Consider the following 72,089-nt stretch of genomic DNA (forward strand, 5'->3'; position numbering starts at 1 on the left):
CATGAACATAATGTTGCCATTTCCTGTTTATCAATTCAAGAGCCATTTGCTGCTGATGTATAACATGATCACACTTTGATAACATCATGTCTGAACTTAACTCCATGGACACTGCTGGCATCTTTTAGTGCCAAAACGGTTGATGAAAAGGTTGTACTTTTTCCATACATTGGGAAAATAATATGTCTTCACTTTTCATGATTCTTTCACCGAAAGGGTTGTGGGGATTTTCACTTTCGTAAAAATCAAATTGCCAGCACATTTTGATATCCTGTATTAAGGGATGGTTTGGAACAGTATCAATGTGCCTACGGAATTGAGCAGTCAACATCTGCCTACGCAGATCTAGTGGTAATTCACCTGATTCTACTTGCAGGGTTGTCAGAGAGGTGCCTATACTGGCTCCTAGACAGATTTTGAGAGCTTGGTATTGTACTGAATTGAGAATGTTTTTTACATACGATGAAGCTGAATCATATGCTTCACAGGCGTAATCTATCGAAGAACGAATTATTGCTCTCACAGACAGTAAATCATTGGAGCCTCTAATCCAATTCACATGAGTTAAACTCTTTAGTATATTGATTTTACGTTTGCATCTGGATGCCACTTCTTGTATATGGGCTCTCCAATTTAACCTCTTATCAAAGATCACTCCTAAATATTTATAATCATCCTTTGTCGTTAAAATTTCTCTCCCTATCTTGAGGGACAAAATAGCCTCATTAGGAGTGTGAGAGAACAGCATAGGTGTGGTTTTTGTGTGAGAGATTTTAGGTCCCCACGATGAAAACCACCCATCCAAGGTGTTCAAATGTTGTTCTAACGCAGTGGTCATTATCCTAATGTCCTTTCCCGACTGCCAGATTACACAATCATCAGCATACAACAAGGTGTGGATGTCGGTCCTGAGCGGAATGTCAGACATCATAACATTGAATAACAATGGGCTCAATGTGCTCCCTTGCGGAAGCCCATTCAGTAGTTTCATTGTTTTGGATAATTCATGCCCAACTCGAACTTGAAAAGTACGTTTCAATAAATATGCTCTTAGAAATAAGTACATATTCCCACATCCGCCCAGTTTCGATAACTTTATGAGAAGAGTTTTATTCAACACAGAATCGAAAGCTTTCTCTAAATCAATAAAAATTGTCAAGGTTTTGGCGTTCACTTTCAGATGTTTCTGAATTTCATTTTCCAAATTAACAATGTTATCCACACATGTTCGATTTTTCCGAAAACCTTGTTGTACTGGGTTCAAGATATTATGTTTTTCTATGTAGGCCTACATACTCAAACGTTCTTTCACCATTCCTTCCATGATTTTCATAAAACATGAGATGAGAGCTATCGGTCGATATGATGTCAGTTTGTCTGACATCTTATTTGGTTTTAAAATGGGTATCAATATGGAATGCAGCAGGGACTCAGGTATGTCCCCTGTTACCCATATCTTGTTATATATTCGTAACAGTACTGATTTTGATGATTCAGGTAAATGCTGATATACTTCGTATCCTACCCTATCTTCTCCTGGGGTAGACATTTTCCTGGATATTAGATACATGTCTAACTCCGTCATATGAAACAATTCATTTAGGACGGACAACATCGATGTATTTTCGGAATATTTCACTTCTTCAAACGCTGTATTTATGTCATCAGATGTTTTTTCCTGTCCACATGATTTATAGTATTCTCCCAAGTAATCTACTTTCTTCCCATCTTCCACAATGGGAAGCCCATTCACTTTTAAAGTTGGGATGGTTGGTATACCGGTGGAAGGGGTTCCATTGAGGGTTTTTACCGTTTTCCAGATTTGAGATACTGACTAGAAACGATTAAGACTGAGTTGAAAAGATAACCAATAATTTCTTTTTGCTTGTCTTATTGTTCTTACCAGGACGTAGTCTGCCTCCCAGACCCTCTGCTTGTAATATTTTGCTATAAAGGATATTGACGCCCTCAACGTCGAAAACTGGAGTAGGTTTCGATGGATTTGTCCTGCAGAGGCCGCCTTTGCCGGACTTAGTCGCCGCGGAGTCCAGTTGGCAAAGGGTCTGGAAACCAGACTAACCAGGACGAGATAAAGAGGGGAGAAAAAGGAGGGAGGGAGAGAGAGAGAGAGAGAGAGAGAGAGAGAGAGGTTTTCAACAATCCCACCAGAGTATGAATGCCCAAATGTTTATATCTGTTGTGTCTACATCTTACACACTGAATAATCAGCTTTTATTCAAGTCGTTGAAGGACAATATTTCAATCAGTTGCAATAAAAACAACAAAGCAATAAGCAAAGTTGAACACAGAAAAACCACAGACTTCATTCGAATTCAGCATCGACATCCACGCATATCGCTCTTAAAAGTTCCACTTCTTCATCACTTTACATTGCTACATACATGTATATTTTATCTATGCATTTATGTAAATGAATAAACATTATAATATATACACGCTCATATTTACTGTTTGTTGATACTGTCTGATTCTGGATTGCTTGTTTTGCTTTATAATGTAAACTCTTGGACCCCGTTTTATCAAGATAAACTTATAATTAATCTTGAATCAATAATAACTCTGATCCATTTAGAATCAGTTATAACTTTCGATTGAGTATAAGTCTCTGTTTTTGTCTCTTATGAAGAGACTTATTATTAATTTTAACTGATAACACAGCGAATTATTATTAACTGTAAAATCGTCGGCCTCATGCCAAAAGGGCCCTAACAGTGTACAAAGTCTATGGTGTTAAGGCCCTTCTGGCATGAGGCCAACGAAATTATGATTGATTTATGAACTTCTGATTGATTAGGGAGAGTTATGATCAATTTCTAGGACTTCTACTCAATCATAACTTTTGATATAATGGACTTCGATGTATTCGTATGTGAACATGACTATATTATGTCTGTGCATATGCATGTTATGTCTGTGTATATCTAAGCTAATGGAGATTTGAATCTCTGTGAACAGATCTCTTGAGAGAGGCCAAACTGCCAAAATCTTATATATAAGATAAGATCCTGTAGTGGTACTATTGTATACGTTCCTGCAGCCTCTATCTATTTTCTATCGGTCCTGCATGATGCTGCCACCTAGGAGACGTAGAGTACATTTTTGTCTTGCAAATTTTTGTCTTGCAAATTTCTTTGTTGCTTTACATTCCATTTGAATGTTTGAATAAACAAAATTAATGTACGAAATATAATACCTCCTGTCAAGGAGCACACTTTAATCATTGTACTTGAATGTTCAGGTAAACACATGTACAGATATTCACATATACCAATATACATTTTATATATATATATATATATGTATATATATATATATACGTACATACATACGCGCAACATAATATCTCTTGTCAAGGAGTACACTTGAATCATTCTATTTGATTATTCAGGTAAAATACAAGTACAGGTATTCACGCATACCAATAAACATTATAATGATAATTATTATACTCTTGACGAAGGAAGATCACGTACGTGGCCAAGCCAACAGATATATATATATATATATATATATATATATATATATATATATATATATATATATATATATACAGACACGCAACATAATACATCCTGTCAAGGAGAACACTTAAATCATTATATTTGAATGTTCAAGTAAACAAGTATACAAAGCATGATATTTCCATGCAATAAGATGGAATTTCTTGTACACACACACACACATATATACACACACACACACACACACACACATACACAAACATATATCATATGCACATGTCAAAAGTTCGATCGCAAAACGTTCCAATTTTAAACGTTTTAAAGTAGGTCCATCATCAGACAGAGCACAATAAAACCTTTCCAGTGACACCTCACCTATTACAACACCATAACAATTTATATTCTATATTCATATCATATTCGTATTGTTGCAGAGCAAGGAATATTCTTGAAGTTATGTTTGATATTACCTTATTGTTTTCTTTGTTCTTTTTGCAGCTTTGATCGCAGACATCTCAAATTAACACGAACGGAGTTAAGTTGTTTTACGATCAAACTCTTCACATGTACTTTACGTGTACATTTTATAACCACTAATAACAAGGAGTATAGTCATTAACATGTAGGTGAGAATCATACTTTCATTCACCCCAGCAGGGAGAACTTCATTGACGACAATTCGGCCAGTTTGGAGTTCCACTTTACGCATGAGCAGAAAAAAAGGGTCATTCGTACAAACACTGGCATGTTGGTTTTTACATTCATTGGGATAAGCATCTGTGCTGTAATGATTATTCATGTAATCCTTAAAAATGCTGCTTGCCAGAACATCCAACTGACAGCACAAGTGGTATTTGACGATATCAATAGAAAGAGATTGTTAAATACAATCAATGTAAAATAATGAAATGGATGCTTTCCCAAATGTTAATTAACGGATCATTCTGGTCATCTGGTCTACGCAAGTTCATTCTTTGTTAAACAGAATTGATGAATCCCATGTATTGTCACGTAAAGCTTTAATGCATTATGTCGTTGTGAAAACGAGTGAGGTGCTCCTAACCCACTGAGAAAAAAAAAAAAGAAAGGTCATTCGTACCAATGTGCCCATGCCCCATAACTAACCCCGGACTGGCTTATAATACCTACACCTCTCAAAACTCAACTGTCCTTTAAGAAACAACAACAACAAACAAACAAAACAAAAACAAACAAACAAACAAACAAACAAAATCATGGCTCAAAGAAAATCGCTTTTGTCAGTTGACCTAAAATTTTAGCTTTACAAATACATATACTGTTGTTGCTACTACCTAGTGAAGTTCATTTTGAAATCTGTGTTCATATGGTATTTTTTTTTTATAGTTTTAGAAACTATCACAAAAGCATTAATACATCGCTTTATTCAGCATTAATTCAATTATTCCTCTCTCTCCTTTCCCCTCCCCCCTCTGTTATTTTCTCTGTTACATGCTACTGAAACGTAAAATGAAATTCCCTTTTACCATGTTTACCAAGGAAGAATATATAGTGTCTTTCTCTCTCCCTCTCCCTCTCTCTCTCTCGCCCTTTCTCCCTCCCTCTCTCTCTGATTTTGATTATAAACTACCATAGACCTCTTCGCTACTGGGTGGCATATCAACCGGCTCAATTGCGTCTAAAGGTGGCGCTGTTCTGTCCTGAGGTTCAGTTGGTTGGAGTTGGCCGTACTCTTCGCCTGAGTGTAAATCTGCCACTCCAGGGAATTTAGCTTGAGAATGATTCAATGTCTCGTAAGATGTGTTTGGGGCAAGATGGCCGTACTGCTCGTCATCCGGTTTGTTAGTATCGCCACCCTTCTCACGCTCCGATCTATTTTGGCTACGATCGAGCTTTCCATACTCGACCTGATCGTCGAGTACGACGTTACCAACTCTTTCCCCTGCTCCCTCGGTATTTGTTTCGATTCCCATGTCGGACACAGCTTCTGGCGTTCTCACTCCCTCCCCCTCGAATTCCAAATATTCAGGTGTCTCTGTGCCCTTAGAGGGTGTAGCGTTCTGCTTCATCGATTCCGATGCCGATGGTTCAAGTTCATAGTACAAGAGGCCGTCTCCGGGATCCACCTTATTCTGCTCAGATTGGTCCTCTTCCAGCGATGGACCCTTTCCCTGGTACCAAAGGTATCCCGAGGTGTCCTCCCGTGCGTTCGTCAGCGGCCCGTCCTCCTCTTGTCGCTTCACGCTGCTGGAGCTGGGAACACCGGCGTACACATGCCGGTCGTTGTCGGAGTCGATTTGGTAGGGATTCTCTGTCTCGGGAGAGCTCGTGCTTCGTTTAATGGGCATGTCTTTCGATGTGCAGACAAGAGAGGGGAAGGAGGAGGGGGGGGGGGGAGGAGAGGGGCAGGGGAGAAGATGAAGAGAGATATAGAGAGCGTTTAACTCATTGCAAGTTTGATATATGGCAAATTTGCACTTGACATTACTTTGACTTCCTGTGCCATTCTCACTACGTCCTATGGTAAAAAAGATATATCGTTATAATGAAACTGAAGATTATTGTTATCAATACCGTTTCTATAGCCAAGCTGCTATCATCCTTAATGTTTCCATCGTTACGCTTTGTCCACTGGATTCTGAAACCATTGTATCGTAATTTGTAGGGGCTAGAAGCTTCGAAGCCAAATATCAGGTTGATGAGTCTTGTTCTGTATTACGTAACTAATTGCGAAAATATTTACACATACTACTAGTAACTGATTAAAGGTCCTGCGAAACTCAAACATTGTGGAAACTAAAGAGAAAAGATAGACATATAGTTAAGTACGACAAGAGGAACTACATTCTGTTAACGAAACAGGTCAATTAAGATTTTTCTCCCGACAAAATTCCGTGTGTTGACTCTTTCTCTTGCCTTGAATCACTAGAGGTTTCCTTTTATTCAATAGTGGAGGGAATATAAAGCCTCAAAGTTCTGCTCACACCCCCCCCCCCCCAAAAAAAATGCATTCTTGAATACTTTAGCAAGGTATGACTTGCCATCCAGGAGTGGTTCGGCAATCGTCTCACCTAAAATACACGTTTCAGGGGCGGATCCAGGAATTCTGTAAAGGGGAGGCGCCATTTCAAAATTAAAGGGGGGGGGGTAGGGCGCACTCCCCCATTTCTTTTTATTTCTTTTGCTTTAACAAACAAACAAAAAAAGATAAGGGGAGAATGCCCGGTGCGCCCCCCCCCCCGATCCACCACTGCTTTTAATTGTTTTTGTTAGCAAATGTTAAAGGAAAGACAATGAGGATGTGTTTTGCCATTTTGTTAACCCACATGCCTTTGCGTTTTTTGTTGAAACGGTAAAATCTAAATTTGGCTAAGTGTAAGGACAAAGTTCCATTACCTGACATTGATCTCGATGATTTCAATGGAAGACAGTCCGGTAACCTTTGCATCCTGGGAAACGATAACATGAATTGTGAAGGATTTTGTCTGACAAATGAGTTCTTCAGAGATGCAGTCATGTCGCCATTTGTGATGATTCTCAGTGAAATATTCTACAACGAAAATCTGAAAATAGTGAAGGAATGATGTTTTTGTTTTGTTTGTTTTTTATTGTTCCATATTCCACATTTCAAGAAATACATAAAACATAAACATCACAATACAAAAGCCTGGATGAATTGTCAAGTACAGCTTATAAGACAATAAAACATGTGAAATATGAGGAATCTACATAGAAGCATTGCTTGTAGGGTGTAGATTCCCAGATGCGGATGTGAGATTATTTCTTACTTGGTATATGTAATTAAAGGAATGACAATTTGTGAATTGGAGAAATATAATCGCCAAAAAGTAAAAAGAAAAAGAAAAAAACAAAGAAAACAATGTCCGCGGCACAAGACTTCTTGAGAGTTGCGTGATCACCCGAGCGAGGTACAAGTTAGATGCAGTGTACAATAGCAGAGATACCAAATGTGTACAAAGGAAGTTCAAGAGATAATACAGAAATCACGAGCGAGGCACATGTTACATAATCGATAATGTCAGTAATGTGAAGCATGATCAGAGAATGTCGAGGAGGATGGAAGAATAGCTATAGATATGAATTCAGAAAAACTAGTTTAAGTTTATGCTTAAATGAATAGAGAGACTGGGATTGGATTATTTCTCTATCCAACTCATTCCAAAATTTAGGTCCTGTAGTGGTTATTGTTTTTAAAGCAGATACGGTCCGTACAGGAGAAAGATGAAAAGAATCTTTTTGTCTAGTAGGGTAAGAATGAACTTCAGTATTTTTGACGAACATCGAAGAAAACACATCAGGGAGACCACCTGAGTTTAACTGATACATAAATGACCCGATATTGAAATGATATAAATCCTGGATTTTAAGTGTTCTACTGGAAAAGAATAAGACATTAGTGTGTTCCAAAAATGTGGCGAAGTTAATTATCCGTATAGCTCTTTTCTGTATCAGTAATAAAGAATTGAGTCTAGTTGTACAGCAGTTTCCCCATGCCAGGATTCCATAACCTATATAAGGCAAAAATAGAGTAGAATACAATGAATGGAGAACATGTTTAGGAAAATACTGTTTTAACTTATACATAACACCTACATTTTTGGATAGTAATTTACGCAATGAATCAACATGAACTCTCCATGTCAACTTACAATCAATATAAAGACCAAGGAATTTTATATATTCCACCTGGTTCAATTCCACGTCGTTAACAACCAACTTACCCGGTAAAATATTGATTATATTGCTAAAAACCATAAATTTTGTCTTGGTCAAATTCAATGACAATTTATTAGCCTTAATCCACTTAGATACTGATTTTAATTCAGTATTAATGGTATTCAGTAAAACATGAGGGTTTCGATTTGAATAAAAAATGCTGGTGTCATCGGCAAAAAGTAGAAAATAGAGCAGAGAGGACGAACTGCGAAAGTCATTCATATAAAGAATAAACAATAAAGGACCTAAAAGGGATCCTTGCGGTATCCCACAAGTTATAGGCTGTGAGCTGGACACATGGCCATTCAAACTAACAAATTGAGTTCTTCCAGTAAGGTAACTTCTAAACCACTCCAAGGCCCTTCCACGAATCCCATAGTGATGTAATTTGTACAATAATATTTCATGGTTGATTGTGTCAAAGGCCTTGGAGTAGTCAAGAAAGATACCTACTGTGTGACACTTGGCATCGATCGCTTTGATAATTTTCTCTAGCATGAGTAAAATAGCATGAATTGTGGAATGCTTTTTACGAAATCCAAATTGATTATCATCTATTACATTACAGTCGTTTAAGAATCGGAATACACGTGTGTACACAATCTTTTCAAGTAATTTAGAAAAAGAAGTTAATAACGATATTGGTCGATAATTTCCCAGTTCGTCCTCTCGGCCCTTTTTATATATCGGGATAACTTTAGTGATTTTCATCCTAGTAGGCACTACACCGTTCAGTAATGACAAATTAAATATATGGGCGAGGGGTACAACAATCTCATGTACAACATATTTCAGGAGATAATTAGAAATTCCATCATAACCAGTACTTTTTTTGGCTTTAAGATTATTTACAATGTCAACAATTTCGGATTCTAATACAGGCATAAAAAACAAAGATTGATTATTGCGATGACTTAAATACGTAGAAAACGGTATGTCCGTTTCCGGAATAACATCAGCTAAATTAGATCCAACCTTCACAAAATATGAGTTAAACGCTTCAGAGATTTCATTATCATCTCTTAACTCGATGTCATTTAAACAAATCTTATGGATATCCGATTTATTTCGTTTCTTTTGAAGAACATCATTAATGACTTTCCACGTGGATTTAATGTCCTTCTCATGGAGAAGAAACAGTGAAGAAAAATATTTCTTTTTTGCCTCACGCAACACAGAAGTAAGAACATTACGATAACTAGTATATTTGCTTTTAGCAGCATCAGTTTTGTGAGACTTGAATATATAAAAAAGCTTATTTTTCCTATTGATAGACCTCAACAAAGATTTCGATATCCAGGGGGATCGTGGTATCTTTTTATAATTTGATCTAGATTGTGATCTTATTGGAAAATAAAAATAGAAAAGAGGAGCGATCAGATCAACAAACTTATCATATGCATCATTAGGCTCATTCGCATTGAGAACCACTGACCAATCAATATTTAACAGGCTTTCCTTAAATCTTATAATATTTTGTTCAGACATAACACGATCTGTAGAATTCATTTCCCAAGTTGCAGGTTTAAAACGATTTAGTATAAATGGACTGGAAGCAAACACTGGGAAATGATCAGACATATCCGAAACTATTATACCTTGATCAGTTGGATAATGAATATTAGTGAATATATTATCAATAATTGTATACGCTGAATCAAATATTCTTGTAGGTTTAGTTATACACGGCGTAAAAGCATATGAAAACATAGTGTCCACAAAATCCTGGCAGCAGGGCTTTTCGTGATACTGCAGTAAATCAAGATTGAAATCCCCCATTAAAAAACAATGTTTATTATGCAAAGACTCAGAATTCAATACGGAATTCAGTACATCAAAAAAAGCAGTATGATTACAGTTTGGTGGTCTATAAATCTCACCAATCAAAATATTCTTTCCAGCTGGTATGTCGATTTCAATAAAAATGCTTTCAAAATCTTCAGTCATATGACATAAATTCTGAATCAAATCAAAATTGAATCCTTTCTGAACATAAAGAGCCACACCCCCTCCATGTTTATTTACTCTATTATTAAACACAAGAGAATATCCATTCAAATGAACTAGGGGAAATGACACGTCAGACAGCCACGTTTCGCACAAACCTATAACAGAAAAATCCACATTGTGTGAATTCAAAAATGTCTTCAGTTGGTCAAGTTTCTTATACAAACTTCGTATATTGAAATGAAGAATAGAAAAGTTGTTCTCCATCTTGAAAAAATCACGTGTACATATGTCCTGAGGGGAAATATAGTCGGAACCTCTACCTCGCAGTAATGTATCATTCTCATCATAAGACAAGTCAAATTCTGGAGTTTGTTTGTTTAACCTTTTTATAACATGTGAATCAGAGATCTCATTATCATCACCATAATAATGCATATCCATACGACTGGTCATTAAGTCACTGCTCTCTCCATTAGTTACCATAATGGAGGAGTAAACCTTCGGATTTGAAAGACATTCAAGATAGGTGAATCAGGGAAACAGAGCTGAATAAAGTACCTCGTCAGATGAAAGAAAAACGTGTGTGTGTAATTACATAACAAATGGCGTATATGGAATAACTCGCTCGGGTGACTCACGCATACCGCTAGGGATGATTGACCTTGTATATGCACAGCACTATATGCATTACAAACTGTGTGAAAAGGGTAAATGACATAGCTGAATTCACGGACATGTTTTGACAGAAACTGAGACATTGATAGGAATGTGAACTTGAACATCGTTTCAAAAACGGCTACGAAACACAACAGTAAGTGCATACATACGTATGCATTGTACATTGAAAAAAATCTATTCCACGACATTACTGATGTACACTTGAATATAAATGTTAAGGAATATTTCTAAAACTTGTTAATAATCCAACATGATTATTGCTTATAGATTTTGATTTCTTAATGTTACCACCTGAATCTACTAACGCCTAAAGTATCTTCAGTTTTGGAGCAAAGACATAGGTGAAATCTCAAAATGACGTCAAAATTGTTACTGAACATCTTTTTCGTTTCGTTGAGGCTCTGACAAGGTTGATGACGTCATTAAAACTTTACTATTTTCTAATCATACTTCATGTAAAATTGAAACATTATAAACCTGTTTGTAAAAGTGAAAACTGTGTGAAAGCTATGCCATAGGAAACATCATAAAAGATTTCGACTGATGATTTTTTTTTTTTCGATTGAGGTGGAAATCCTCACCAATCAGGCAGCTTCCGTTTCTTTGCCATGTAGACGATGCCGACAACGATTGCGATGATGATGATAACGACGATGGGCACCACGATCCCTGCGACCTTCGCGGAATTTTTAGTTGATGTGTCAGAGACGCCAGTATCATCTTCTTCCCCCAGTCAAAGGAAAAATAGAACAATATGTCATCCACTAACATTTTTTTTTTCACAGCTTGTTTTTCCGTTAAAAAAAAAATATTGTTCTTCGTCAGTAATTTGGCAATTACAATCCATTTTTCAGTAAAGTTATGTGGGAGCGTAATGGCATAGTGGATAGGACTCCCGACTCCTGATCGGAGGACCCGAGTTCGGATCCCGCCCAGCGCTTACGTTCTTGGACAAGATGTTTTTACCCACTATGTCCCTCTCGACCCGGGTGTACTATGGGTACCTGGCAACGCTAGGGTAATAATAATAGCAGGGCCCCCTGGTACAGCAGTGGCAACACTGAAGAAGCTACCCTGGATAAATAAGACCTTTATTGTTATTATCAAAGAGTCGTCGTTACTAGGCTTTAAGAAGACTGCAATTCAGTCAGTCCGCAGCACCCGATAATTCGCTCGTATTTATTCAACTCGTATGCAAGCCCGCTCTAGGCTTGCATACGTAATGAGCTGCGTAAGGGGATTTTGTCCTTGGGCTTTCGGCAACAAAAATACACCTTATGTTCACAAATGTGGCATCAAATTCAAGGAAAATATGTTAACTATCGCCACATGTTACTCAAATTATTGTAAATGAAAAATATCATAGCGTAATTTGAGCTTGAAAAATGATGAAAAAAGTAATTCGTGCAGTACACGTTCAAGACGTTCAAAAAATACCAAATTCACCTTGCGTCTCAATGAAATGCTTTATTTGGTAGTCCATCTCCGAATCTTTGTATCCATGTAAATATCTTGACAATTTGTTGCTTAATCCGGTCAGGAACCAGTAAAATATACATCGATGTCAGTGCTGATCAGCTTGAAACCGTGCAATCTCAAGAGTAAGCTCTCTCATTGGACAGCGCTTGCATTCAGCGCTTGCATTACGTTATTACGCTGCTACATAACGGTTTCATGCCACTTGGCACGGGTGTAGTTCAAGCCAAGTTCAAGTGCTGGATGCAAGCACTGTCCAATGAGAGAGCTCTCTCGCGCCACTGTACACTTTGTGTGGAGCATACTTCCGGCTTAGGAGTGAATTTTACAGACATTTCAAAACGGAAAAACTAGTATAAATCATGCTTGCGTCTCCTTGACTCCAATATATGATGAGCATCTAAGTTTCCTCTCTACGAAAAAGCCAAAATCAGAAACAACAGTTTCTTAATCCGGTCAGGAACCAAAAAAGAACTTTACACGACAAAATCTCCCGTGAAAAGCAGGTAAAATTTACGCAAATTCAACTGATTATATAGTCATGATAAGATCCGATGTTATACGCAAATTTAGTATCAAAATAAAGATCAAAGTCTGGAGAACAATTTACCGTGACTTGTAGCCATGATGAATGTATGTACAAGTCGCTACACTGTGAAAACCATAGCCCTATCAAAGTCTCGCAAAATCTCACACGACGAGACACCTTTCGAACGCAAAGATCGTCAACGAGAGTGCTGAATAAATCTTGCCGGATCGGCTCATTAGCATACGTGCTGCGGATTGACTGAATTATTTGACACGAAGGAGACAACTTTATCAGTTTATCGTATCAATTTCATGTAAATAAAAAACATTTTGGTAAAGATTTGCACATTAATGTAAGACTCGTGAGGCAATAATAAAAAATGAACTATTTCTTTTTGTTCACGCTGTTAACCCGCTCCATACTGAATTCTGAAATCCCAATAGGGTTAATACATAGATCACCGTGTTCCTGTATGAAACGGGTGAACACTAAGTGTGCACAGGGTGTAAAACTAAGATTACAATAGCCACAAGATACTCTCTTCGATAGAGCTCTGCGATCATGAAAAAAAAAAAGAATAGTATATGAATTGCACAAAAGTTACCGTGTCCGTCATAGTCCGAGTACGAATCACCGCTTCCTTGTGCCCTGAATATCAAGACAGAAATTATAATGATAGTTACATTTACATCGTTGTAGGAACCAATCGTCGATTATCGCAAATGACAGTTCATAGAAAGACTCTGTGGACAATAGATGCACACAGACTTGAATGGTCTTTTTTTAGGGTTGCTAAAACGCCAGGCATCACAGAGCAATCGGTTAAAGCAGATACTTATCATTAATACAAATCCGTAAGAGAAATATGATTTCGGGATTATAGGAAAAGTTTCGCGCATGGTATCATCTACATTTATGTCCACTGAAAAGACACAGGTGGGATGCACATGATTATGTTGGTTGTTCCACAAATTAAGAATATATATTGAAAATTTTCGATTGTTGTTTTAGATAATAACTCGGTATAACAGCAACAATCACTTTTCCAGTTAAAGACGCAGTTTGCAATGACCAGTAGTACTCTCTCATAAGAAAAGACCAACATTATGGGGCAATATGTTAAAAGAACGATCATAATGCCGTCTTGGTGGATAATATGTGAGGCTTATGAGTATTGTGGTGGAAGATAAGCAAGTTCTCATTTCTCACCCGTTGAGGGGGCATTCCCCGCACTCTCCGCAAACTGGCATCTGAGTTCCACTTGTGACGTCACATCCACAAGTCCCCCAGGGGTCACTGGTGGAAGAACGTTGCAGACACATCTTAGAGTTTGGGGTGCCGATGTCTGGCAGACACTCGCAACGATCTGCACTCTCGCAGAACACGCGGGAATCGTCCGAGCCTGAACTCGCTATCGGGTAGCAGCCATCTTCGATGGGTTCTTCGGAAAGATTTGGACAGAGAGCAAGCCATACAGTTTTCTTATGTCGTTACTATAGCACTCAATAAAGTGCTCGGTATATCTGATATTTGAGTTAAATTGATGGTTGAAATGGTTGGCTAGATACCTACCAAATTGATATCTTTCATAATACTTTGTGGATTTATATAGATAAATAGATGAATAGACAAATAGATAGATAGATAGATCGGTAGATAGATAGACGTGTGTGTGTGTGTGTGTGTTTGTGTGCATACGTGAATATACACTATGATAAACACAATTTGTATGCACACATGCGCTGTTGCTATTATGTACTATAGTATCGAAAGGATCATTGACTCCGGCTCCCTTTCTGCCAAACACAAATGACCAAACTCCCATTTTTAAGGACCACCTTCATGAAATTTTCGAATTCTTTGTTGATTAGATGGTAGCACTTAATTCCTTAAAAAATTGTGATATTTAGCACGATAAATGCCAAGGGTCTAGGGCAATTATCCCCTGGGCAATTGCCCCAGACCCTTCCCCTGATTCTCACCCTAATCCTGAATCTAATCCCAATCCCAACCCAGGCTCTAACCCTAAACCTAACCCTAATCTTTACTCTAACCTTATCGCTAACCAGAAGGCCTATTTAGCCGGGGGTAGTTGTCCTTGGGGGTAATTGCCCTGATACGAAATCAGAGAGGTAACTTTCCCTGGACTTGGTCCTTACGTGAGGGCGCTCTGAAGAGGCACATCGACTCCTCGTCTCCACGATCGTATTGACAATTTATGTGTAGCGCCCCCCTGCAATGCAGAGGAGTAAGAACATGACATTAAACGAGTTACAGTTCGTTATAAATTCCAAAGGTTCGTTAATGCTCCTGGAAAAAAAAGTTATTCGGATTAACGAACCTTGGGAATAATGAACATTGGACATGTTCGGATTAACAAACCTTATTTTATTTTCCATGTTCGATGATCATCGAACGTCTACGTATACGGTATTTGTGTGTTGTAGAATAACGAACTGTAACGAATCTTATTCAATTTTCGGATTTACTAATCTTTGGAATAACGAATATTACCCATGATATGATCTTTGTGTTTGTGTATAAGCACCATGAACTGACCTGAATGATCCTCTTGAACTCCTCCTCCACACAAGTGTACGGAGAAAATAGTATTTGTTTCCCATGTCCTTTTGAGCAAACACCACCGTTCTTTCTAAACATTTTGCATCATGTCTGTCACCAGTCACCTTCTTCAAAAGTTTTAAATGACTTGAATGCGCCATTTAAAAAAGACGGAAATGTGCAAAGAAGAGCGAATTAATGAAGTACTCGACGGAAACTCAATAAAAAACTTTAGAATGATCTAATGAGAAGTTATATGTTTCTCATTAAATTGTCTTGTAGCATTCAATAACGATAATGTGAGAATATTTGCACTGCATAAGGACAAACTGACTGTTTCTCTGCAAGTGCTAAGATCTTCATTGGTTGGCTTTTTTCTGTGATGGACCCTACTTTTAAAGATGTAAATGTACCGATTTCTTCCAAGGGACTATTCAAATCAGTTAATCCAGGTACCACAATATATCCAGCAATCACGTGGCAAGCTTCCTAGCCACCAGGAACCACCTTTGTTATGAATAATCATTCTTTAACAATGATCTCTTGACACGTTTGTAACTTGGGCTGATGTGTCAAGCTTTATGAATTTGCATTGAGTGCAATAAAGTTGAATGAAGTCGAATGTGCCGTCTGCCACTCACAGTGCTTGGCAGCTGAAGTACGGGACCATCACGTTGAAGAGACACGTGGCACTGCCTTGGTCCTGGTCGGTGATACACACATACATTCCGAAGTCCTTGTTGCCATCGTTGTCGCTGAACACGGCCACGCACACGTCGTAAAGGGTCGGAGCGCAGCTGATGCAGTCAACCGAATCGCAGGGAAAGAATCCTGAAAAAGATGGGAGGAAAAAACCGCTCCACGTTCATCGCAAGCACTGCTTTTCATATTCGCATATAAATTTAAAGCTCAATGTCCAAAGAAAGAATTAGAGGATCGATGCAACTAACAGTACAAACTCACTTCCAACACATTTTAAAAAGTTTTAGATTTGTAGACGTTTGTGTTTGTCACAAACGGTTTCCATTTAATGTGTGATATCACAGGAGTATATAAGGCGTGAAGACAATTCAATTCAAATCAATTAATTTCTATCTTTCTTCCTTAGAATATATTATAAGAAAATTACACACCATCTTAATTACATATTGATTGACTGTAAGATGTAAATTTAGGGTAAATAACGAATTGATAGTACATGCACATAGTTTTAAACCAAAGTTGTTACATTCATGTTCTGAAAAAGGACAATGGGGTTCACTAAAAAGCAGTACTAGCAACTCATGCAATAGACCCAAAACACTTAGACATTCTTAATATAATAATGTGTAGTAATTCAAACCAGGACAGTCAGGACAGAAAAAACAAGCACACACACACACACACACACACACAAATCACACACACTAAAGTACAGAAACATGGCATGACTGTAAATGTAAATGTAAATGTAAATGTAAATGTAAACGTAAATGTAAATGCCTGCAAGCAAGCTGCCTGTAAATCGACATTGTTACTTTGTAATAATTTCATCTTTTTCGGATATGGAAAATAAATGAAATCAAATGAAATTAAATCGCCACCGATTGAAGCTCTTGCAGATTTCCTTTTTATGACGCATATCATTAATTGAGATGATAACAAGGTTATTAGGTTGTGTAACTTTCACCATCCACTCACCTATACTGACCATGTTGCGATCATCGTTAGAAGTACAGTTACAGTGGCATCCTTCGAGTTGAGCGTCAGACCTAACGACGGAACCAGGAAGCGTGTACATACTTCTGAAGCAAAAAGCAAACAAGAAAAAAATGTAAATAAAAGTAAGAGATTATATTAAGCAGAGGGGTAAAGATATGAGGTCTGAGTTTTTCTTCAATTCGTTTCCCCCCTGTAAAAAGGCAGATAAAAAGCTCATACCTCATGTATTCACCCCTCATTTCAAAGTTCATCGTGTCACTGCCGGCAACCAGGGATAGCCTGGTGGTAGTTTCTCTGCCGGGAAAGCAGTAGATGACAGATTCTATTCCTGTTGGTTCCTTCTTTTTCCGACATGTTTGTTCAAATGTAGATCAGCAGTTGCGACTTACGAATGCCATTTGTGAAGGGGACAGATGAATAAAGCTCATTCCTCAAGAAAAGTTTTTTTTTTTTAATGTTTGTTTCTTTTGTGTTTGCGATGTGTGTGATAGTGTGTCTATGTGTGTAATGGGGTGGGAATATACGTAAGACTCATTTCGGGATTAGGCCACTCCAGGTTCTTGTCAAGTAGCCTGCATACTTAGTAGCAAGAGAACAATGTGTCATGATAGATTTGACACAACACGAAGGTTGTAAATATTTGAGCACCTTTAATGCATCTCGTATAAGCGTCAAAATCAAATTACAGATATTTAGAAGGGTTGATATTGTCCATCCATAATATTTATTGCCATTACATAGGAAAACCAAAATATAAGGTTTATTGTGATTTCAAATTGTATAAATCATGAAAATCGTCTGTGTGAAATAGTGACGTAGCAACCAAGGAGTCAGACCGCAAACGACCATATTCCAAGTGTATAGATTGAGGACCTGCGAATTAAAAGCTGTTACCTTTCCTCAGAAGGAAGTAACAAACAAGAGACAGAGAGATTCTTCTATTCCAAATCTGGCGGCAACGAAAACACTTTTGGTAATACATACTTTTTCACACTCTTTGTCGTCATCAGTGGAAGAAGTCATCGCAAAATAAAGCTAATCAAACTCGGGGTTGGAAGAGATTAATTTTTTAAGTGTGAGAAATCTTATGAGAAATAGATTTATTCTTCAGATTATACTCACGCGATTGTATCTGCTTCGCTCGAATCCGCGACGCAGGGATGAGGGGACATCAGCAGAACATTGAGTAGGAACAGTTTATTCCACAGACTTTTGGTAAGAGCCGTCTCCTTCATTTCTGTCGGATTTCTGTCAGCTCGCAGTCCCCGCGAAAACGGGATCAATGACGGTTTCTCGACAAGCTAGTCTCTAGACTCCGACGACGGATCAATGCCGCATTTCCACTTCTTCTCGCATTTCGTGTCTGTCGACGGTCGACGTCTGATCACGGCTTCATGAATGCTTGCGCGAATCCTGTCTGCTTATCCTGTATCTCACTGATCTTTTCTCATCCTGTTTCGATCAACAAATATTTGTTGGTTTCCGTCGCCTTGAATAAAACGTTTAAGTAATTATCACATAAATCCAATTTATGGTAGTTTGGGTGTTGCTCTCTGCTTAGTCAAAACTATTGTGTCGCGATATATTTTCGTCTTCAGTTACTGATCGCCATAGCCATTCATCGCTCCTTTGCTAGCTTTGTATTTCCTTGTCGAGTGGTTTTGATTGGTCCGTCACATTCTGTGTGACTCTTAGAAAATCTTTCCGTCGGAGCGACAGCAGCACCGACCTAGCGGACTGCCTCATGAGGAAATCATTCCACTTGTCCTTCACAATATCTCTTCGTGTTTGATGACGACGTAACAGGTTTTATTGTTCTGTGATGCTGTGAGCATCACCGCGTTTCGTAGTTTTGCGTTTCCGCATTCCAGCACCATGTAAATTCGAGACTTGATATCCTTGTTCTGCATGGTGGTATCGAACAGCGGGGAACTGCATTATCGTTAATGTTTTATTGTCGTTAATCTCTTTTCTAATTCAAACAACACTTCTTGACTTTATCTCTGAGAATCTCTTGCCAAGGGTGTGTGACGTTGACTCGATAGTCACAGGATTAAGCCACAAAGCGATGAGCATAGATAGTGGTAATCCGTTGGTGTCTTCCTTTCTGTATCATTTAACCTTTTTTTCAGAATATCTGTGAAGATTTTCTTTTTTTTTTTCGGCTGATTTAAGTTATTAATCTTGTTGTTTTACTAAATACAAGTTAGTTCCATAAGTGAAACTAAGTGTTATCAGTTTCTGGCTAATGTCAGTCAAGTAATCAATCCTGAATAAATGATGCTCGATTCTTGCAGTACTATAATCTCTAAGCGCTGAGAAAGCATAAAGTGATAGAAAGATATCAATGGAAGCTTGGAGTGCAGAAACAGCATATTAGTACAAAACAATGACAAATATCCGTGTTAGATATACGGTTGACATAGACATTGCTTTCGTTGGTAAACGATCCCACTTCACTTAACAGAAAATAGTATTGCATTATACAAACCTGGTGAAGTGGTCCGCTACCGCATGACAGTGACATGAAAGCAATGGATAGACGAAAATTTGAGGGAACTCAACGAATAATCGTCATATCCTGAATATCAGTGAACCAGCTCATAATAATTTGACGGACAACTCAAAATAGGTTGTTTCGTTTGTATGATGGGACAGTGCGTCATATTTACCCTTCGCCTTTTTGTGTTTAGAGAAAAAGAGACAAGAAAAAAACTGACATCTCTGAGTTCATTTTTTTTTCTCCCTCAGTATGATGATACAGACTGCTCTGCTTGCTTTACGTTCACGCAGGTATACTGATGATACGTACATACATGCATAAAATATAGATTACTTTCATTACTTGCATGTCTAGAATGAAATTGATTTTCTTTATAAGTAAAAATGAATGAGCAGTTGATTCTTCCATCATTCATCATATCCAGTTGTCGCTTCTTAAAAAGCTCATAATGCAACAGTGCGCTGATGGGGGAACTTTCCCAGAAGTAATCGCTCTGCATGCATGGTTTATGCAGGGAGGTGAGACTCTCACCTCCCTGGTTTATGGTCGCGCATGTAATAATGATGTGCGCGTGTGGGCGCTTTCATTATTCAAACGATTCTCTAAATCAGTCATTTGAATTAATAAAAATAGATGAGTAATTGACACTTCATCATCTACAGAAGTTTCTATCGTGACATCCCTTTGACATAATGTAAGTTTCCATAAATGATCTGTCAATATAAAGCGCATTTGACTTTTGACAACTCACAACTCTCATACGCACGTCTAAAAAGATCCCGCTTCATTCGGTCATCGCAAACAGCAGGGTAATGTTTTACCCAGTGAAGTAGTCCGCCCAAAGTTTATACAACTGGACCCCATGGTAGACCAGCAGCACTATGATATTGCAGCTGAGTATGGGCAATCCAGCCATCTTGTCTTACAAATGGGAAATGAAAAAAAAAATTGTTATTTGGCTTCTTCTTTTTTTTACAACAACTTTTTTACAGCCTTTGATATTTTGGCTCAATGAAAATACATCGTCTGTATAACAGCTGATCGATTACTGCTTAATGACTTTCAAGAGAATGAGACCTTCAAGCTATATTCATACGAATATCTTCAAGAATTAGGCTGCCACTGTATCAAGCTACATTTGCGACAAATAATGTTATCGACAAGCTGATACAACGAACCTGCATGATTTACAAACACTACTACTACTAACACTATACTCTCGATGAGAAACTAATGTTGCGAAATCTGGGTATAGACCTCACTCACATGTTTTTTCTCACTTCGTTTAAGCAATGATAATAGCGCTCATATCGAGCTGAAACTTTACTTTTATTTCTCTTTCTTTCCTTCTTTTTTCATATTTATAGTATCGTAGAGTATGGTATTGTCAGAGATTTTATTTTTTTTGGGGGGTATTTTTTTAAAACCATGAACATTGCTATATAAAATATTATATAAAGTTAGGTTCCAGAATTTGAGTGTGTGCTTACAAAGACAGTGAACAATGGACATGAATACCACCTTTTTAGAGCTTTGCTGACTAGGCTTCTGGTCTCTTGCTCCAAGGCACATTAAATGCTTTTATGTCTGAATTCGTGGTAAAAGGTAAACTGGATGCACATGAAAAAAAAAAAAGTAAGCACATGCTTCCATGTACTTGCATGCACTACATTTCAGGATGAATAAAGACTAAATTCCTCATGAATAAATTTAATGATAAAGCATTCAAACCTCGGCCATTGTCTGCGTTTTCACCACACACTCCCATACACACCAATTGACCCTGTGCAAAGTTAAAATAAATTTGTACAGTGGGTTGTAAATAGAGCAAACTCTGAACCCTAACTTAAAAATCAATATTGAATTTAATGAAATTAATTTATACTTTTATTTTTAATTACCTCCAACAAAATTGCACTCTATTCAGCTATTACTCACATCAACGTCCGTGTTATCTGATACACACAGGTTTTGAACTATAAGGATACAAAATGGAGAATGTTTCTTTTTTTTTTTGTAACACCAAGTATGTACTTACAAACATGCGTCGAAAGGCATTTCCTGGTGGAAGTGCAATAGGTCCTACTAAAACCAAACCAAAACAGAAACTCATAGATTTTTTTTTTCCAGTTTTCACACTTTTCCATATGTATTGGAAACGTACTGCGTGTGATTGTGAACTTTTTTTTTTCTTATGACTTATTCTGTTCTCAAAAACTTTTAATCAAATACTCCGTTGGCGGTGTGTTATTTTTTTTTTTACACACACACACACACAAAACCCAAAACACCAAACAAACAACCCAGTAATTTCTTCACCAAAATTATAACGTGATTAACTAGTTTGGCTTTTCCTTTGTCTGGCAAATCAATACCAAAAAGAATGCCTTCCCTACTCAACTGTTGCAAATTAACATAATCCAAAATAGCACTGCGCTTTTCCTAAGCCTTCCTGGAAAATTCACATGTATGAAATAACTACCGATAAATACCGATAAACGCTGATAAATACCGATAAACACCGATCACAATCATCAATCGTCAGCTGCTAGTTGTTGCAACCACAGCACCGCGAAGTCCATGGGAATAGCGCGACGAAAAAATGATTTCGCGTCATTTACAGTTAAATATTAACAGATGTAGCCACAACTGCTTAGTTTTATAGACTCATAATGGGGAAGACAAATTGAAATGACACAAATTTCATTCCTTTTTTTTTTGAAAAACAACGATCTTAAATTTGCTCCCAGGCTCAGATAAAGCAGCCATGTCTGGAGTGTTCGTGTACGTTACGTGGGAGACCATTACCATTGACTTTGCACGTAAAACGTGCATCTATTACGGAAGTGAATGCGGGCCTCGCACGGCAACGCTAACATCAGCACCGAACTAGAAATAAAAAAAGATGATAATCCCTAGGGGCTAGTGTCAGTCAATGGGGAAAAAGCACCTAAAGTGCTAACACAAACGGCGGAGCTCGGTTCAGCTAACTACATGCTAACACCGAGCCCAACACCAGCAACCAGAAATACGTCATGATTTTGAGGTCAACCTCCCTACACCGACTGACTTCAAGTTCGGTTTTATCGCCGGTGCTAAGCTAGCACCAAACTTGAAATCACCCTCTGTAGTAACGTTGTACGTGTAGTATTTAACGAGTGTTTACTGCGTAAAAAATGTTCGAAATACTATATGAATGGAGCCGCATCACACGCACGCAAACTGCATACGGATTGACACGCATGTAGTATGAGCTGTGCGGCCACGTGTGCTCGTCGAGCCGTACAAAGGCTATTATTGTATCCGCATTTCTCATTTGCATATGAAATAATGAACGTCCTCTCTCTCTCTCTCTCTCTCTGTATGTGTAGACCTATGTGTAAAGTGCACAGTGCATTGGCTCATTGCGTGCATGCAGCAAGGCTGCACACACAAGTTGGGCATATGTACCGGCGCGTTTCAGCGATTTTGACATGATTTTTACTCAAAATATTGAAAACCTTTCGATGAATGCGAATATAGAGTAATGCAAATGACTCTTCGTATGATTTCGGTTACGGGTTATGGTGTTTATTTACTGATGTTTTCTCGAGATTTAATGATATTCGACTGAGAAACTGGTAATACCACAAGTTTGTAATTGTGTCTTGAATGTTTGGCATTCTGTATCTATATAAATCATAATCACAAATCGTTATCGCTTCTCGGCCTTTTGGCTAAGATCATGTGTAGTATCTGTTCTTTTCAGCTTAATATCTGAAACGCGACTCACCGAGTCGCTTGTATATTAAACTGATTTTTGAACCTAGGCCATGGAATAGGGGCTTGCTCCATCCTGGCCACGGGTTGGCCCGGTATTGCAGTACCTCCGGGATCGGCCCACCCCTAAGGGGGTAAAATTACAATAAAGAAAGAATCTCCGTCCTCATCCTCCTAACTTTGTTATAGCTCATTCCTCTTTTCCTTTCCATCCCCGGCCTCTCCATGCCTCTTTATTAATCATTGTATTCGATTTCTTTTCTTCCACCTTTTGTGTTATTCCTCATTTTCTATAGAATTTCGCAAATTTCTGCATCTGTTCTTCAAGTTCGTCATCATAATAATGTTCTTACTTCTTCATAGTTGAGGTTAATTTCATACAAGAAGAATAATGAATCATTAACAGCACAAGAGATGAAATTATCATGTTTACAATGTGAAAATACATAAAAACAATATCATTGTTAAATAATCTGTAAAAGTTACAGTGATGATGTATACACTCAGCAAAAAAAAAAAAAAGAAGAAGAAAGTAAACACTTTTTAAAAGCTCATATTTCTCATAGAATATTAAGCTAAACATTAATGTTTTATATACCACGTTAAAGGCAGTTCAATTGGCTATCAACCTGGTACGTGTGAAAAGGGAAACTTTACGCATGAGTGAACGTATGTTTTTCTCTTCAAAGGCACAAAAGAAAAATTGCAAAAATTGAAAATGTCTCATTCATGCGTATCTGCCCTTCCATATAACGATGAGAACAAAAGACAAATCTAACATAATAGTAAACACAAATTAATACGGAAATTTACCCATTGACTTGTATAATGTCTTTGTAGCCTTCAAAGATAAAGAAAGGCAAAAAATGTTGGAGAAAATGAAAAATAATCTGTCAAATCCAAATTCAAATGACATTGGAAAAAAGCAATATTAACAAAAATGGTAGAAATTTCAAATGATGTTTCTAATTAAGGACATTGAAAGTTATAACTAGTTCTTGAATTTGTCTCATGAATTCTTAATTCCCTAATCCAAAAGAATGAAATAAAAAAAACTGTCCATTTTACCACCTTTGCATTTTACTCTGTATGATATTTGAATTTTAGTTGACAGAAAATTCTTATTTCCTTTTTTAATTTCCCACTGTGTTTTTCTTTGAGGTATTAAAAGGATACAAGGGAACGAAAACTTTTGCTATATATTAAGTCATGTCTCTCATTGCATTAAAATTGTTTTTTTGTTTGTTATCATTGCTATCTTGAAGGGTATTTGCAAATGAATCACTACATGTGAAATTATGCAATTTTTACTTCTGTGCCTTGGAAGGCATAAACGAATGTGTTCACTCATGCATAAAAAAGCTCGGTTCAGCTTACGACATTCAACACCGAGCCCACCACCAGCAACCGGAAATACGTCATAATTTTGAGGTCAACCTCCCTACACATACTGACTTCAAGTTCGGTTTCATCGCCGGTGCTATGGTGCTGAGCTAGCACCAAACTTGAAATCACTCTCTGTAGTACGTGTAGTATTTAACTAGTGTTTACTGCGTAAAAAAAAAAAAAAAAAAAAAAAATGTTCGAAATACTATATGAATTGAGCCGGATCGCACGCACACAAGCTACATACGGATTGACACGCATGTATAAGTGAGAGCTGTGCGGCCACGTGTGCGTCATGCATGCGGCTGCTTGTCGAGCAGTACAAAGGGTAATAATATATCCGCATTTCTCATTTGCATATGAAATAATGTGTGTGTGTGTGTGTGTAGATCTACGTGTGAAGTGTAGACCTACAGTGCTTTGGCTCGTTGCGTGCAGCAAGGCTGCACACACAAGTTGGGCATTTGTACCGGCGCGTTTCAGCGATTTTGACATGATATTTACTCAAAATATTGAAAACCTTTCGATGAATGCGAATATAGAGCAATGCAAATGACTCTTCGTATGATTTCGGTTGCGGGTTATGGTGTTTATTTACTGATATTTTCTTGAGATTTAATGATATTTGACTGAGAAACTGGTAATACCACAAGTTTCTAATTGTGTCTTGAATGTTTGGCATTCTGTATCTATATAAATCATGATCATAAATCGTTATCGCTTCTCGGCCTTTTGGCTAAGATCATGTGTAGTATCTGTTCTTTTCAGCTTAATATCTGAAACGCGACTCACCGAGTCGCTTGTATATTAAACTGATTTTTGAACCTAGGCCATGGAATAGGGGCTTGCTCCATCCTGGCCACGGGTTGGCCCGGTATTGCAGTACCTCCGGGATCGGCCCACCCCTAAGGGGGTAAAATTACAATAAAGAAAGAATCTCCGTCCTCATCCTCCTAACTTTGTTATAGCTCATTCCTCTTTTCCTTTCCATCCCCGGCCTCTCTATGCCTCTTTTCTTATTCATTGTATTCGATTTCTTTTCTTCTACCTTTTGTGTTACACCTCATTCTTTATAGAATTTCGCAAATTTCAACATCTGTTCTTCAAGTTCGTCATCATTATAATGTTCCTACTTCTTCATAGTTGGGGTTAATTTCCTATAAGAGGAACAACGAATCATTAACAGCACAAGCGATGAAATTATCATGTTACAATGTGAAAATACATAAAAACAAGATCATTGTTAAATCTGTAAAATTACAGTGATGATGTATACACTCAGCAAAAAAAAAAAAAAAAAAAAAGAAGAAGAAGAAAGTAAACACTTTTTAAAGCTCATATTTCTCATAGAATATTAAGCTAAACATTTATGTTTTATATACCACGTTAAAGGCAGTTCAATTGGCTATCAACCTGGTACGTGTGAAAAGGGAAACTTTACGCATGAGTGAACGTATGTTTTTCTCTTCAAAGGCACAAAAGAAAAATTGCAAAAATTGAAAATGTCTCATTCATGCGTATCTGCCCTTCCATATAACGATGAGAACAAAAGACAAATCTAACATAATAGTAAACACAAATTAATACCGAAATTTACCCATTGACTTGTATAATGTCTTTGTAGCCTTCAAAGATAAAGAAAGGCAAAAAATGTTGGAGAAAATGAAAAATAATCTGTCAAATCCAAATTCAAATGACATTGGAAAAAAGCAATATTAACAAAAATGGTAGAAATTTCAAATGATGTTTCTAATTAAGGACATTGAAAGTTATAACTAGTTCTTGAATTTGTCTCATGAATTCTTAATTCCCTAATCCAAAAGAATGAAATAAAAAAAAAACTGTCCATTTTACCACCTTTGCATTTTACTCTGTATGATATTTGAATTTTAGTTGACAGAAAATTCTTATTTCCTTTTTTAATTTCCCACTGTGTTTTTCTTTGAGGTATTAAAAGGATACAAGGGAACGAAAACTTTTGCTATATATTAAGTCATGTCTCTCATTGCATTAAAATTGTTTTTTTTTTTTGTTATCATTGCTATCTTGAAGGGTATTTGCAAATGAATCACTACATGTGAAATTATGCAATTTTTACTTCTGTGCCTTGGAAGGCATAAACGAATGTGTTCACTCATGCATAAAAAAGCTTGGTTCAGCTTACGACATTCAACACCGAGCCCACCACCAGCAACCGGAAATACGTCATAATTTTGAGGTCAACCTCCCTACACATACTGACTTCAAGTTCGGTTTCATCGCCGGTGCTATGGTGCTGAGCTAGCACCAAACTTGAAATCACTCTCTGTAGTACGTGTAGTATTTAACTAGTGTTTACTGCGTAAAAAAAAAAAAAAAAAAAAAAAAAAAATGTTCGAAATACTATATGAATTGAGCCGGATCGCACGCACACAAGCTACATACGGATTGACACGCATGTATAAGTAAGAGCTGTGCGGCCACGTGTGCGTCATGCATGCGGCTGCTTGTCGAGCAGTACAAAGGGTAATAATATATCCGCATTTCTCATTTGCATATGAAATAATGTGTGTGTGTGTGTGTGTGTGTGTGTGTGTGTGTGTGTGTGTGTGTAGATCTACGTGTAAAGTGTAGACCTACAGTGCTTTGGCTCGTTGCGTGCAGCAAGGCTGCACACACAAGTTGGGCATTTGTACCGGCGCGTTTCAGCGATTTTGACATGATTTTTACTCAAAATATTGAAAACCTTTCGATGAATGCGAATATAGAGCAATGCAAATGACTCTTCGTATGATTTCGGTTACGGGTTATGGTGTTTATTTACTGATATTTTCTCGAGATTTAATGATATTCGACTGAGAAACTGGTAATACCACAAGTTTGTAATTGTGACTTGAATGTTTGGCATTCTGTATCTATATAAATCATAATCATAACTCGTTATCGCTTCTCGGCCTTTTGGCTAAGATCATGTGTAGTATCTGTTCTTTTCAGCTTAATATCTGAAACGCGACTCACCGAGTCGCTTGTATATTAAACTGATTTTTGAACCTAGGCCATGGAATAGGGGCTTGCTCCATCCTGGCCACGGGTTGGCCCGGTATTGCAGTACCTCCGGGATCGGCCCACCCCCAAGGGGGTAAAATTACAATAAAGAAAGAATCTCCTTCCTCATCCTTCTAACTCTGTTATAGCTCATTCCTCTTCCTCCTTTCCATCCCTGGCCTCTCCATGCCTCTTTATTATTTATTGTATTCGATTTCTTTTCTTCTACCTTTTGTGTTATTCCTAATTTTCTATAGAATTTTCGCAAATTTCTACATCATTCTGTTCTTCAAGTTCGTCATCATTATAATGTTCCTACTTCTTCATAGTTGGGGTTAATTTCATATAAGAAGAACAAAGAATCATTAACAGCACAAGAGATGAAATTATCATGTTACAATGTGAAAATACATAAAAACAAGATCATTGTTAAATAATCTGTAAAATTACAGTGATGATGTATACACTCAGCAAAAAAAAAAGAAGAAGAAAGTAAACACTTTTTTAAAGCTCATATTTCTCATAAAATATTAAGCTAAACATTAATGTTTTATATACCACGTTAAAGGCAGTTCAATTGGCTATCAAATTTCTCATTCATGCGTATCTCTCCTTCCATATAACGATGAGAACAAAAGACAAATCTAACATAATAGTAAACACAAATTAATGCGGAAATTTACCCATTGACCTGTATAATGTCTTTGTAGCCTTCAAAGATAAAGAAAGGCAAAAAATGGAGAAAATGAAGAATAATCTGTCAAATCCAAATTCAAATGACATTGGAAAAAAAGCAATATTAAAAAAAATGGAGGAAATTTCAAATGTTGTTTCTAATTAAGCACATTGAAAATTATAGCTAGTTCTTGAATTTCTCTCATGAATTCCATTTCATGAAGTCCATTTTATCACCTTTGTATTTTACTCTGTATGATATTTGAATATCAGTTGGCAGAAAATTCTTATTTCCTTCTTTAGTTTCCCACTGTGTTTTTGTTGAGGATTAACAAGATACAAAGCAACGAAAACTTTGCGTTAAATTTGTCTTTTGTTATCATTGCTATCTTGAAGGGCATTTGCAAATGAATCACTACATGTGAAATTATGCAATTTTTACTTTTGTGCCTTGGAAGGCAAAAACGAATTTTCCCTTAACAGGGATGTCCATGCTTACCCCACGCGCCATCGTAATGATTTCCATTTGAATAACCCTAAACTCCTATTAGCTCAAAAATCAATTCGGCATAACGGGCCTGATATTTGGAATTCACTCCCTCTCCACATAAAACAGTGCACATCTCTCTATTCCTTTAATGCAAATACAAAGAAATATTTCTTGGCACAATATCATACGGTACAGTAATCATTAAACATGTACCTCTTATACTCAACAACAAGGCAATATTTGGTCCACCCCCTTTTCCTTTTCTTTTACTTTGCTGCTTGACCCTTCGCCCATATTATAACATATCCAATCATTTTCTTAGAAGTGCTGACCATCAACACTTTCGCGCTGCATCACCTGCACACGCACTCACAGGCACCACTCCTGTTTACCAAGTAATTGTATAAAACTGGATTTACACGCACTTTAACATGGCCCATCTGTATTAGTGTTCAAGTACTACAATAAAAAATGGTAATTTAACTCTGGCTGTCCGTCTGTTCAAGCACGGCTTATAACGGCGGCCCTCTGCATCATATGTATATATTATATATTGTACTGTCAATTAAGTCATTATTGGCCATATAAACATTTTGTATGTTATTTAACGTTTCATTTGTCTTTACATACAAAATATGACTTACTATGTAATATGTCAATAATTTTCAGAATTGTATTTGTGTAATTGAACCTGCCTTTGTTATTTTTGTTATTCTGAAAGAAAATATGAAATGCAGAAAATAAAATCTTTTCAAACAAAAAAAAAAACAATTTCTTCACTCATGCATAAAAAAATTCCCTTTGCATTAACCTACCAGGTTGACAGCCAATTAAATAACCTTTAATATGGTATATAACACAAAGAGTTTATGTAAAATATGCACTGCAAAAAGTATTTATTTATTTGGTTTTTTTTTGCTGAGTACATATATGAAATTAGTATATAATATTAGTAGATGAATTAATGTTAAATTAATTATTAATTAATGTCAAAGGGGAAGTCCACCTTCATGTAAATAAGGATTGAGAGAATGCAGCAATATTAGTAGAACACATCAGTGAAAGTTTGAGGAGAATCAGGTAATCAGTTCAAAATTATGAATTTTTAAAGTATCTGCGCAGTCACTGCTGGATGAGAAGACTTCTACAGTGTATGATGTCACATGCGTACAACGATATAAGGAAAATAAAAAGAGAATTTCACAAAACTTTACTTTTTTGATAAAGTGCACATTTCTTCGACTGGTTACTGACATATGTTAAGGGTAATATTATTTCCGTTGCCTTCTGAAAGAGAGAAGTGAAGTGTTCTTTTGTTTTGTTAGAAAAATGGAAATATGTTGAATTTTCTTTATTCTTTCTTTATATCGTTGTACACATGTGACATCACAAGCTATACTAGTCTTTTTATCCAGCCGTGACTGAGCAGAAACTTCAAAAATTCATAACTTTTGAACGGATTGTCCGATTTTCCTCAAACTCTCACTGATGTGTATTAGTAATATTGCTGCATTCACTCAACCCACATGTCTATAAAGGTGAATTTGTCCTTTAAGATTACAGTAAGAATACATAGATATATGTATAAATATATATAAGTAAATAAAATTAGTAAATACAAAAGGAATAGACATTTGGCACATGCCTTAAGGATATAAAATTATTTTTCTTTTTTGGTAATCAAGCTGTATATTGTGAGTGATTTGATTAAGATTTGGCAAACTACATGAAACGGAATACACATACTGCGGATATATAAGTTTTCTAAGTTACGATTTACACTGTATAAGAACATTTTCCTAATCAATGCAATTTCTACCAAGAAATATTTCACACACATTTTCCCCCGTTCCCTCTAAACTTTCTACCTGTATCAAAGTAAGTCCACTATCAAAAACCGGTTCACAATATTAAAAAATTGGGCAAAATATAGCCAATTTGAATTTGTATAAGATCAGGCATTGGAAGATTATACTGTTTCATCATTCTAAACACACACAATTTACAACACAATAAACATATGCAAGTATTTTAACATTTTCAACATATGACAATCATCAAAATAATGCTTCAGCTAAGGGTGAGTTTGAAGCAATTGATTATTATAACGCTAACCACACACTCTTGTGTATTGTTCTTTTTTCGTTACATTTTTTATCTATGATTTGCATCATACATAGTGATTTGTCCTTTCAAATTGTTTGATAGTTGAATAGAAAAAGAAATGAACGAATGAATACAGGAATTGATAAATGTATCACCTTGTAAAATGTATTTCATGTTCAAATTCACAAAATTCTTCCGTCGAGATGGTCTAGTGGAGATGACGCCTGTCTGGTGATCAGGAGGTCGTAGGTTCGAATCCTGCTCGAGTATGTACGCCCATGATTTTTTATCATGGCTACTATATACTAAAACGCTGATCAATTCAGTGCTTATTTACGTCGATGTAGGGCAATTTGTCAATCAGTTGCAATGAAAAACATCTCGACGGAAGAATTTCATGAATTTGAATAATAAAGCAGTACCCGCTGCATGCTATAAGGATTAGAGCCAACACTTGCTGTCGGGTGAAAGCTCGGTGTTAGTGGAGATGACGCCTGTACAAAAGGAAAAATATACATGTAAAACCATGGTTAACTGCAGAAATAAAAAAAAAAATGTGTAAACGAAAATATGTCTTGTTTAGGAAACATTCAAGAAACCCAATTGTAGTTGAAGAAAACTGTATTAACAGAATAGAAATAAAGTAAACAGTATGATTAGACAGCAAAACGAAGCTAATATGATATCAAATTTAAACATGCCTTGCTCTGAATGATGCGAAAACCACTTGGATAGTCATAGATGAAATATTACATAAGAAAAAAAAAAAGAGAAAGTAGCATTAAATGAAACTGAGTTTGAGGGTAAGTTTATCACAGGTAAAAAAAGAAACAAGGAATGTGTTTAATTATTTTTGTTTTTAGTAAAATTGGAAAAGAGATTCACATAATACAAATTTATGCAGATCTGAAAATGATTCCTTTGAAATATATACTTGCGTTGGAAGGTTAGTGATTCGTTGTCTTTTGAGTCCTATAATAATTTCAGATGTTTTAGATGTAGTTCCAAAATTTGATGTAAATAAATCGGCAGGGTATGATGGATTTTACACAAAAGTAGTAATGATTTGTATTGATGTAATTGTGTTCCTCAGTACAATATTTTCAATACTTCTATTGAACAGGGCAGTTTCAAAGTGCATTAAATATCCAAAGTGATACCAGTTTTTAAGAATGGCAATAAAACATCTGTAAATAATCGGAGACCTGTCTCTACTTCATTGATTTCTAGAGAAATATTAGAAAAATAGTATATGAAAGAAAAATAAAAAAAATATTTTGTAGATAAACTTTTGAACATAAATTAATAATAGTTGGATTTTTTTTTTAGTTATCAAAAGCTTTTGATGGCATTGTTCATTTTATTTTACTTGATGACATAGTTTTTATGGTATACTGGGTACAATGATGAAATGGTTTCAGATTTATCTAAGTGATAAAAAGCAATATTTTGTATTGTTTTGTATAGATAATGTTAGTTCACAATTTAGAGATATATCTGTTGGCGTTCAAGTTTCAAGTTTTGGACCACTATTGTTTTTAATGTATATCAATGATTTGTAAGTGATATTCTATCTGTAATTTTATTTGCTGATGTCACCAGCCTGTTTTTACCTGGAAAAATGTTGCAGTGTCTAATCAGCTTGTCAATACTGAAATGGGAAAAGTGCAATCATGTTTTCTAGCTAACAAAGTGCAGATGAATTATGTAAAGACAAATTATGTGATTTTTTTGAAGTCTCGGAATGCGGAATGTAAATATTGATGCAAATTCAATAAATATTATATATTAATGATGCTGAGATTGAAAGATGTATTGGATTTTGGGGTGTTAATATTGATGAATGTTAAAGTTAGAAAGACCATAATTATTGATCATATTTCTTTTAAAATATAAAAGAAATAATTTGATATTGAATAATGTGAAACATTTATTACCATTGAAAATATCAGTAAATATATATATATGATAGTATGATTTCATCTCGTTTATCATATTGTAATATTGTATGGGGTAATTATGCAATATATTTACTGCAGAAACTTTTTAAACTTCACATCATTTCATTTTTTTTTCATTTCATTTCATTTATTTCATTTCCAACAACATTTTCATACACAAAATAACACAACATCAATGCAATGTAGTAACAAAGAAAAATACGTGAAGTTGACAATACTACGCATCACAAAAGCAAAGTAAACAATGAAAATTGAATTGAAACTAAAGTTGCAGGAAATGGAGGAGACATGCTAAAAAGCTAAGCTTGTATTTTGCAGTCTCCTCGTAGACAAAAAGACTAAATAACATCAAAAAGCAATTAGCTAGACATAATATAAAAGGTGTACAACACATACAGACCTATACATATAAACAAACAAACAAACAAACAGACGGACAAACAAACACAAGCAACCTCTCTTGTAGAGAGAAAGATAGAGAGAGAAAAACAAAACACAGTAAAGGAAAAAGAGGAAACGAGGAAATTATTTTGAAAGAAGAAACAGAAAGAGACAAGAGGATAGGGAAAGGCGAGAAAGGAGAAGAGATGAAAGGTCTATACCAGCACACGCGAGGCACATTGCGCGGTGGATCACCGAGGTATATGTACATAATGTAGGAAAGGAATAGATAAAAGAAAAGAATGAGTATAACGAATATAAAAGAGAGCTCAAAATTAAGGCTAATTAAAATATAACTCATTCAACTATATAACAATTTATGAACAACTTCTTCAGTTTAAATGTGAATGTGTTTAAACTTAGGACTTGTTTCATACTAATATCGAGATTGTTCCAAAATTTGGGGCCAGTAAAAGAAAACATAGATTTAGCAAACATAGTCCTAGTTAATGGCAAATGAAATGAATTGGATTGCCGGGTAGGATTAAAATGAACAGATCTATTTTTAGTGAACATGGACTCAAACAAAAATGGGAGAGAATTATTGGTAAGTTTGTACATGAATTGTCCTAGGTGTAAAAAATACAAATCCTTAACTTTTAAGATTTTGTTTTCATGAAATAACACATCAGTATGACTTCCCCACGATTCATTGCAAATAATGCGAAGAGCTTTTTTCTGTAACAAAAGTAGTCTTTCCAAATGAGAAGAATGTGTGTTTCCCCAGGCGAGTATACCATAATTCAAATAAGGTAAAATCAGAGATGAATATAACATTAAAAGAACATTTGTGGGTAAACAAAATTTAACTTTATTTATAACACCTATATTTCTTGAAATAACACGGCTTATGGAATCAATATGTAAATTCCAAGTAAGTTTACGGTCAATAATCAAACCTAAGAATTTGATTGAAGAAACTTCTTCGATAACTGTGTCATTCAGATATACATTCCTAGGTACATTTTCTAAAGAGTTACTGAAAATCATACATTTAGTTTTTTTTTTTAATATTTATGGACAATTTATTTGCTCTTATCCATTGAAGTAATTTATCCAATTCAACATTTAAAACATCAATTAACATATTAGGATCAGAATGTGACAAAAAAAAAACCGTTAGAATCATCAGCAAATAATAGAAAGGAAAGAATACTTGATGAATTCGGCATGTCGTTAATGTAAAGGATAAATAAAAGAGGTCCAAGCAAACTTCCTTGAGGCACTCCACAATTAACATTTTGCATGACAGATGTATGTCCATTAACATAAACAAATGGCTTACGGTTAGAAAGGTAACTCCTGAACCACTCCAAGGCCTTTCCTCGGATACCATAATGTGATAATTTATTTTTTTTAAAAAAGTATATTGTGGTCAATGGTATCAAAGGCCTTGGAGTAGTCCAGGAAAACGCCGATTGTATGATGAAATTGATCAGTAGCTTTTGAAACTTTATCTAAAAAGGTAAGTATTGCGTATCGCGTATTACATCATTTGTTACATACTGAAGAATTGTTTTTAAAGCTGCACTTATTTGATATTCATGTAGTATCAACAAATTTCAGACTGCTTCATTGATGAATTCTCTCACCAAAGAGTTATTACATGATATTTTAACGATTATTTCATATATATAATTCTGATGTATGTATGTAACCAGATATTCTCATAGAATATATACTCCTTTTTATAGATATAATTTTTCGAGAACAGTGATTTCTTATAAAAGGTCCCGTAATTTGGAATAGTATGTTAGATAATGTTTAGACAGTGTTCCATTTTAGATGATTTTAAAAGGAAGTGTATATTTATTATACAGAAAGAGTGATATGCAATATATTGTAAGTTTATATACATATAAGCTTATTGTATGTTGTTCGTACGTGTATTACTTGTTATTGTTGTTGTTGTTGTTGTGACTCTTTAGCTTGCTGTATTTGTTAATGTTTACAGCAGAATGAAACAAAAGCAATAAAAAAGGATTAGCCTTGGTAGGTCAATGGCTTTTGCTAATCCCCCACATCTGCTGCGCTTTGTGTGTGTGCCAGACAATTATGATGTCATCTGACATTATTTCCCTGTATTTTTTTGTGTAGTGCTACTTTGCATTGTGTTTCATTTATGTTTAAGTTTTATGTTTGTTTACGTCAAATACGATATGTGATCCATATGTCGTACCTTTTCTTTTTTTTTTCTTTATGCTGTATTTCTTTTTAAAGATGTGAAATAAACTTGAATTGAATTCAATTAAGGAAAAAAAAAACCACTATACATGACCGCTAATCAATGTTACGGATCAACTAACAACTCCCTTCCCCTACCCCCCCCCCCCCACACACACACACACCACCGCCAAATACAGTCATCATCACTCTCAAGATTCACATGATGATAAAGAGCCAACATGCGTAAACTATAATAACAGGCCAAGCCTTTTAAAGAAAAAAAAAAATCCTTCGGTGTGAGCTGTAAAAACCGAATACGCTAATTTACTACCTAATCCACTTGAGCTAATTTCGGGATTTGTGTAGGTGTACCGCGTAGCAACGCCACATAGCAACAATGGGATGCAAAGATGGGTGATTAAAATGTTGGCCAGCGTTTCTACCGGTGTCAAAATCATGTGAGCTGTGTTCTCACATATCGGTAGGCGAATACTTCCAGTGAATATAGTGTTAGTATACAGGATGCATGCTATTTGTCATTTGAACCAGGGTTCATAATGTGTGTGTGGGGGAGGGGGATATCAAAATCTTTATCCCTCCTTTTACTGGCAGGGAATGGGGAGTTTCAAAGTGCATCATTATAACGATGTCACTTTTTAACCTTCTGTTCACCAATCTTTCTGATGATGACCTCGGTTGAACTTCGCTTCAAGTGACTTTCCATTCTGAAGATAGCGTCTATAAGTTGTTGCTCACATGGAACGCTTTTTCCTTAGTTTTACGTTATAGCAGTGCCTGCTCAACTTGCTATAATACTTTTGTTCGCGTGACAAATTCAGGCGCGACAGTTCCTTATTATGTCCTTAGTGGTTGCAGATGACATGTCAAGTGTCGAATACGAGATCGGCACTAAACGATGAGAGTATTTATTATAGGCCATCGAAATGGTTTTTGATGTACCGTCAATGTGGCAGTATCATACATGCACAGCAGAGAACAACGTTCGATAGTCAATTGAAATGACGTTAAACATGACAAAGCGTGTGCTTGGGGTATAGAGTGTGTAGGGGTGTTAACAGCTGAATTTCAGCTCTTTAAGCGCATAAAAGAGTAGACAAAATAAACGGTTTTGCAGACAACCTTTCCTTCTAATTTTTCAATTTCCTCTTCTTTTCTAACACATTTCCTCCAATCTCGTCTCACCTCCACTCTTCTTGATGAGCAGCTGTTATTCTTCGGTTAATCCCTCGCAAAGTCGCCGTGATTCAGGGACTACTTTTCATACAAAGCGATGTTGGTAATGGGTTAATATGGTTCAAAGGGAGCTGCAGCTAAGCTGGGACTTGGACTTGAAACATGTGACTATGACGAGAAGCCTGCGATGATAACATTGACGTAAATCGCAGCTCTTATGATTACCTTTTTTTTTTTCTTTTTTTGAACGACAAACTTTACAATCTCAAACCGAGGTTGGCGGTCTTTAAATTGCACAGTCATTCCAATTATGAAGGAGCTGTTTCATTCTGATATGCATTATTGAAAAGAAAAAAATCTGGAGTAAATGAGAGCAAAAAAAAAAAAAAAAAAAAAAAAGAAGTTGCGTGGGATTATTCTGTTACGCTTGGCATTGATGGTGAAATAGATACTCATAACTCTCATTAGCGTTGAGAAATTGTTCGGAAAGTGTAGGAAGATGTCAATATTGTGCTGTATGAGGATTCCCAACGCAGCACCGGCTAGCTAGTAGGAGGTGTCCGGTACCATACATGGCTGAAACACCGATGATCATTTGCATTGTCAAGAGAACGGATGTAACATCTTTCCGTTATAATACTGTTACACTTCGCAGTAACTCAGTATATTATACTACCTTACATTTCTTGGAATTCCACGTAGCTGCAATAAAAACAACTTTTTAATGCAATTTCATAAAAGGAATTTGACTTTAAAATGTTTGTGGATATCAGCAGAAGATTTTTGAGTTGGTGGCATCGGTATCTCATGTAATTTCGATATTAAGCAATAAATATGTTTGAAAACATATGACACGTTAAAGGAACTATGCAAAAGCACGTTGACTTCTCTTGATTTGTGATATCCTCAACATCACTTAGGACCAATAATGTGGCCAAAATAATATCTAAATACGTATCAAGTATTTTATGATATTTTTTCTTCTATCAGTCTTCAGATCACTTAGACGCGCCGATAGCCTTTCTTGTCACTCATTCAATTGCTAAGATACTCATTATTGACAATGACATTTCAGGAACACATGCTAGTTATGATCAGTCAAAGGGAAGGTGCATTGTAACGTCTTCTGTTAATTATATCAATACTTAGATAGCCGTTGACAGAAGATGTCACAGGCAGGATCTTGGTTTGGAAGGGTTTTTTCTGTTTTGTTCTTTTGCTCATCCAAGTGATCTGAAGAAAAAAAAAAGTAGAGACATAATTGTAAAATATATGACAAATATTTAGATATTCTTTTGGCCAAATTAGTTATGATCAACGCTTTATGAATGAATAGAAGACAACATGCAGTTGCACTGCATATCGATCCTCTAAAACGCAACTTTTCCCCCCTTTCGATTTTGATTTTTTTTTTCATTTGTTTTTTGCTGGATTATACTGTCGTTGTCAACTTTAAATGGATGGTATAGTATTGGTGGAGATGAGGACTGGGCTTTAAACTCTTTTAACCAGATACCAAGAAACCATTTATGAAATAGTATAGAGCATAACATTCTGAGGAGAATTCAATGTTTATTTGATGAAAATCAGTTTGCATCAGCTGAGACATAAAAAAGTAAAACAGTGCAATCGTAATAAAAGGTGGGTCCCATCTTTCATTAGATATCTCTGTTTTGGATATCTCAGCCATGTCAAAACTAATTTTCATTTGATAAACATTGAAGTCCTTGTGAAATTACATGCTCTTTCATATAAAAGTTTCTCGTTTTCTCACCAAAAAATTGTAAGAAACCTATAGGTCTCAACCAAAATTATACCATCCCTTTAACTTGACTTAGGGATCTTTCCACTTCCATTCAATTCCGACTGCACTGTTCTGTGTGTGTGTGTGTGTGTGTGTGTGTGTGTTTGTGTGTTTGTTCACATGCACCGACCCTAATATCAATAATACTCTGAGTACATTATCTATAATAGGAATTTTTTGACATAGTGACACGTACTTGCTACTATGCTTGCTATTTGTAACTGTCATTGGGTTATTTTGACGTCAAACAACGTTCACTGCCAAAGTTTATGAAATCCAAGTTGTGTCACATTACGCTAACAATAGCTCTGCTGGCACTATCACTCTGTTTTGGCTGATCCAGTAATAGAACGTTGGATGTTTAAAGCTGTTTTTATCATGTCGGCTATGTTTGGAATGCACAATACATTTATCGTGGTGCATGCATATCAAACGCCCAGAAACCGCGAATTTGTGCTTAAATGTGCATGGTTCACACGACTGCTTTGATCTTAAGCTACACTCTTCCCTTGAAGATGATTAATCATAACTGCTAAATGATCCGGAGTTTGAGGATAAAAATGTGTAGATGACATAATTTTTATCATTACTCATCTTTATTCATTGTTTTCAAATCTAGTGATTAAGTGAGACTTCCTTATCTCAATTTACCACTTTATAGGGTGCAAAAAAGTGGCAGTGTCCCAATTCAGATTTTTATTTTTAACAAAAGTTATGGATCGAAAAGTTATGTCTACACGATATTCACCATTGACCTTTTCCAAACGAGGCTATGTTATATTTTCCTCAACCCTCATTTCACTGAATGTGAATATTTGGTACAGAAATGATATTTTACAACTTTTTCTCCTTCTACATAGAACTAATTTATCTACTGTAACATAAGGATTTCAACCATGACCAATGTTAGCCCAGTTTCGAGAACCCTGACAAATATTCGTGATCATTTTTTTTTTTTCGTTTTGTTTCCCTTACCGCGCACTGCAGGTCACAGTGCCTAAATGATGCAATGTGTTTCAACCACAACAGTATTTAGGTACACTTATCACCTTATTCCTCTCATGGTCCTACACCTCAAATGCACATGAAATCATATATGAAGTGTTGTCAATATTGTAAAGGAAGAGCTAATTTCAGCAGTAAGGCCAGTGATTGCGTTTGGTAGAAAAGATGTCCTCTGTAAGTCGTGTCGTAAGTAAACATTAACCTCTTTGAATTCGTTTCATATCTTCAGACAGATAGCTATCAAAAGATCTCTGGTAAAATATAAAACCTCACCGTGTCGGCTTGATGTCCTGGCTAACGAATATACATGTACGTTGGCACTGATGCCCTAGGCTAAAATAAAACTGGTACAGTACTATATCTAAACTTGATGAAATCTGTCAACGAACTCGCCGTATAGTTTTGTGTGTCATGAATAGAGTCAATTGAATTTCAACTTCGAGCGGTTTGTTCAAAACCAAAAGCGCGCACAATGACTTAAATGTCAGATCCGATTAATAGTCCCACATTTTGAGTACCGGAGAGAGGGGAAGTGTAATTTCTGCTATCCGGTAGTTGAACGATGACATGGACTTTTGGCAAATGATCACGAAAAATTGATCTATTTATTGCAACAGTATCAGGGCTTGCCATAACTCATGCCAATTTGAGTGACACGCAATAGGATATCATAAAGGCAATACGGTAAACTTTGTTCAGCGTTATTTTTATCATTCGTCGGGCTTCCCTAGGATCAGTTACAATATACATGCTATAACATACTCTCTACATCACACATACAAATGATTGTTAACTAATATTGCTTGTATTCTAATTGAAATTCAATGAAGGCCCTACTAAAGGTTCAATGTCTAAGAGGACGCAGAGATCTCACGTTCAGTTTTCATGGTTCAACCTCTATCACGTGACGTGTTTCAACAAGCCAGTTCGGAGATAGCTCATGTGCACATGGGTACAAATGACCTTTCATTTTTCTCAGTTGGTTAGGCACTTCACTCAATTCAAAGTGACATAATCCAGCAGCTTGCCCAACATAGCAATTTATGGAACTCGTATTCTAACAAAGAATGAACCTGTGTAGATGAAGTGACCAGAATGGTTCGTCAATCAACACCTTGGAAAACATATATTTCATTGTGCTGTTTTGAATACATTAACAAACTTTTTCTGTTAACATTGCTAAATACCAGGCTTGCTGTCAGGTGGATGTACTGGCAGGCACCATTTATAAGGATCCATGAATAATCATAGCATTACAGATGCTTATCTCAGTGAAATTAAAAACCAACCTGTCTCTCGGTACAAATGACCTTTTTCTGCTCATGCTCAAACTGGGAACCCCGAACTGGCTAATTTCTTCCACGTGATTCTTGAATTGCGTGCACACTGACATTTATTCACTCTGTCCCATTTTTTGATCCAGTTGCAAGCACTAAAGTTTCAGTTGGTGCAGTTTGAACGGTGATCATCAGCCGACCAATCACTCTACCAATTTATTGTTTGTTTGTTAGTTTGTTTGTATATTTGTTTGCTCGTTTTTCTCGGTTGTGGTAAGGTCTTTATAATCAGCACGCTTGAAAAGATCACCTTAAATGCTGATTTCTCTAACTGACATACGTAAAGTTTTGTTTGAACTTTGGGTTTTTTTCTTTGTGCATGGATCAAAATGATGCAGAATTTTATCTGTGGTCCGATCCACTTCTGTATGACTGTGTCAACGTGTTGATTCATCGAGAGCAGACGACGTAAATAGTTCTCATTACGTCAAACGAGAATGCGCGGGTGCAGAACGAACTCTGCGAGCGTCCAAACTGTGCTGGGACTCCTCACAGAATCCTGATGTGCGTGGGTAACTCAGAAAGCGGGTCGGGAGGAACGTGGAATTACGGGCGTACACGTCTGTCTGTCTTTGGCACAATTCCTTGTCCCTTGTCATTCATAGCAGCATAAGCAGAACTTGCTTTTAGCAAAGGGTCAGAAATCCTTGACATGAATCCCCACTTAATAATCTGCATTGACTAGCTTTTCAGTAAAATTTTCATGTACTCCGGAGCAGCGCCCTTCTAGCATCAGTGAGACAAGTCGGAAATTATATCCATGCCCTTTGTCTCTCAGCTCTCTGACCTGTCGCAGTGCTCATCGTTAGTCGGCCAGGACATATACGTTTTGGATATTCCACATGGTGTAGCATCTGCCAACGGAGTTGAAGGTGTAATCCCAGTCTGTACTTACAAGGGAGTGTCATGGATCCCAGATTTCTTGTTGCCTGTTTGACAATTGCAGCGCTCATCGTTTGCACGGAGAGCCGGAATCCAAGATGCCGGTGAGTGTGACAATAATCATCTCAGATTCCTCCGCACTTACTATCAAACTACGTTAAGTTACTTGAGAAGTGTAGAATATGATAATGAATTCTTATTAACCAATCATCAATAAGACAAATGTGCACAAATTCCACACACAAACTCATGGACTGGAAATTAATGCGGCAGAGGGTTAAAGTTCCGCTGTCCAAACTCCATGGCATTTATAGGCTTTCGTCTTTTCCAAAGTTAATTGCTTATTTAACCGCAGTCTTCTGCCTTTCACCCAACAATACATTCTGCCATAATTCAGTCAGATCACGATTTATTTCTTTATTCTCAGTAGCTCTAAGTCAGCATGTTTTTGTTTTGTTTTTTAAATTCCGTTATCAGTCTATTGTACAACTAAATCTTAGTTATATTAGAATGTACTGATAGTAAGTCTGATTGTATGAACACGATAAAAAAGAAACAACAGTATTTCATCTGTGAAATGTTCAACGTAGAACTCTTGGTAAAATTTGAATTTGAATTGTTTTACAACGCAGTTGTGTACTACAGTGACGGCGAAAAAAACAATCAGTTATCTGGAATTCAACTTCAACTTTAATGTACATGCGATTATATGTATATATATATATATATATATATATATATATATATATATATATATTGAAACAAGGAAGGAAAAACTGACCAGAAACAATTGTAATAATAAATAGCGAAATAGCGTTTGGGACGAACACCGATCTAGGGCTTTCAATAGCTCAGTCGGTAGAGCGCCGGTCTAGTAATCCGGAGGTCTCGGGTTCGAATCCCGATGAAAACCCATTATCTTTGCTCAAAGTTTTCGCTATATATATATATATATATATATATATATATATATGTCCCAATGATTTGCTTACTTTTCATTGCAAAATGAGCCATGAATAATGATGAACCATGTGTATATTTTCGAAAGGGATCATAGCTGATTACTTGTAGCATGCAGAAACGATAAAATGAAAAATAAAATGAAAATTAAATATATATTTACCAATGACTTGAAAAATGAAAATGGAAAAAAAAAAGTTATTGCTCATATAAATCAGTGGATCAAATCAGGTTTTCACTTCGACTATATATTATTGTTACAAATACATTGATGAAATGGGTTATGAAAAGGATTTATATGGTAATTTAACGATTACAAACATACGGAAATATAATGATTTTAATCAGATACCAGAATTGAATATCAAAATTATTTGACAAAGGTTATGAAAATAATACATTACCACTCATGTTAAAATCACCACCTAGAGTGCCTTTGTTAAAATCACCGAGAATGTGTATGTGACCGTTGAAAAAAAAAAATTCCATGGTAATTTTAGGAAGTCTTTAAGACGCTTAATTATTTTCGCTGAAACGACGTGTAAAACTGAATGAAACAAAGAAGAGCAATAATGGTCATGATTGTGATGACCATTATCTATTATGCTGCAATGACGCAACCGCAGCACTCATTACGTCTTCAATAATAGCCTCAGAACCTGTTCGTGACTGCCCGTTTCCATTAACATCCCACTCATCCTCACGTTGCCCGAAAGGTATACCTCCCGCTATTCAATCAACGTCATTACTTTTGGTTTTGCGATCTATTTGTGAATAAAGAAAGAGGTGGAAGAAGATAATTTATTTTATGAAAGAGAAAGTGCATCAACGATGGTACAGCCAGGTACAATTGGATGATACAGGACTGACGACTGTCAATAAAATTTTATTTTGGTGCTCATTTATTTGGACATCACGCAACTCTATGAGCAGATGGTTTCAGTGTCAAGAAACGTGTGGGAGATGTCCCATTCAGATGATTTATCTGCATTATATATAAACTATATGTAAATACAGTATACGATCACCGTATTTAAACACTTAGTTCGAGACGTTTGTTTTATTAATTTCCACTGATAAAAAAGCCTAGAATTACGTACCTCTACAAGTATACTTGTTTTTAGGAACTCGCATATTTAGCAATTCAATGAAATTTTCACAATATATGAATATTGATGAGAAGCGTAAACACACACACACACATGACAAAAGCATGTTGATTTTGATAAAGGTGCTAAACATCGAACCTGATGTTGAGAACATGTTATGGAAAATTTCTACAAAATGGATAAAACCTTTAGAATAATCACAACAATATAGCTTTATGTTGAATTTCACTCTGAACTTTTTATTTGATCTGGTGATAACATTCCCTGTCTTTGGGCTGTTTTGTTGTTGTTGTGGTTGTTGAAAAGTCACACACATCACGTACTATCACATTTTCTTGTTCACCTGCATGGAAGAATTTGTAGTTATAATAATCTTTCGAGCATCGTACTATCTTTGTGGTAAAAATATCGTTACTAATGGTGAAGTATGGCGACACTAAAATACTTTTATTTTGGGTTAGAAATTTGTGATCTTTCATTAAACTTTCTCTATAAGTTCCTGACTGACCGTGTGAGATACCGTCCCGAAATATCAGAGGCTTTGTCGTCGTGATCGAATTATATTAAATGTGCTCTCAGCATAAGGTTCTTCCTGTGGCATGATGTCATCCCTATAGTCAGCTCGTGCAGCCATTATTGATGATGTGATTACCATGACAACAATACAACAGCTCTATCTCGTTCAAAAGACGCGAATAGGAAGTGAGTGTCAGTGTGTGTGTGCGTGTGTGTGTGTAATGTGCATGTAAGTAAGTGTGTGTGTGGAGGGGATGTATCCATCTCGAGATATAGCCAGACAGAAATAAATGAAGCTATGACTATCAGACCATTGTTTATCATATGCGATCAAGATAACTTTATCATTATTATTGACTCGTCTTGAGATTTTTCGTCACCGGTAAGCATTTTCACAATCATATATATCTTTCTTCTTCTTCTTCTGGAGGTGGGGGGGGGGGGGCAGGGGTACATCCATGGAGTCTGATACACGCTGCAGTCTTGTTCCTGAATATTTGATTGATATCCGGAAGTCCGAACGTGATCTAATTGAGAAGGCGCGTTAGAGCTCGATATAAAGACTTATCTCGTCTATGCACTATTCACATTGGTTAGTTCTCCGGGTATTTCAACTCTGCACACAAGGCAAACGAAAAATTCCTGTCGTTACGATCAGCAGGTTCTGCTCATTTAAGTAATTTTTGTATTTTTTGTCTGTTTGTTTGTTTTTGTTTTCTGCAGAACGGCAACTGGAATAGATAGACAAGGCATTGGATGCCCACCTCTAGGTATGTTTTTGTGTTGAATTCCTATCACATCTTGCTTTGACAAAGACACAACCACACACACACACAAACACACACAATCAATCAATCTATCTGTCTATTTATCATTTAGGCCTATATGGTATGTCTTTTTAGTATGCGAACATTCCATATTCCCTTCACTGTAGTACTTGTACTTTCTTTTACATAAAAAGGAGCTAGCTGTCAGATCATTTCTATAGATAATATCGGAACACTTGTATGCAATTTCTTATTCATTTCTAAAAAAAAAAAGAAGCATTGCTTCAAATGAATATGATAATGAATTTCATAAGCCCTGCATTGTACAATCATATGTTTGTTTGGTTTTTTTTTAGGATGGTTATAGCATATAAATAGTACCCACTCACACACACACACTTACGGATTTGAATATTAGAATGTGACCAAAAAAAAAAAAAAAAATAAAACTTATCATGCGATATTAAATAAATTTCTCCTTCATATCGGCAGGCCCGCAGTATAATAGAGAGAAACCGGAGAGACCGGAGCGACCGGAGCGACCAGAGAAACCGGAACCGACGGAGAAACCGGAGCGACCTGAGCTGCCCGAATCAGAGATCGAGCACGAAGAACCGGAGATAGAGGACCCAGACTTCCATAATCTCGGCCGCCCAGACGCCAGCCCTTGCCCACCCGGAGACAAGAAATGCAGGGGCGGCAATTCGAACGGTAAGAAGGATCCACGATATAGAATGCAGCATGATCGCAGTCAACCTAAGGTCCTGATCACACAGAATCTGTTAGGGAAGTATTAGACTTTTTTTTTTTCTACAAAAAAAAGACAACAAAATACTCAAATAATCTAATTAATTCTTTACGTCTTCAGACATATTATTTTGATCCGATTTGATTTTGCTTGAATTCCACAACCAGTATGATTATTTATTTAGACACACACAAAAAAAAAATGAAAAAATTATAATATCTAGGCAAACAGGGAGTGAAAGTGTAAGTACGTAAGTGCAAATATGTTTAAGTTACAATCCTCGGCTCAACTGTCATATCCTTTTACGACGCAGGGCTTCGGGGAAAGCCTTTAGCCTTAACTCGTCGCAACTATATCGCATTCTAATACCGTGGAAAGAACGGGAAGTGTCAATTTTCGTCGTTTCCTTTTCACAAAACCAAACATCCGCTTTTCTTTCTGTCTCCAGTCGCTGTTTAGGCAAAATCCTAAACGTTATTTTCTCTTCACCTGATGTCATTTGCATATAATGAAAATCTCCTTTCTTCCTATCGATTCTAAGAAAACTGTGACATCTTTTAAGCATGGACACCTGCGTTGATAGGATGCCTGTAATTAGTTTAAAAAGAGAGGGAATCCATGGAAATGACATATTACCTTCATTGTTAACTTGAAAAAACGACGTTGTCTGGTACTGCGGTTAGGGGACCCTAATTGGTTCCAACATCAAGATTTTTCTCTACAGTAATACTTAATCAGGAGTCGCAAAACTTGCCATGATTTCTATTAAAAGTTTTGCTTTTATGTGAATGAAACAATGCTATAATTTCATATTTTCGTTATTTTATCATGATCGCTGTGATAGAGCATAAACCATTTTAGCAATATCCCGTTTTTGTCTGAAAGTACGTGTTACATTATAAGTGTAACATTGCATCTGATAAATTCTGTAGATGTATTGTCAAGTGTTAATAATTAATGCTTTAGATCTTACATCAATTTTTTAGTAATAACCCCTAACATATATAGCCATTATATTCTCAGGGCTTGTATACGAAGAAAAAAAAATGCTGATATTCCACATTCAATTAATCATGATTATGTTGTTATCTCTTTCTTGTGTTTATCTTTCTTATAACATCTTTGATTGCCACTGGATTGCCATTAGAACAGATCATTATTATGATAATGGATTATGATACGATGTTAGCGTCAGTCATAATAAATGGTAATGATAACGATAATGATGATGATAATGATGATGATGATAATGATAATAGTAATGATAATTTAGATTACAATGAAATTTTTAGTATTAATATTAGTATTACTTATTATTACTGTTCTTATTATCATTGTCATTGTTATTTTTATCATTGTAATTGTGATAATAATAACAATATACATTCATGCGTTACTGCAGCATAAAAAACAGAATCACAAGCTCGTGATCAAATACCCGGTACGAAATTAAACCACTCTTTCGTCATTATTATTCAGTTTCAGTTCTTTCTTTCTTTCTTTTTCAGGGTCAGTAGGAATGCTCGGTGTTTACAAGGCCGCTGCCTTCATTGGCATGGCCATTCTCATCGCGATAACAGTCACGGTCATCAGCCTCGTGATCTACTGCGTGTGGCGGCGGCGTCGAGATCGTGAACGATCACAGCACAGGTGAGGGTGTAAGAGAAATCGTGGAAGTCAACGCGATCACGACAAATATGTTCTCAATGTTGATCCTGAAGGGAATTTGTAAACGTATCTGAATATGAAGTACCGTTATAATCACATGATATAATTATGTATTGCAATTTGAGAATGCAGCTTTGCACTGCAAATTTAACTTCCTATTCTCCGCACCATTGCAGATCGAATTTCGTCAATCATTTGACTGATTTAAGCGAACATTTATTCATAATCTTATCACGACGTTGCGTCGTTTGAATGAGTATGTTTGTTTTTGCTGTGCTTGGTTAATTTCCCCCTTGCTGTTGCTTTGTAACATTACTAGCGCATTTCCTTTTTCTTTGCAACAGTTTCACGCTTCCTCATGCACATAACGGATACGCCACGCCAGGAGAAAAGTGCGCAGCAGGTGGCAACGGTAAGATATGAGGGTTTTATTTCTCTGATCCCTCTCCCCATTTTACGCTGCCAAGCCTTACTCTCCCTGTAATATGCTTTGCTTCCTTTTTGTTTTAAAGCAACAATCTTCTATATAAAGCTACCCTCAGCAAAATAAACCTTTTTAATATCCATAGTGACGAATACATTCATGACATTGGTTTAAAAACAGAGGGACAGAGAGGTATAGGCTTTGATCCATTGTTAACTTTGTGTTCACCAAACAGAAAGTTTGGCATGCCAGCTTCAAGACAACTATACCTTTTGTGTATAAAACTGATGTTGTTTTGCTTGAATTCAACGTGGAATATTTTATTGAGATAGCGTATCCATTATCCTTTTCTTCAAAAGTGTGCACAGTTATTCACCAGTGACAAATTTTCTTAAATTGCGTAGTTTCCTCCAGGTCAAATGCAGTCGGTTTTTTTTTTTTCCATTTTTTGAAAGTCATGTGTGATTAACAAAATGTAAATTAAAACAGTGATTATGAATGATACATTTCTCATGGTAACTCACATATATATATATTAACAATTGTCAATCTTTATATAAAATCTCAAATACGTTGCAAAATATTGAAAAGCACATTCATTCAAACCAAGTCTTGTCGTTTCAAAACCTACATAAGGTATTTTCTGTATTGCTACGCATTCAAAGAAAACAAAGATCTATTTATGAATGAAATAGTTCATAACAGATTTACATCACGGCAACAAATACAGAGAAACACAAGCACTTAACCCGAATTCTCTTCTGCTTATACTTTAAAGGGGGACTGAAGTTTACTGGCAAATATGAAAATAAAGATTATAGAATACTAGAACAAACAAATATAATTATGACCTTTGATTCCATTCCCAGAGGATTTTTAGGAGCTCATTGTGCTGAACAATGCCGAAAATTTACAACATACTTCATTTTGTTGCAATCTGTGGAATATATAAAGGAGTATTCAAAGCATAGAGAGTAATAACATGTTAATAAAATACACGATGGATGTGTTCAAATACGTATGAAATCGTCCATACAACTCTCAGAGAAAAGTAAAGCCAAACGTTGTTTGGAAAAAAAAAAATATCAACGCTCAGCCGTTCAGCGAATACGGAGGTAGGATTATCAGGGGAGATGGTAATGTTGTCATAATGAGAAACAAAATTCTAAATTTAGCCAAGACATCGATACCCATATTATGACAGGGAGTGTTCAATGTACTAATCTCCGATACTCGTTTGATAGCTGCCAAAGTAATACGCCTTTAATCCAACAGAGGTCGACCGTATTACTGTGATTTCCCGGGAACTATCAATTAGACTCGCTGACGTTCGAGGCGATTGAATGATTGAGGGATGGGAAACAGAAAGGAAGAGGAGGGAGAGGACAGACAGAGGAAAGTGACTTGCTCGCATTCAAGTCGAGTCAGTGATTGCGTGATGAAAGAAGAGGAAGGCAGGAAGAGCGAAAGAACGACATACACAGAGAGGGGAGTAGATGAATCGGTTAAATTCCAGTCGATAACGTGATTAAGCAGTAAGAGGGAGACGAAAGAGAGAATACAGCTTAATTACACAGTACGGATTTTCTTTTCTCCTCGTCTGTCCTTTACGTGACAAATCTTGTAAACGGCTGATGCTTTCTCAAAGAGTGGCGGTGTGCAGAAATCTAATTTGTTTAGTTTTGTTGAGTAAATTCAACAGCGAAGTTATTATCGTACAGTGTAAACGTCAAACATGCATGGCGAGTATCCCTTTGCATCCCAGTACCAAATTCAACGAATTTCGTTATTTGAACGTTCATCAAATGGATTCTTATATCACTATGAAGCTTTGCTTCCATACTCTTGAAAAATACATAATCACGAGTTCTTTTTTTAACATTTGTGCACATATGTAAACAATACGAGACCAGGCAAATAGCGTGTTCGTCACACATATTGCAATAAATTGGTAAGATGTTTCGAGTTGTTAACACAAATCAAGCACCAACATACACACGTCTCTCTCTCCCTCTCTCTCTCTCTATATATATATACAATATCAGGTTATGTTCAAATTTTATATTCCTTGTTCATATGTTCATGTCTACTTAATTTAACAATGAGATGAAGAGTAATAATAATGATAGTACCAATGATAGCAATCAAATATGTAACTATTCATTATAAAGAAAAAAACTTACAACAACCGCGCGCTATGTTTCATCTCGCTTATGCTTGTATATCGCCAAAAAATAATGTGATAGAAACAAATCCTTGCGCTGCATTGATATAGTACGCCGGATGAGAATAAAATTCTGTAGAATTTGTTGAAGCAGCCAAAGATAGAGTGCCGGCGTTTGAAAATAGAATGGAAGAGAATAGATCAGCGGCATTATGACATGGGAAGTCGCACCAAGTTTCTGCCTTGCATGATGTTGCCTGTTTACGTCAGTTGACATCCTCGTCTAACACAGAAGTTGAACTCTTGACAAGCGTGACACAATTTGCGTCAGTGATAGATCAGCGAGGGATTTCAGCCTAAATGAGCGCACCACAACGTTCTTCCTGCCCCCTATACATCTCGAATCTATTTATACGCCATTACGTAATCTTCCCTCCCCATGCAAAGTGGAATATTGACTTTGAGTACCCGTTGTCATAAAGTAAGGTCTGACGCAGATGATTATACGAATCCTGCACTCCTTTGTGAACATTTTATACACTCTTAAATCATGAAGCAAAATATCGCCTCTTGGTCATTGCCAAACGGTTAGTTGTACAAAAAGAAACTTTACCTGGTATACCACAAGGAGTTAAGATGGTCTTATTGTTATAAATGTTACCTTTAGAGGATTTACAAATTGAAAGTGCTATATCTATTCTGAACTACGATACAAAGCTCAAAATGTTAGTTTTAAAATAGTCACAGAATATCAGATTGCTATATTTCAAACTGAAGTTTGTTTGTTGTTGTTTTTTTTGGAAAAAAAAAGGTTTGTATGTCAATAAATGTATGATACCTTGCCTGTTCTGCTCACACCCCGACCACGTAGGACAAAAATCATTGACTTAAAAGGGGATGAGCTCAACGAGGGAAACAGTTTAGTATTCAAAACTGAAGTTTTTGGGAAAAAAGAAACAGCCTTGTATGTCAATAAGTTTTATTGATATATTGCCTGTTGTGCTCACACGCTGACCACGTAGAACAAACATAATTGAGTAGGGTTTGAGTAGAACGAGGGAGACACTTTTGTTTCCAAAGTGACTCTTAACTCTGATTGGCAGTTTGCTGAAAAATCGGGAACGCGAGCTAATGAGGCACATCCTGTGGTCAGGTTCGCTCGGTGAATAATTGGAGCCTCCGCGAAACGAACTATGAATAACGCAAGTTTTTAAAGGTGTCACACCCCTCCAGAGAAAAGCAGGACAATGATTTTGACTTTCACTAGTATATACCCCAAGTGGTCAAAACATGTACCACTGCGTACATCATGTCAAGTGAGACCAAAAGTAGAGCTAGATGTTCTGCTATGACATTGATATGAGATTTCATGTGATTGATTTATTGGTTTTTGTTTCATGATACTGCACAACTCAATTTTGATGAGGACACAGACAACGAAGTCACACGCAATGTGAAAACAACGTGTAAGAAACGAATGATAAAGATTTAAAACCGACGACCGAAAGCACAAACAAATACGATTAATTAGAGGTGCGCATTAAGCTTGATATGCATACAGCAGACAATGTTTTCAATAGGGTTGGCGCCAAATGGCCTTTGAAATGATTATGGAAAGCAGAAAAGGTAACATTGATCTTGTTTCAAAATGGTTAACGAGTTCTAAATCAATCGTTTAAAATACTTAAGTGAACTATTTCACAAAATCAAAGACATTGTCTAGTGTCTCTAATTTCTTGTGAAACTTTCATAATATTCATGATTCGCAAGTCATCCTAATCGAATAATTATGTACGAATTAGAACAAGTGTGAGCATTTTAAGACCTTAAAAATCGCGAAACAACCGAGATGCCCTTTCCAGATTTTAAGATTGAATTTGCCTGAATATTCAATTCACGTCATCATCGACGAATATATGCCTTAATCAAGGAACGCGATCGCACTTAAGTAATATGAATCGACGCAAGAACTTATAATTCGAAGTAGTCACTGTAACCATGGTAACGAAAGTGAAAACGTCAAGATGGTGTAAAAAGGTCGCTGACTTTCTCCATGGCACGAGTTTGTGGTGGTAGGCGTAAAAAGATTGGCGTGAGATTAGATAACCTGCTTTGAGAAGGAAAAGCCGATGATACTATACAAATCTTAGTCCTCCCCCACCCTACCCCTGGTCTTTTTATAATGTTGTTTAAGTACGAGTATTTTACTTGATCATAATACAGAAGATATGAGAGATAAAATATAAACTGATTTCCATTCATATGTTTCATATTATGCTCATGGAGAGGGTCAAATATACATTTAAACCTGTGGAAAATCGTGCTGAAGCTTCCAAAGGTTGACAAAGATTTAAATCATCACACGAAAGAAATATGAAGAGCGGTTATCGCGGTTATTATTATTGTTATTATTATCATTATTATTATTATTATTATTATTATTATTATTAGTAGTAGTAGTAGTAGTAGTAGTAGTATCATTATAATATTAATGATAATAATAATAATAATAATAATCATTATTATTATTATTATTATTTTTTTTTTATCTCTTCGTCTTTCAGTCACTAATATCAATATTACATTATTCAAAATCAGAACATAAATTAATTTTTTTCTAAAGAAAATGACTAGGTCATGTGCAGTGTAACAAGGCTCTTAAAATCGTGCCAATTCTGAGCACTTAGTAATGAGTGAGTTTATCTTCATGACAGTCAATGAAAGCCTGAAACACAAATACCAGTTTACTGAACGCTTACAGAACGCTCAGTGACGAATGAGCACAGTCTGGCTTTAGCTAATTCTAAGGCAAATGATGATTTTGTGAAGAGCGTTTTCTAACTAAAAGCGTTTCGTGTTGGCATGAATTCAATGCTGTTGGTTGGCTGGTTGGTTTACTTCCTTATTTCTGGAAGGACTATTTTCTGCATTTTCTGCAAATAATACTTGATCATCTTATATCAAAATATTGACAAAAAATATTAATTGCAGGAAGGGCTAATGTAATGAAGTACAGAATTACAAAAAAAAAAAATAACTCAAAAACTCAAAACAAACATATAGACCTACAGTATGTCCCCCAAAAATACGATCAGATTTTCGCATTGATAACACCCATGATTAAATTGTCTAAATGCTACTTCAGAGTCTTAAAATATAACATCTTAGTGCTATTTTGCAGAAAACCCCATTCAATTTGGTTAAACGGTCACAAAGAAATGGGGATTGTTGTAAAGCATGTCATGAGTCTGATTCTTCCAAGTTTAGCACTTCGATGCTCTTGTGTGTGAATACAATAGACAGAACTTGGAGGGAAGAGACTTCTGACATCCTCTACAAAACTCCTCATTTCTCTTTGACCACTGAAGCAAATCGGATGGGGTTTTCTGTAAAGTGTGGGCAATGAGTTATAGTTTCATACCTTGAATTTGTATTTAGATTGATTCACTATTAGATATCATTGAGGAGGGTCCCGTTGTATACATATATATGAAGAGTTTGTTTGCAAAAACCAATAAGTCCATTTTTGAAGATTTTGAAGTACGATCTCTGTCATAAAGTACAAAATAATACCTTTTAAATGATATATCGGACACTACATATAAAGGTATATTCTTGAAGTTATGGTCAAAAGAAGCAACAATTTTCTTATTATTCTCTTTATTTTTCTTGACCTTTAATCGCAAATATCTCCATTTGGCAAATATGGACTTATCGGTTTTTGCAAACAAACTCTTCATATATTTATTTATTTATTTATTTTATTTTTTTTTTTGGGGGGGGGGGACATGTGGTAAAGATAAATTTCATTTGAGTTTGAGTTTCATTGTGGAAGAACACAATTATCGGTACATTTAGAATGAATATATTCCCACAATACATTTTAAACACCAAGATATTGCAGAATTCATGGTTTAATGTGGATCTTAAAGCTTGTTACTTCAACAGAGGGAAAATTGGTGTAAGCTTTGATTCTGTCATGGCAGTACAAGGTGTTTTGAATCTTGATGACCCAAACTTATGATATTATGCAGTTATATCTGGGGTTAACCTTTGCCAAACTCACATGAATGTTTTCCTCATTTCAGGCGGCCTGCGGGTTATGGCGGGTTTATTAATGCCATTTTTACCTGGCATCGATATCGCTGATATTTCGTCGGCAGATAAATATCAGATGATCACGTGGATCATGATATCAGTGCCAGGATAAGCCACTAGGCCGCCGTACAACCTTATAGAGATGATATCAGATACACGTCATATTAAGGGCATGTTAAGAAGGAAAAGAAGAAGAAAGAGAGATAACACCCCCCCCCCCAAAAAAAGGAAAAAAAAGATAGGGCTGTGGGTAAGGCCTATCATCCTTCACACATCTTTCACATCTGTCGCGTCACGTACCAAGGAACGTTTTTCTATATAAGGAATATGTCGGCCACCGCAGGATAGTGATCCAGTTCGGTGATTGCCAATTGTTATTAAAGTGCGCCCTCGTAGGTTTTTTGAAGACCAGGTCAAGCAAAGAGTTTGCAATGAGAAGGTATCAGTCAGTCCGCAGCACATACGCTAATGAGCCGATCCGGCAAGATTTATTCAGCACTCTCGTTGACGATCTTTGCGTTCGAAAGGTGTCTCGTCGTGCGAGATTTTGCGAGACTTTGATAGGGCTATGTTTTTCACAGTGTAGCGACTTGTACATACATTCGTCATGGCTACAAGTCACGGTAAATTGTTTTCCAGACTTTGATCTTTATTTTGATACTAAATTTGCCTATAACATCAGATCTTATCATGACTATATAATCAGTTGAATTTGCGTAAATTTTACCTGATTTTCACGGAAGATTTTGTCGTCTAAAGTTCTTTTTTGGTTCCTGACCGGATTAAGAAACGGTTGTTTCTGATTTTGGCTTTTTCGTAGAGAGGAAACTTAGATGCTCATCATATATTGGAGTCAAGGAGACGCAAGCATGATTTATACTAGTTTTTGTCTGTAAAATTCACTCCTAAGCCGGAAGTATGCTCCGCACAAAGTGTACAGTGGCGCGAAAGAGCTCTCTCATTGGACAGTGCGTGCGTTCAGCGCTTGAACTACACGCGTGCCAAGAAACCGCAAGTGGCATGAAACCGTTATGTAGCAGCGCAATGACGTAATGCAAGCGCTGAGTGCAGGCGCTGTCCAATGAGAGAGCTTACTCTTGAGATTGCACGGTTTCAAGCTGATCAGCACTGACATCGATGTATATTTTACTGGTTCCTGACCGGATGAAGCAACAAATTGTCAAGATATTTACATGGATACAAAGATTAGGAGATGGACTACCAAATAAAGCATTTTCATTGAGACGCAAGGTGAATTTGGTATTTTTTTGACGTCTTGAAAGTGTACTGCACGAATTACTTTTTTCATCATTTTTCAAGCTCAAATTACGCTATGATATTTTTCATTTACAATAATTTGAGTAACATGTGACGATAGTTTACATATTTTCCTTGAATTTGATACCAAATTTGTGACCATAAGGTGTATTTTTGTTGCCGAAAGCCCAAGGACAAAATCCCCTTACGCAGCTCATTACGTATGCAAGCCTAAAGCGGGCTTGCATACGAGTTGAATAAATACGAGCGAATTATCGGGTGCTGCGGACTGACTGGTATGTAGTGAGAAAAATCTCTTTGAAGCCGAGGGACCAGCCTATAGAGCGCCCTCGTCGTGGGCTTTACGCCAACACCACCACCAACAAAAATCAAACGAACAAATTATGATCTTATAGTATCAGGAGTTTTTCACTTATTCTTATATTTCGCGTTTCAAAGTCCAATCAATATTTTGACTTATTTCAACAAGAAAACAATCCTAACAGACTCCCATGAGACAAGGAAAGCTGATTTAATAAGCAAAGAGTCAAAATATAACAATGTTGAAATACTTGTTCTGTGGACGAGATTAGCTGATTAAGCACATATTCTCTATATCCATGGTAAAACTTACTTTGGCAGAAAATATTCCATTCCGTAATGACGATGCCTTTGTTTACTATATACAATATCAATCTGCGAATCGTGCTGCTGCTATACTGATTTATACAAAAGAAAATGAAACAATGATAAAGGCTGGTAATAAACTAACATCACCATGGCAAGCCACGGTTTCATCTCGGGTTTATAACGACTTCAGTTCTTTATTAGACCATATTTTATGACGTGTTGCTATCTTTGGCATATCAATGTGGTTTGAAATGATAACGATTATCCGATGTTAGGAGTGCAAGTTGAAGGCTACACTTTTTTCTTATACTTTCGTCGCAGTCTTCTTGTTTGACGTTCAGAAAAGCTTCATGACATGCTAAGAGAAACAGCTTGCCTTTCTCGCAATACGCACATGACAGTGCATGGAAGTCACCATACCGAAAATGCAAGCAAATTTCCACATAATGATCAAATTATGAAAACATATACAGTAAAATGGCTCCTCCATCTCGTCACATCGGAAGTTGTTGGATTGTAAGGTTTTGTGATAAATCTACAAACCGTGTTAATGAAAGATATGCCTTTCAAGTAAGCATATTTGGAAATGTAATTGCATTTCCTTTCAACCAACAGTAATGCGCTAATACACCAATGTATGTAGGCATGTGAATAAGGAACAGCAGGGACAACACTTCGAATGACGTTTGAAGAAAAACAGTCAGAGGCAAATTTGACATGGACAGTCTTTCCTGAACAATTACGATGGGAAAGAGTCCAAATTTTTCCCCTCTTCTTCCTTTGTGTCTCTTCCCACCTCCCTGGTGTTCCTTATATCAGTGCTGATCTGAAGGTTGGTCATACAATTCATTGAGCCTCGTAGTTTGTTATTTCTATCTCATGACTGACTAGCAGCAGATTCTTCCCCCTCCCTCCCCCACCTTCCACCCCCCCCCCCCCATGAAGAATTGCCGTAATACTAAATGTAGTGCCTAATTATTGCATAACGGTTTAATCATCGAGCGTTGTTGAGAAATTGTTTTTCTGCTGTGGTTGAAAAGACCCACTACGACCTATAATAAGAAGCAATGTTCTTGCAACTCTTCTTCATCTAATTTTGTAATAAAACTCACAATTTGCACGGAAGTAGACCCTACTTCTTTGCAAGTAGATTATAATCTTTGAGATTTATTCTTGAAATATGTTGGAATGCTTCCCTACAGTCATTGAAGTATCTATAGTGATGCAATAAAAAAAAAAACCCGATTCCTTCATATTAGACAAAAAGAAGACAATAAAGAATAAATTTGTTGGCTATTATTGCAACTGATTGATAAATTGCCTGTCATCGTAGTCTTTCGTTCCTCTTTTTCTTTTTGCATTTTAGGAGCTGTGTGTACATGTGCCAACCCCATACAGCCATGCTGCCAGCCTGCCGAAGGTAAGAAAGGACAACACGGGGACACCAACATCTCGCAACATCACCATTACGCCGGACCAACCCACCACGTACCAGCACAGACCACGCAGACAGGTCGTACACCTCACGCCATACCGTACGCAAAGTCCGAGGCCTTCCCGATCCGCAGCGCAGACAACACTGCAGACAACGGCGCCAGTAGAAGGAACGATGGCGGCAATGTAGGGGGCTACATGGGTTTGATCAAGGGAAGACCTGAAGGGGATGTTCACCATCCCTTCCCGCCGAGCCAACCGCGGCAGGGTTTGACGCAGGCTGTCAACCACGAGTATCACCTGCCGCATCACCATGGCTCTATGGTTGGGACTACTCGTGTGGTGGACACACCACATCAAGTGCAGCGCGCCCCCACCGGCTGTGGCAGCTCCGCCCAGCATCCGCCAGAAGATCCGTACTACTTCAAATTGAACGAGGGCCAGCAGATGGCGCCGCCACAGCCTCGGCCGCTCCAGGATCGCAACATACCCGACGTCATAGCCAACCGACCCGTCATGAACACAGACACAGCGATGACTAATGACGGTCGATACGAACACATCAGCGACCACTCGCTGCAAAAGAACCAAGCTCAAAAGTACGACACCATCTTTGTTCAGGATGGTAAAAATCACAGGTCACGTGTCGGCAGCGTGGACAGAAACCTGGATGGCGATGAGAGCTACGACAAACTGGACCGTTCAAAGCAATTCCACATGCACTTGAGTTAAGGCCCAGACAAACAGGCGTGAATAACATCCTTCCACATTCCACGCGCTGTCATGCTGTGGTTCGAGGCCAGCTTGTAGAAATATTTATATTAGATAAAATATATCAACATGCAAAAAGAAATAATACACGGAGAGATTTAAACAAAAATTGGAGGAGCAAAGAGTTTTGCCAGCTACAAACAAACAATACTATACAGTTCGCCAGCAGAGTTTACTATATAATAATAATATGAGTTAGTCTGAATAAAGGTGAGCTGAAAAGATGATTGCCGTGAAGATTCGACCAAGCAGCCACTCATGTATAGACTGAGGCAACGTGAACTTTGGTCATGCCAATCAAAGACGTGTCAAACGTGTCAACAACTACTACTGTGCAGTTTAGATTTCATCCGACGCCTCGTAAAGTTTTGGGCACTTGGTAAGCTGCCAAATCTAGCACGCTTGGCATAATTTTGTTTAAGAACAAGTCCATAGAATCATGAGCTATTGCTGGTGTTTCTAATCTTTCTATCTACATATGTATATACATATACATATATACATATAGAGAGAAATCATATTGCCGCATATATATATATATATATATATATATATATACATATATATATATATGTAAATATATATATATATATATATATATATATATATATATATATATATATATATATACATATATATATATATATATGTAAAGATTCCTGTCATTGACATTGGTACCCAAACATTTACTTTGCTTGTGTTCAACGATATCATTGGTGTTCTCATTGACAGAGCATGTCTTTATCGCATGCACAGTCACTTAAAACCCATTAGATTTTTGTGCTTTGATGTTGTTTCTATTTTTAGCATAAGTCTTAACTAAATTGATTACTGATCTTTAACTTAACGTTTGAGAAGATCAGAGCTAATGTTTTTATCTGAAATTGGCAAATCCTGGTATCATCATTATATTCTGGGCAAATTCATCAAATTCTTCCGTTTTTTATGAAACTGATTGACAAATTAACTTATTTACGTCGATGTAGGGCAATTTGTCAATCACTTACATATTTTGGGCAGATTTGATAAATGTAACCAGTTCCATCCAATCTTATATCCAGTGTAAAGATAGGTTATAGCTCGTTATTCCGAAGGTTCGTTATTCCGAAGGCTCTTCAGTCCGAAGATTCGTTATTCCGATGGTTCGTTATTCCGAATTTCATTTTCGGATTAACAAATCTTCGGAATAACGAACCTTCGGAATAACGCCACAAATGTTCGGATTAACGAACCCTTTTTCATTTTCGGATTAACGAACCTCTAGGTATAGGGAATTTGTGTGATTCGGATTAACGAACCTTCGGAATAACGAACCTTCGGAATAACGAACCTTCGGAATAGCGAACCTTCGGAATGACGAACAGCACCCGTAAAGATAAGGAATAAAATTCAGAGTTGCCAATTCAATGATGGCGAAACTACGCCAGGACTTGCTGGGTTAATAACAATGGACCAGACTTACAGCATCGATACATGTACTAGGGTGTTTTTTTTTCTCTCTTCTTCCTGGCAAGCGGCCCCAAACTCTCATGGATGCAAATGGACTGTAGACCGAATTGTATGTGATACAAGTTTCGATGCTTTCCTGTATTAAGTGAATTCATGCAATTTGAAAGCACACCGATAGCATTGCTGGCAGGAAGGAGGCAGTTGTGAGCGAAAGAAAATAAGTCTGCCAAATAACCCCATGATTGACGTTACAAGGCATAGAGAAGTGAAAGCAGAGTGTGCTGTCAAAACAAAGTGCTTAACACGAAAGAGAGAATTATATTATCACTCACTGATTAAGAGGAAAAAAAATTACTGTGTATCGTGAAAGATTGCATTATATTTTCTTATCATTTGAGGTGCATTATGGATATTCATATGCAAAGTTAATCGTGTGCATCAAGAAAATCTGCAATTAGCTATTCAACATTCGCTGAAACGATTATGAGCAGGGCATACACCTGAAAGTGCTAACGCGAATATAGATTTATGGGGCTGGCAGTTATGATTTTTTTTTTTCGCGATTACTACAAAATAATACTCATGTTGTCAGAAACGTTGATGGAAGGCTGGCTTCATTGTCGACTTGTCCTAACCTACTCTGTTTTATGATGCGTTCCTTCACGTACTTGGTGAGTGCGAGAGAAGTTGTTAATATTCATCTGCGCAGTACCCCCGGGACAGTACCTGACCGTGTACTCCGCCTTCTTTATAGATGCAGACTTCTGGAAAGTTTGTTACCATGGTTACAGAGTACCTCGAATTGCGGAGTACGAGATATTTTCCCCCTGTTGCAGTTTTGTCATTTTTCATTTAGCACAGGGAAAGAGATGTTCACTTTATACGAAGAGATAACGTACATGCGTGTAATTATTTTCCTGCTCTCCTTGAATCGCCAGATAATTCTCCTTTCCTGAAAATTCTCTTTTTGCCATTGGCAAGTGTAATCTTCTTCGCTTTTCTTTAAAGTTTGTGACTTTTTTGTGAAGCTTGGATACAAGCAATGGTAACGAGAGACTTCGTTTCCAGACACTTCTTGATCACTCGAAAGTCACTCAAACTTTGTTGAATATCCTTTCGTTTACGTGAAAATTATACATTTGGTAAGAAAACTTTATTTGTCCCACGATTGATGAATAATACCTTACACAAAAGTGTTTTTTTTTTTCACAAAATGACATGTTAATCACGAGGTATTTCAACTGAATGGGTTCACGCGAGATCTAATATTGGTTATCTGATTGATTATTTGACTCCACATTTCTCCATTCATAAAGTAAGTTAATCATACTCAAAAAGTATGCGTCAGAGAATGAAGGTATGATTTGGTATGATTTGTCATGCAAAACTGTAAGTTCTTGCAGACCAAGTATTTCAGATGTGTGGATCATTCCATACGTATAAATGCGCTTTTAGACAGCTGTTGTTATATATGTTTTATATTGTGAATGTTTTATTGTAAATACGTGCACATGGTTTGTTGTTTGCATTTTACAGTGCCCATTCGTTCAAACATCTGAGAAAATAAAGGCATATGAAATAAACGCGATTGCAGACGCCTTGAAAGAGCGCATTGTGTCAAGTTATGTTCTCGTTCTCGTGTTCTTAAGGTCTTGCATATTATGTGTCTTAATGTATTATCTTTGATGCCTAATAAATCATGAACATGTCCATCTATTAGGTCTTATAATGGATTGGACTTTAAACCAAATCGCTTGTCGATGAAAACGATGAGAAAACTCACTTTGCAGATGATTAATTATACAAAAGTGCCACGTTCCTTTGAATGACAATTCAATGTCATCTGATGTCATAACATCTTTTTGAAAAGTAAACAAGGTACAAATTTGTACGAGTATTTAGCGCTTCTTAATTTGAATATCTAGTGATGAAAGATAAATGTGTAACTCTTTCATGGAAGGTGGAAAGAGTTTGGAACTTTCCAGAGTTGTCGTCGTTCGCATTCAACATGGCACCACTTCGAGAGGGTCAAGGAAGTATACAGGGACTATAATGATCCCATTTTATTCCGGGCTTTCCACCATTTACAATGTATCACTGAAACCTCAATACATATCTAGTATTGAAGTGACGAATTTCTCCCTTGTTTTAAATGCACCAATGGGGGGGGGGGGGGGCAAACACCTCCGTATAGTTAAAAAAAGATAGTAAAATAGTCGTAATCCACTTTTACAATAGACAATTGTATGTAACACCATTTATTCACATTTGATAAAAAGTATTCAATCACATAGAAAGCAATCTAATACAAATTCGTTTCCATAAAGAGTGTTCAAGGGTTCTGAAAACCCATGTAACAGAGAAAAAACAACACATGATGTACTCTATTGTAATGTACTATTCAGTCATAATTATTTCATCTATTCACATATTTACAAAAGCGTTGTTATTATGTACACTAAGTAAATGCATACAAATATACAATAAGATAAGATTGTAGAATTTTCCTTCATTTCATTCATTTCATTTCATTTCATTTCATTTCATTTCATTTTATTTAATTTCATTTCATTTCATTTCATTTAGATAATCAATATGCAACGAAATAACGTTTCCTCTGTATAGTACCTTTATTCAAAGGCAAAACAGCGTAGGCTAAAGTAGCAGAAATGTCCAAGGTGTGCCTTATCTTACCTCTACTTTAAGCCCATATTTCTCTCTTCCTCTTTTTTTTTTTCTCTTTTTGGACGTATGGCACACAAGGGTATGCCTTTCCTCTCATATATATATATATATATATATATATATATATATATATATAAATCTTCTCTTCTTGGCGAAATACTTAATTATCCGTTGGGATGTCTTTTTTGTTTTTCGTCTACTGGATTACAGAAGTTTAAGGTACATCACGTAACACCCCAAGTTTTCCTGAAATCTCTTAAGTCGGATGTTTCCTTCTGATGTGCACATATAATCTGAGGATGTTTTCTTCCTCCAACATCAGTAAATAAATCATATGCACGATGAAAGGTTTAAGATCGGTGTGGGAGACGTTTCACTTGCCGGAGTACAACGTTGTTCTTGGTGTTGTCTTGATGATTGTGAAATTCCACACAGTTGACTAAGACCAGGGAGATGTCTCACCTCCCTGTTACGACTGTCCGTCTTCGATTAAACATATAGCGAGCTTTAAATCTGCGACGCGAACGTTAAAGGCCACCGCCCACTATACGACTTTGCCACGATTTACTGGTCGTACCACCTTAAGACCGGGAGTGTGACGTCACCAGCTATGTCAGTTTCCTGCGACTGGGTCGCAGAGCCAGTCGACTTTCAGCCAATCACGCTACAGTATAATATGTATTGTAAAATGAGCTTTAGAATCTCTGCAGTCTGATCGGTCAATTATCACGCATTGATTTTTACTGATCCACACTGAGCCATGCGTCCCGTAAAATCCGAACGCATGGCTCAAGCCTTGTATAGTATTGTAGATGTACCGGACGCATGATGGGAAAAAGGTTGAATTTCATGAATTTACGGGCCCATTTTATAGAACGAATGATGGACAGGCCTATTTGTTGGATCAGTGAGAATCGGACGCTCTCGATAAACTTTGGAAACAGTCTTATACCCACTCGCAGCGCTCGTGGGTTTAGACAGTTCCATCTAATTCTCACCGATTTACTCTGTCCTGTGCATTATTTGTATATTGACACCAGTGCAGTCATGAGCCAAACTGTGCAGTCTGATCGCATAGTGAGCGATGTCGACTCGTGCAACTGGTTGTATGACTCGGCTTGACTCCAACGTGTGCAGAAAACCTTTTTAAGCCTAAAAGCGTTGCGTCCTCTTTAGAGTTGGCGTCGCAGATAAAAAGCATGCTGTTATTTTCTTCATAATGTGGAGGTAATGCTAGTGATCTGTGATAGATATAAAGTAGACATAGGGGCCCGTATTCTACTGTAGACCAAGGTTTAAACCCATTTTAGACTCGCCTATGGTTTAGCTAGACCCGAGGTTTAATTTTGTATTCTGCTAGCGAGGTTTAGTTAAACCCAAGACTATTTCGGGTTTAAATTAAACCCGAAATAGTCTTGGGTCAAGCCACCATGGTGCCCTCTGTGGAAGAAGAAACTCTCCCTCTGAGTATTTTTCGCTCCATAAATCCACTTAGATTTATTATTGGAAGTGTATCAGCCACATGAGTGTGACTTTCTTGGATTGTGAATAGTTTTTACGGTATTTATGTCGAATAAGGGCATGCAGTATTTTTGCTTGCGACGACTCGTAAAGCACTGTCATTAGTATACTGTACCTCCTTGTTTGTGTACGTGTGCGGCGCACATCACAGGATACATGGTAAGCGTTAGCGCTGTTATTCCTGGCTAGCTAGCTTTGCTCAGTTTTGATACCAGCAGAGCCATCGCGCCGCGCCGGCCGGCGGCACGGTTGCTGTGTGCGCTGGATGGGACATGGCTGTTTATGTCGATCGAATCGTGAATTCGGAATGGATTGGCGATTGATCAAACCAGGACTTTGAGGTAGGAAATTGAATAAAAGCTTTTCTCTTAAGGCGTGCACTTAAGCATCCGAAAGATTGTCAGTTAATAAAAATGGAAACCATTCTAAAATTTAGAAATAGGCCTATATCAACCCTGTCTTGATATTAGAAGTAGATTTTACCTACCACACTAACCTAACTTAGATCTAACGTTAGTCCTAAAGGACCTAACGTTACAATTGTAGTCCAGCTATTCGAATAGGTCCTACGATCTAACGATCGATCTAGTCTAATCCTAGATCGACCTCAGGCTGTAGACCCCCTACATTGAGTTCTTGGTCTAGTCTTCAGGTTATTTTCATTGTAAGGTCTAGACTAACGTTATATTAGTACAGGTAGTACTAGGTAGGCCCTAGTAGTATTTCTAGATCTCGAGTCTCTTCTGAGTGTACAAGTAGTACAATAGTAGGGTTCCTAAACGTATCTCGTGTGTACACGCGTGTGGCCGGCTAGCTAGCTGCTGTATCCAGCCAGCCACTCGTTTCGTGCCATTGATCTGTACAACACACGCTCAGTGTGCTGGTACCCGTACCAGTCATCGTTAGACTGGAAATAAACCTCCTCCTGGGTAGGTTTAATTTAAACCCGATTTAGACCACAGCTGGACTGAGTAGAATACAAATTAAACCTGGGTTTAAACCTGGGTCTAAACTGGTGGTTTAAACCCAGGTTTAAACCCCCAAAACCCACTTTTAGACCCAGGCGTGGGTTTAAACTCGGTCTAAGTTTTTAGCAGAATACGGGCCACAGTCTTTACTGCCATCGTGGTAAGTTGCCAATAGCAGCAACTTTATCAAACACACGTATCAACAATTGTCAACTAGATGTCATCATAGTTTTCTTTTCCTGTCTTATCTGTTCAATTTGGTATCATTATTTTTATGCTATTAGTTATAAATACTGAAAATTTTATTTTCAGTTATTATCATTGTAGCTGCATTCATTGAAGAATGGCTATTTCAGGTTGCAAATGAAGATGGCCAACGAGGCGACTATCGTTTAATGTCAGACACTCTTTGCTTGATGATGTTATGATTACATAATTTGATTATATTATTATAATTCCAGACGTGCTAGACAGTACTAATGGTTGGATGTATCCGTGGTTTAAACAGTCGCTACCACAGGACAATCATAATCCAAGGACTAACTGGTTGTAAGCCACGTCGCCTCGAGTCGAAATATCGTCTATGTTACCGGCAGATGACGCCCTTCGCCTCCCGCGCGCCCCTCGTATCAACTTTGAGTAACAATCCCCTTCTTCAGCGAAAGTTAGTGTATCGGGTTTTGTCGCAAGCTCTGGGGGCGTTGGGCAGCGTGTCCGCAGGGAACCAGTTCGCTTCCTGCCCAGCGAGTTGTTGCAAGCAGCCTCCTGTAGCAACATGCGATGTCGCGCCATGGTCCTAGGCGACCACGCCTCGCGGCTTGGGTAACCAGCACTAGAAGTCTTGGACAGCACTGACCGGACCTTTGATGAAGGTGGCTTCAGCGCAACCTTTGGTTGCCCCTCCCCTCGGGGATATCTTCCGCTTGATTCTGAGCTGTGTCTTCCCTTCGCCTCAGTGAATAAATTTCTGTTTTCGTCGCATGGCGAAGAATCCACACCATCCTTGCTTACCGCAATTGGTAGAACTTGGCGCCATCCCTTGGCACAGTTTTTGATCTTCGTTGGACTAGGTGTGGGAACACTATCAGGAGTGCTAGGACTATTTGACTCGGCTTTCACTTCGAGGCTGAAATAAAACGGGTCTGGATGGCTGACTTGTCGCTGGAGAGCCTCAGTCAATTGCTTCCTTGGACGACTTCCCCGAAGGCGAACACTTGGTCGTCTATTCGTGTCACCGACGTCAACGATTTCAGTGACGACATAGGCCAGTGGATCGCGACACGGTGAGTCTCTTGAGCCTGGCGTACTAGCCTCGGATTGAGTGCGTTGTTTACCTCGGTTCAACATCGAACCCGTTTGGGCTCTTGGCCGCTTGTCTAGATCGTCCATGGCCGTCGATTGCTCGCGTTCGGGGCTGCTCATATGCCAGTCCAATGTGTGGGATTTTTGGAAGGCAATTTTGAGCGGCAGCGCCAAGGTTTCACGTAGTGCCGCCACAGACGGGGACGGGAGATCAGGATCAACCACGGGTGTATCGTCCGAGGAACTGCTGGTTGGCTCGAAAGAGGAGCGTAGGCTGAAGGAGTAATCCCCTGACAATGTGGGTATGTTGACCGTAGGTGAAGCCACGTCTTTTTGAAGAGATATAACCGATACCTGATCTGTCAAGAGGTATAAATGGAAAAGAACCAACCGGAAATAATTCAGATGGATAGAATTTGTAAAACGATACACAGTGTCGATTAAAGCAACTATAATCGTCTATCGCGGTCACACACTACAACCTTGTACCGTCCTCGTATTTTGAAGTGTTTATCAATTCTTACTGATGATATAAATAGTCTCTTTTTACTTTTGATTGATATCTCCGTTTTCTTACATGATTATATACATTCATTTAAAAATGCAATCATTTGCATTTGAACTCGTGATTGGTGAATTCATGAACCTAAAGACCAAGAATAGGAGATCAATAATCTTCCTGATTAACAGCCTTATATGTAAAGATATATGATACGCACACACACACACATACATATATATATATATATATATATACAGCAAAAAAAAAAGAAAGAAAACAATTTTTCTCAAAGAATGTTTTGCAATCCAAATTGAAACGAAATAAGAGAAGAAGAAATATGAAAAATGGCAGAATTTTGAATTGATTTCTCAAATTAGAAAATTTGTAAATTATGTTTGGTTCTTGAATCTGTCTCATGAATTCTTAACTTACTAAATTGAATGAATGAAATAAAGATATCTTGTTATTTTAATCATCTTTGTTTCCTTACTCCCTATGTCATTTTCAAGTTTGAGTTGACAGAAAAATTTTTATTTCCCCTCTTAAGTTTAACTCTTTGCTTTTGTTTTAGGTTATAAAGAGATAAAGAGAAAGAAAAATTATTTTTGCTATTTCATTAAAGGTATAATTTACATTTTGCAGATGAAACAAAAAACCAGCATCAGTGCTTCAAAATATTTCTAAAATGTGAGTTTGGGATAGAAACAACCGCTGTGAAAATTTGAATCCGTACAATCAATGTTAAGTATTGTTAAATACACAAAATGTGTACAATAGTTATAATAAGAATGGTACCAGACTAAACCGTCTACAGTTATGGTTTAGTGAGAAAAATGCTGATATCTCCTTATATTTTAGGCTTTATTGTGAAAATTTTATATGATACGATGTTTTGTGATACAACAGACCTACACATATGCATCAAATGTGATATCTTGAACATTCTTTAAATCACTGCTCCCAAAGGTAAACTGGACCTTTAATGTCTCTCATTGTGTTAAACTGGTCTTTCGTTATCATTGTTATCTTGAAGGGCATTTGCAAATGAAAGATAATATGTCAATCTTTACAATTCTTACTTTTGTGCCTTAGAGGAGCAAAACTATGTGTTCACTACTGCTTAAAGTTGATAGCCAATTGAATTACCTTTAATATGGTATATAATACATTGGTTTTCATCAAAATCCTCTATGAAAATTCTGAACTCGAAAATGTGTATTTTTTTTTTAGCTGAGTGTATATATAATATACAAGAATATACTTTCTTTTTTTTTTCATTACCTTCCTCATCATGTTCTTTCTTCGTCGTCTTCCCAAAAGTGAATCTGGGGAGAGGAAGGGAAGAGACACTTACAATTTCGATTCTAAATGACGTCTAATGGTTTTTCCAATTTTATGACGCGATGTCAGAACACACACACACACACACACAGGATACAAAACGAAACTCGTTGCGTTATACCTATACAAGGACTGCTCGAATATCCTCGCACTGATACCAATATGTACTAGTTTGTGCAACACTAACAACAAATCATATTGTGAAATATGGAATTGTTACGGTGACAAAAAAAAACAACAACAACACTCTCTGGCAGTAGAAGGTGAATGAAAGGGGCACTACAGACCAAAACAAAAATTATACGCAGAGGATCGAATTAAACAGCGATATGCTAGAACCTTCTGTTAGAATGCCATGAACATAATCATGAGGAAGTCACTTTCAAAGGGGCTCCGATCAGACATTTCTTTTTATATGTGATATAAAGGCAGTTGAAGGTAAGACATCATGCCTCCTCGTATTCTCGAAGTGAATTGTTGCACTAAATGAATATGATAATACGTTGGATCTCTAGTGCAATGTGATGTGCTACGCTTCTCATCTCCTGATCATTGTGTTTGATGTCGAAATAACAATAATGCATTGTGAACAAACATCTCTTAGGGAGGAAAAAACAAACAAACTGTGGTAAGCATACCTGCGTTGGGACTTCATGAGCATCGATAACTTCTGGAAGAATTTGGCCATGATGACCACTTGAATGGCGCAACACAAGAGTGCCAGTACACCAAAGACGGTGCCAGTTATGGCTAGAGGGAGAGCTGTAACAACAACAATAAAAAAAAAAAAGAGATGGGGGTTAACATACAGGGATGCTTCGATCCCTCTCAAATGAGTTCATTCCTCTAAAATTGTCAACTGCATTGTTTATCTTCTTTCTTCATATTTGCTTCAATGATATGATATTAGTCGAGCTGCACATTTGTTTTTAGCTCTTGAGTTAAACAAGTTTCAAAGGAAAAGTCGTTGACGAAGCTGTTCATGATGGACATGGCGCGACTCGAAATTCCAGTATCGGTTCAATAAGTCGCGACTACTATTTGATGAGAGGATATATATATAATATCATTCGATAAAATTCTTGGATGAAAATTTTCTACGAATTCACTCTATCACCTGCCAGACGAGGGATGGGGCGATAAGAATGCCTAAAGGGAACAATACCTATACTTCCATTTCTCCTCTAACCATGTCGCAATGCATTTCACTGCGATATAATGATGATTGAGCTTTTATAACGCATATAACATACCAATGTTCCCTGTGCGTTTTACTAATAACTTTTATCCATTTCACACACATTATCACCAAAACATATTGACAAAATTAGACAATAACATACTAAATATACAACACACAACTTACTGAAGTTGTACAGATTGATATACGTATCTTCAAAAAAAAAAAGTGGTATACAAGTAAATATTCACGAGAACAACCATATAGGATTTTACCAGATAAAAAATATCGTTCCTTTGCATGACGTAGACCATTCAATATTTGTTTTATAAAGCACTTCGAAGTAAACGGATATCATCGGATGAAGACCAAGCCCGATGATGACCTGACTACAACGACAACCGTTTCTCAGGGCAAGGAGAATGGAATACTGAGAGATTGATGAAGAGCCTATGGAGTAATCTACGTGAATGGTGACGTCACCATAAGCTCCCCAAAACTGGATATTTGCACGCAAATACCATGAAATGTTTGGTGAAGAGCAGTCTTCAGATAAATGAAATCAACAATGATTTGATGAGATCAGAGTGGTAGATCTCCTCGACTCCAAGCTCGACCTTGGTTTTAACGTGCAGGACCAAGGCGATCTAGATCGACAGAATTACACACCGCATCCAACCTGAAATACTTCGGACGGAAAGAGCTGATCAACAGCGACCACTGATTGTAAAGTTCGACCGGTACAATAGATTCGTCAAAAAACGTAAGCCGCCAGAAGGTAGCTGAAGAGAATTCCGATATAAAATATTATATTCGCGAAGACCTGACATCGTCTAGGCAGTTCTGAGGGTCCCATATCGTACAAGCTTTGCTTTTTAGTGGGACCCTCCATTTCCATTCCCATCCTTGTAGTATGCATAATATGTATATACCTTAAAAATGTCATTATATTGTTACTCATGATCACATGTACTTTGTGAATTTACGTTTTTGAAATTATTACAAATATGTTTGTTTAATGCATTGTATATAATTTTCCCTGTTTATTTCATGGAAAATTGAATAAAGTTGAATTGACTTGTTCATTCGCGCTGCTTCTAGAAAGCGACTCGATCACCACGGCATGGTCCAATGATGGCAAAATTCGTGCATTGAAAAGAGACCATGAACTACATGTACTGTATATCAGTAAAATATAAGTCAACTGGATTTACTTGTATTTTAGAGTAGCGACGTTTCACGTCAGGCCGAGTGATCAAAATACAAGTAATCCCAGTTGACTAGATAATGATTTACTGATGTAGTTCATGATCTAATTTACCTGGATGACTAAGAACATTCACAGACATACACTGAAAAGAGACAACAAGATTATAAACATCCAACATCGGGCAGATCTTGGAAATCTGTGATGTAACTACGTGATCTTGAATTCACGAGCAAGATGAAGATCCTTTAGCAATTTAAACGTATGTGTTGGCAACGCATAACTCGAGGTAATCTATCAGTGTAAACACCTCGGTCAAAATGTCAGTGTCATTATCGATCGTAATCTAATTTGATCTCAGCAAATCGAAACTGTAAGACTTAAAGGGACCTGCTGTGAAATACAAATGCATGTTGACTTGTATTATTTCATAACACCCTGATAAGTACTCATGTGGCGAAAATGATATCTACACGTAATTACATGTCATGTATCTTTATGATACTATTTTACTATTTTTTTTTTTGCGATTTCTTTCTCGAACCAAATGACATTGCTTTAGTCTTATATACATTTAATGTCACCTTGTTTACTTTCATCCACTGGCAAGTCTTATCGAACTATAATTACATTTCGTCTTGTAATAATTGCATATTATCATTTCTACAAAATATTACTGTGTCGTCTGCATGAAGAGACAATTTGACATTCAATGCCATATGTATATTACACAGGTCATTTATAATAAAAACATGCAAAACAACAATGGACCCCTGCCAGCGTAAAACCGTGGGGTACTCCTGATTTCACCGTTAGATATTCACTGAGAACTCTATCTGTAGAAACATTTTGTTGTCTATTGCTTGAATAATTTGGGAATAACTGTAGTTCCTATATTCCTGTGTCGCTCGAGTGAATAAATCATGTGGAAAGAGGTCAAAGGCTTTTCGTAAATCCAAAAATAAACTTCCAGTGCAGAAACCAGTGTATCGATTCTGTAATAGATATTCGTTGATATCACATAATGTTGTCGAATTTGAATGAAATTTTCTGAAGCCAGATTGGACCTGATTTAACAATGAGTGCTCTATGGAATACATATACAATTGATTACGGATAGCTTTTTTTTTTATATCTTGGTTATAACAGGTAATAGCGATATTGGTATGTAACTATTCAAATCAGTTTTACACCATTGTAAATAGGGAAAATTTTCGCAGTTTTGAAATCAGATGGTTTCGTTGCTATGGAGGGAGATTTGTGGAATAAGACAAACAGTTGTTCACAAATGTGGTCAGTTGCTAATTTTAGTAATCTTGGATGCATACCTAGAATTCCTATAGACTTACTGCAATCTATACTTTTCAATTCTTTTTAACATATTCAGAATCTATTTCAGAAAATTCAAAACATGTATGTGATATACATCATCAATAGGTTATTTCAAATAGGGTGTCATATTATTGCCAATATGAATACCTAGATCATCATTTGTATTACACTCTTCATTAGATAATTCATTGAAAGCATCTGCTAAATTGTCACTTATAATTCTTTTGTT

The 72,089-nt window shown here is 36.8% G+C and overlaps 2 protein-coding genes, 4 non-coding genes and 1 pseudogene across 6 annotated transcripts; 5 read left to right on the plus strand and 2 right to left on the minus strand.

Moving 5' to 3' along the window:
* Nucleotides 1-5,080: 5,080 nt before the first annotated feature.
* Nucleotides 5,081-18,329, minus strand: LOC140238275 (uncharacterized). The gene is made up of 9 exons (XM_072318211.1): nucleotides 18,217-18,329; nucleotides 17,074-17,174; nucleotides 16,035-16,224; nucleotides 14,991-15,064; nucleotides 14,041-14,272; nucleotides 13,436-13,479; nucleotides 11,408-11,549; nucleotides 6,858-6,910; nucleotides 5,081-5,979 (listed from the first exon to the last, which is right to left on the minus strand). The coding sequence occupies exons 1-9, from the start codon at nucleotides 18,327-18,329 to the stop codon at nucleotides 5,081-5,083; spliced, it is 1,848 nt and encodes a 615-aa protein (XP_072174312.1).
* Nucleotides 18,330-23,293: 4,964 nt separating this feature from the next.
* Nucleotides 23,294-23,485, plus strand: LOC140238380 (U2 spliceosomal RNA). The gene has a single exon (XR_011901890.1). It is a non-coding gene; the product is annotated as a U2 spliceosomal RNA (small nuclear RNA).
* Nucleotides 23,486-25,458: 1,973 nt separating this feature from the next.
* LOC140238391 (U2 spliceosomal RNA) lies at nucleotides 25,459-25,650 on the plus strand. The gene has a single exon (XR_011901901.1). It is a non-coding gene; the product is annotated as a U2 spliceosomal RNA (small nuclear RNA).
* A 2,013-nt stretch (nucleotides 25,651-27,663) lies between these two features.
* On the plus strand, nucleotides 27,664-27,855 carry LOC140238396 (U2 spliceosomal RNA). Its single transcript, XR_011901905.1, has one exon. It is a non-coding gene; the product is annotated as a U2 spliceosomal RNA (small nuclear RNA).
* Nucleotides 27,856-41,851: 13,996 nt separating this feature from the next.
* Nucleotides 41,852-58,334, plus strand: LOC140238276 (uncharacterized). The gene is made up of 6 exons (XM_072318212.1): nucleotides 41,852-41,931; nucleotides 45,136-45,182; nucleotides 45,672-45,890; nucleotides 47,436-47,577; nucleotides 47,940-48,007; nucleotides 57,535-58,334. Exons 1-6 carry the CDS (start codon nucleotides 41,852-41,854, stop codon nucleotides 58,332-58,334), a joined length of 1,356 nt encoding a protein of 451 aa, XP_072174313.1.
* Trnat-agu (transfer RNA threonine (anticodon AGU)) lies at nucleotides 42,667-42,740 on the plus strand. The gene has a single exon. It is a non-coding gene; the product is annotated as a tRNA-Thr (tRNA).
* A 7,187-nt stretch (nucleotides 58,335-65,521) lies between the features above and the next one.
* The window catches only part of LOC140237441 (uncharacterized), a 7,289-nt pseudogene continuing 721 nt past the window's right edge, over nucleotides 65,522-72,089 (minus strand).

This window comes from Diadema setosum, chromosome 14, assembly GCF_964275005.1.
Source record: "Diadema setosum chromosome 14, eeDiaSeto1, whole genome shotgun sequence".
Taxonomy (NCBI): Eukaryota; Metazoa; Echinodermata; class Echinoidea; order Diadematoida; family Diadematidae; genus Diadema; species Diadema setosum.

Coding starts and splice junctions, on each gene's coding strand:
- LOC140238275 (XM_072318211.1), bottom strand. CDS start 18,329: ATGAAGGAGACGGCTCTTACCAAAAGTCTGTGGAATAAACTGTTCCTA. Junction 13,480..14,040: donor GGGGAATGCCCCCTCAACGG/GTGAGAAATGAG, acceptor CTTGATATTCAG/GGCACAAGGAAGCGGTGATT. Junction 11,550..13,435: donor CTCGGACTATGACGGACACG/GTAACTTTTGTG, acceptor GACTGGGGGAAG/AAGATGATACTGGCGTCTCT.
- LOC140238276 (XM_072318212.1), top strand. CDS start 41,852: ATGGATCCCAGATTTCTTGTTGCCTGTTTGACAATTGCAGCGCTCATC. Junction 45,183..45,671: donor CATTGGATGCCCACCTCTAG/GTATGTTTTTGT, acceptor TCATATCGGCAG/GCCCGCAGTATAATAGAGAG. Junction 45,891..47,435: donor CAGGGGCGGCAATTCGAACG/GTAAGAAGGATC, acceptor TTTCTTTTTCAG/GGTCAGTAGGAATGCTCGGT.